Raw genomic sequence first — 72,089 nt, 5'->3', positions numbered from 1 at the left:
CTTGACTATCATAAATACAGGGAAGCTGCTGATAGCGCTCAGAGAAATGATTCTCAGCTTTGTGAGCGGTGCAACACCATGAGTGACATTCTGCTCGCTTGTTGATTTGTTTGTTTGTTTGTTTGTTTGTTTGTATTAAAGCTAAGGGATCTCATCAAATGTAATGCAGTGTCCAAATCTGATTACTGATGTTTAGAGTGGACAGAAGCATGAGCTGTCCGTGGTGCTGATCTACGTTCCAGCTTCAGCCTGTCAGTAAGGTCACAGCTACTCATGCTGGACCTACAGAGCTTTTTAATAGATTATCTCTTGGTCTTTCAAATCGTCTTTCATTGGTCCCATTCTACTGTAATAGGACAAAAAAGTCTTGATATTCTGTGAGTAGCAACTGCTGCATATTAGGAATATGTGTTGGTTTTGATCCGTAAAGTTTAATAAATTCATATAGATTATATTGCTAAAGTGGTCTTAATGACCATTATTGGTGTGTCATATATGATCTGGACTGATGTTTTAGCTGTTGTGTCCTATGAATTCATGATTAAACAGCACCCTTACGTCCCTAGTCTGGTGTGACTTTCTCCAGTGATGGCAAAATGAAGGGGTTAAAGGTTAGCCTGGGTTTATCCATTAGCACAAGCATGCAGTCTGATAGCCATGAATAAAATATCTGCGAGCATGTTAGATGCTGGCTTTTATGGGGTTTAACCAGAGGCTTGGGGGGGGGGGGGGTAGGAGCAGGAGGCACAGTATCAGACTGCACAACCCCAGGCATACTCCAAATCCATTACTCACCCACTACCCCAGTACCCCAACCCCCAGCTCCCACTACACCACTGATTGTACAAGACAGTGGCCACACACACACAGTTACAGTTACACACATACACATACACACACATTAAATAGCACGCCCCCATGCACACATAGAAGGAGAAAACCACACATACACACACACACACACACAACGAAATAGCACGCCCCCATGCACACAGAGAAGGGGAATACTGTGCACACACACACACACGCACACACACAACACACAGACAAGCACACATGGACAGCATGTGCAAATGTGCATGCAAACACATATGCACACAAACGCAAACATGTTCATAAATAGTGAACACAAAAATTGTCTGCACCCAACATCTACAACCCACCCACACACTCGCACACACACAAACACACTCACACAGACTTACAGTCATACTCCACGCTTTGCATAGATTAATTTTGCAGAGCTTACTAAAGACTGTTGCCAGGCAGATTAGCCCATACAATTTTGCCATAGCTTGGATATCCTATGTAAATATACATACAACAAACAAGACTTGATACTCACGTGCGCTTGACGTATGGCTAATAGCAATGAATTAAACACTTTCATGGCTCAGTGACGGAGGCAGACAGGGTTGTGGTCATTGACCATAGTAGAGTGGGACACTGGAGGACAATTATATCAATTGTAAAACCCAGCAAAGAAGCATTGGTGACTACCCCACCCCGACCCTAACCCTTGCCCATCTGCACGATGGCGTCCAAATGAGTGATATGTTCTCGCGAGCACATCTGGATTTGGGTCTAGAGTTGTCCGGCCAATTTTCTTGTCATATTTGTGGAGTAAGGTTGCCATTTGTAACAGCTCACAGCGTTGGTTTTGAACCCCACCTGAACCATGTCTTACGGCTTGTGGGCGCATCTATGGATTCACATACCCATATCTGACCCATAAGTGTGCGCATGTTTGAACATGAAGGCATGCAGGTGTGCGTGGTAGTGTTTGCCTTTGCACCCATGCGTAAGAATGCATGCATGCATGAGTTGTGTGTGTGTCTGTGTGTCCATGTGGATATGCAAAAATGCAAATAAAATGCACATGAACTGTGTTACACTTAAGTATAGGAATCTTTTAACATGTACCCACGAGGGTCTGTATTTTGTCCTACTCATCCTGCCAGTATTAAACATTAGTCGCACAGAGGATATATTAATGTGTAGAAAGAGCTAATAAGTGTTTACAATAAATGTTCACAAAAAATGCTGAATTCAAAATTAATTTTAATTTTGTTTGTTTAATTTAATTTTTAATTAAATTAATTTAATGTGTATTTATAGACACAAAATATTGCCAATATCTATTAGCTATGGGGCAGGTACAGCAACATTATCTCTAAATTATATATATATAATCATTTCAATTAAAAATATATAACATATTACATACAAATAATGTATTTAAAAGTGTTTAAAAATGTACAATCCTCGGTGCTTAATTATCTATAGCGTTTTGATGAAGGAGACCTTTTCCCTTGCCCTAATGCAAATACCAACACATGGCATTTTAGTGACATTTGGTGGGTCTCGTTCACAGGCGGTGCGGTGTGTTTTGGATAATGTTTAGTGCTCTGTGAAACAACCTCGCCCGGCGCCCAGCTCTGCGGATGTGCACTGAAGCGCCAGAGTTTTGATTGTGCTGGTCAATGTGCACAACTCTGTGACTTTATGCCCCCAAGACTGAGTCTAGACACGAGCCAGCCAAGCTGGCCTCCTGACCTACATCCTACAGTTACTACTACCACACACACACACACACACACACACACACACACACAGCATATTCCTCACCACCACAGGGAGAGATGCAGAGAGAGAGAGGGGGAGAAAGAGAGAGTTTAAAAAGAGAGAGAGTCAGTCATTTGAATAAATGCAAAGCAAGAGGGAGATAGAGGGAGTGTGTGTGTGTGTATGTAGGGGAGAGGAAAAGAGGAAGAGGGAGGACGACAGAAAAAGAGAATCACAGAGAGGAGAGGAAGCTTTGCCGTGTACAGTTGAGGTTAGCTGAGGTTATGTGGAGGTTACAGTCAGAGAGGGAGAAATAGAGAGAGGGAGAGGGAGTAAGAGAGGGAGAGATAGAGGGAGGGAGAGATAGAGAGAGGGAGAGTTTGGGGAAGGGGAAAGCATACACATGATGTCAGAGTTTGGCGGGGGGGGGGGGGGGGGGGGGGGGTGGAAGAGACAGCTGATTACTGAGCAGAAACAGCAATGGAAATATACAGTAATTGCATCTGTATTTCTCTGATCTATACTGTAGCACTGTCACCATCATAACATGACAATGATCAACAATGCTGTTTACTAATGCAGTGAAAAATATTGAAATATTTTTCCTGACAAATTTGTTGTAAAAAGGAATTGGCAGAGCATACAAAATTACACTTGGCAGAAATCATTCAAAGAAAAAATCTCAGAGGTGCATTTGAGCAAATTCTGTGTTCCTTTAGAAATGTTTCCCTTTTTGTCCGAACAATGGGAGATGGCATCCATCAATAACAAAGAGATTAACTTTGTACTCCTTCGTGTGGCTATTCAGCATATCAACTGGACTGGACTAACATGTATTCGTGTAATTCAATAGAATTGGATGTTTTTGTGTTTGGGCTCCAGACAACACTGAACTTAACTGAAAGCTCATCAGGCGTGTATAATAGCAGACAAATATAATTTCTTCTCCAGTCTGCAATGTAAATGTAAGTGTAAGTCTAAACATCATGGCACTGTATTTTCATTGTGTGATGTTCAGTTATCACAGTGAGCTATATCATCTACAAAGTCATAGACTGTGTAGCAGTAGTTCTGCTTTTGATATGAAAATAATATCAAACACAAACCTGATAATGCCTGTAAAAGCATAGTGGACGTACTTTCTTATCACTTAAGAACTTCTGTGTTTCTTTCCTTCTCTTTCTTGCATTAAACAAACACACACACACACACAGAGAGACACACACACACAGAGACACACACACACACACACACAAATACACACATGTGTGCATGCAGTTTCACAAAAACACAGAAGGGGGGATTGTTGTAGCTTCTTAATCCTCAAGATTAACAACTCATTTTACCTCAGCCAAAACAATGAGCGATGACAAATTATCCCTCCACCCCCACCCCCAACAGTCAAAGGTGATCGTATTAGAACCGGGTGTCGCAGGACTCCTGGAGAGAGACAAATACATCCCCAAGCCTTCTCACTCTTAGCAGAAGGAGTTTGTTTTCAGTTAAGGGAACAGAGGGGAGCTGTTTGAGCAGAAAGGGCCTCTTCCTAACGTGGCGAGCGGCTGGGGTTCTTTAAGTCTCACCTTGTGAAAAGCTGAGGACTCCTACGCATCCTCTCCTGGGCTGTCTGTACACTGCTGTGTCCGACCCGACTGGCGTACCCGGCTTTTCTTCCGCTGTATACAAACAACTGGCATAATCTGGTTGTTGATATCCAGCTGTGCTGTGAAAACGGTAAGGCAGCCCTTGGTTAGTATGGTTAGTTTGGTGAGTGCTTTTTTGTTTTTGGTGAGGACTTTATCTACATAAATATTGCTCCCAAAAGAGGGTCCTCCGAGTTTAATGAACACATTCTAATTGCACATAAAAGGTCATTATCATCACTCCGATTATCATATTCTTACAGCATCTTATGTTAAACTGCTTAAACGCCTAATCTTGTATGTGTGCAGTAAGAATTGTTGCTTCATATAAAACGTTCGTATGGTCAAATGCCCTCTAATCCCTCTTCTAGACTCAGGATTAAGCCGGGGAGGACCGAGTGGGAGGGTGAGGTTGAAAACACAACTTCCCCCACCCACCCACCCAATACACACACACACACACACACACACACAGACTGACACACACATCACTCACTCAACCCCTATTTCCCCCTTCATACAGCAGCATTCATACAATCCACATCTCCAAGATTAGAAGTGCTTAGTGGCGTGCATTTTGAACAGACAGTAAGAGGATCTGCTGAAGAGAGGAGGAGTGGAGAGGAGAATAGAGGAGAGAAGGAGAGAGGAGAGGACTCGGTCCAGCAAGTGCCACCGACAGCCTTGTCATTGCCCTGACTCCATCAAGGAAGATGAGAGTGACCCTAGAGGTTAAAGTCCAGCCTGGTCACCCCCCTCCCTGCCAATGGACTATAGCTGGGGGTTTGTCAGAGGAGGGCCTGTCATTGTGAAGTATCAGTGAAAACATTTAAAGGGCCTCTGAAAAGGGCTTCTATTGTTGCTCTCTTCAGTGGGGCTACTTAACACTCGTTATGAGAATCAACAATGACCCAAAATTGGTTTCACTTGGAGGCTTTTTGTGCTAATTAGAATAGAATAGATAGATAGATGGTAGAATAGATGGCTCAGTGTGTGTGTGTGTGTGTGTGTGTGTGTGTGTGTGTGTGTGTGTGTGTGTGTGTGTGTGTGTGTGTGTGTGTGTGTGTGTGTGTGTGTGTGTGTAGGGTGGGAGGGTTTGGTTGTGTTAGCATCTGTCAATAATAAAATGAGTCAATTATATTTTCAGCAGCTCTTGTAACGGCATTGTCCTTGTTTGGATTTAAGTTCCCACACCAAGTATCCATCTTCCCATTGTCTCAATTCACATTGTGGAAACACTTGTGTCCAAAGTAATCCAACAGAGCAGTGAGCTTCTCAACAGTTGCACTAACTGTGCTAGTTGAGTAACACTTATTAACCATAAAGTTTAACATTAGCATTTAGTCTTTAGTCTAACATTAGTCTTCCTGGTATGATTGCTTTTAAATCAGCTTAATTTATTCAGACCAGCAATTATTTTCAAACAGATTGTGTGACAATCAATGGGTTGTTTTGAGTGTCATGTGTCTCTCATACAGTCACTTCACATAACACACATAGTGGCATAGATAACACTCAAGTTCCTTCCCTCTCTCTCTCCCCTCCCTCTCTCCCTCCCCTCCCTGTCTCTCACTCTCTCTTTCTCATCCAAATCTGCCCATCAGAAGTTGCTCCAGCATTACTGTAACTATGAGGCACAATTTCCCCTTTGTCTCATGTTTGGCTTGTAAGACAATCAGTCTGTGAGCTTGTCTGTGGTCTCCCAAAACAACAATGGAGTGCTGTGGCAGAGCCACGTCCTTTGTTTCGCCTGTGTGGCTTTTGTCATCAGGCTGCCATATATTCTTTGGTGCCCCTGGCTTGTTTAGCCTTATTGTTTGAGAGACATGCATGTATTTTACTACTAGCATGTTTTAAGTTGGTTTATGCTGGTTAACTCCATATGAAGGCTTAAGGTACTAGTTAAAGGTTTATGTGGTATATTTAACTGACTAGAATAGTACTGTAGTTCCTAGAGTGTTTGAAATCATGATCTCAACAAAAATAACAGGCGCTGTATTACTTTGCATTACTATACACATATATTACTGTATGAGAAATATTTGAATGGATACTGATACAACACAATATTTCAGTTAGAAACATTTAGAAAATTGTGATGATAATGTGAGCAAGGAGAGATTCAAAAGAGGGCAACAAGAAAGAGAGGAAGAGAGAAAAAGAGACAGAAAGATGGAGAGAGAGGGAGAGAGGGAGAGAGGGAGAGAGGGAGAGAGGGAGAGAGGGAGAGAGGGAGTTTTACTCTAGACATCCACAGTTACTCTGTCCCTCTTAAGGATGCAGTGAATAATTCAGGCCTTTGCAGAGGCATGTTCCATTACCTCAGACTCCTGGCAATGTTCAGAGGTTAGCACAGGCTGCACAGGCCCTCAGAGCCCAGCCATTAGCCATATCTAGCCGTCAATGGGAATACATTAAGAATACACACTCCGTACAGTCAAAACCATCTCTGAGAGTCTGGGCATTAATGTCTTTCAAAGATGGAGCAAGGCATGAGGCTGTTTGTTCATCGCAGAGATAACCAAGGAGCTTGCAATGAGTACCTCCTAACGAGGTTCATTTAGGTTTAAGAGAGAATAGCAAATATCAGTGTTGCCTATTGAACTTCGCAGTCAGACGTTCTTCATCAGACCAGAGGACCTAGTCTCCTGCTCCTGGGCCAGGCTGCCCATGGCTAGTATGGCACTTGTGTTCTGGACACGGCCATGCACCTGCCTATAGTGTCTTCTCCCTCTCTCTCACACAGAGACACACTCTGTGCTCGAGCTGTGACCTCTCCCTGCACTCTTGTCACATGCACACTGCTGTTCCTAAAGATTCACTCTAATGAAGACTCCTTATTAACAAAAAAGCTGCTTCAAAAATCCTTAGAAGTCTCTCGCCTCTCTCTTCCTTGCTCTCTCCTTCTCACACACACACTCATTCGTTCTTTATTAATCAGAGGAAGCAGAAGAGAATATTCAATGGCACTTGAATGTTTCCTGGTTCCACAGAGGCGAAGGTAGAGCGCCCTGCCGCCCTGGTGCGAATACACCATGCTTAGCCACCGCCCAGCGTGCCTAATGGCGACGGCACAACATGAAAGCACGCCTGAGCCGAGACCACAATTTCATATGGATTCAACATCAACATTTATTAAGCCTCGCAAACTAAATCGGCGGCAAAAAATTATTCCGAGATTCTTTGCCCCGGGGCCATGCGAGCATATTTTAATATCCCACAAGAAGAAATTACACACCAAAAGTAATAGTAGATTTAATATCTTAATAGCTTCATAAAAAACATGGATAATGCAGAAATCCAATTAAAAATCAACTGATTGGCATGCTGTTGAGAATGATATAGTCCCTTTTCTCTTTTTTCTTACGGTGCACTGCCCTTATTAAGCGTTCTGATGAGGAGATAGGTTATTACTTTTAATACAGATGTTGCAGAGTGTGACTTATTTGTTAAATTGTTCCCTGCCAGGAATCTGAGTGGGGGCACACCCTGTGAGCGCGCTTGGTGGGCGACCAGTGAAGAATCTTTTGAATCCATAGCTCCATGCTCTAACGAGTTAAGGACCCATAAAACAGAACGCCTGGAATAAACGTGTTCTGTGGCACTAACTGAACTGACTAACTGCCATTTTCACAGTTTCTGATGTAAGTAAGGTCCGAATATGTGGACTGGCATAAAGGGAAAATGTAAAGGATAATGTAATAATGTATGTAATGTAATGTAAGGGATTTTTTTCATTGCTAAGATATCCAAAGTTTACCAAGAGTTGCTAGGTTGACTGGTGCAGCTGAATGTATTTTCCTTTAGACCTGTGTAAAACTGTTTACATGTGTAGATCAGTTGCGACTGCACAACTCTGTATCACTTACAAATAATTATGGGAAATTGTAGATTAGAATTTACCTTGTTTAATTACGAGCAGTTAATTAGTCTAATTGGATTGGGTAAGGAAGCTACCATCAGCAAGCCTGCAGGAATTGCCCTGACACCAGAGGATTCTCAGCCACTGGGATAGAGTTCACTGTGTGATATATAGCAAGAAATTGAAAGAGAGAGCGACAGAGAGAGAGAGAGAGAGAGAGAGAAAGCTGCCCAGTGAGAATAAGAGATTAACAGCATTATGACAGGGACCATAATAAAAACTGTCCTGAGACGTAAGGTGTGGTTTACCATTTATACTTCTGCCTTTTTGAAGATTTTAGACTTTTATCAACGGAAAGACAGATATCTGTCTTACAGCTGCACTACATGTGCTTGTTGTGCTAAACATGAGCTTTCTTGGCTCCTCACAAGCTGGCTACACAAGCTGGCTCTGTTGACCAGCAGTGAGCTCTCTATATGCTGGAGAGGGGAGAGAGGGCAGTGAGCTCTCTATATGCTGGAGAGGGGAGAGAGGGCAGTGAGCTCTCTACATGCTGGAGAGGGGAGAGAGGGCAGTGAGCTCTCTACATGCTGGAGAGGGGAGAGAGGGCAGTGAGCTCTCTACATGCTGGAGAGGGGAGAGAGGGCAGTGAGCTCTCTACATGCTGGAGAGGGGAGAGAGGGCAGTGAGCTCTCTATATGCTGGAGAGGGGAGAGAGGGCAGTGAGCTCTCTATATGCTGGAGAGGGGAGAGAGGGCAGTGAGCTCTCTACATGCTGGAGAGGGGAGAGATGGCAGTGAGGGGAGAGAGGGCAGTGAGCTCTCTATATGCTGGAGAGGGGAGAGAGGACGCTTCCGTCTGCGCCGTTCCAAGGTGACACTCCAGGGCTCCTTCAGGGCTTTTCCTTCCAATTCTTTTTGGGATTGAAATTATGATGAAGTAATTTTTTCCCAGAAAATTGCCTCTGTCACTTGTGGTATCTCTCTGTAAATTTCTCAAGTGTATTTTCCACCCTTCCTCCCTCCCTCTCTCCCTCCCTCCCTTCCTCCCTTTCTCTTCCTTTCTTCTCTCTTTTCTGAAGTGAAAACTCAGAGGGCTTCAACACCTATTCAAAGTCATTCTCCTCCTCGCTTCCTGCACATAAATACTGTATGTTGGTGGTGGGGGGGGGGGGGGGGGGTCATATACGTCATATTACAGCATGACATGATAACAACAACACGGTAAAACATACTTTATGTATGGGATTATGTAGAGCTATGCGCTATGAGAAACAGACTCACTGAAACACAAAAAAAACAAACTCTGTCAGCCAACACGGCCTCTTCAGTGAGCGCTAACAAAAACGAATTCACACAAATAAACACCTGCTTGTTACCGCCAGACAACCATCACGGCACGTGTCATTTGAGAGTAAAAGGGGGTTCCTCTGAGACAATGTGCCCTAATTTTTGATTTCAATAAAAAAAAAAACCTAGTCTAATTATATTTAAGTTAACTTCCTGATGGTCGACTCAAGGGCAGAGGAGTTGTATAAATATGTGCTAACCTTAAAAAGAAGACTATCTGTTCATTCTCTCTTTTCACTCTCCCTGTGCATCTCTCTCTTTCTCTTTCCCTCATTTCCTCCTTTTCTCTCTCTCTTTTCCTTACTATCTTTAGAGTGTAATTCTCTCACTATTTCTCATTCCTACTCAAACATGATGACCTCCATTGAGACATTTCATTCTTCCATCTCAACCTGATAATCACCCCCCCCTCCCCCCCCCCCCCCCCCCACACACACACACACACACTACACAGTGACTTCCCTTCTACTCCTAGTGAAAGACACTTTTCAAAAAAGGACTAAGAGAGACATTAACATTAGCATTAGGAAAGAGAGGGCAGGAAGAACGAGAGGGGCAGATAAACAGCAAGTCTAGTGAGTGAATGGAAAGGATGGATGGAGAGGAGAGGAGAGGAGAGGAGAGGAGAGGAAAGGAGGAGAGGAGAGGAGAGGAGAGGAGAGGAAAGGAGGAGAGGAGAGGAGAGGAGAGGAGAGGAGAGGAAAGGAGGAGAGGAGAGGAGAGGAGAGGAGAGGAGAGGAGAGGAGAGGAGAGGAGAGGAGAGGAGAGTGAGGGGGTGGGGGAGGGGTGGCGTGGCGTGGCGTGGCGTGGCGTGGCGTGGCGTGGCGTGGCGTGGCGTGGCGTGGCGTGGCGTGGCGTGGCGTGGCGTGGCGTAGAGACGAGAGGAAGAGGGATGCTGAGCGTGGTGTTCAGGGTTGGGTTCTCTTCTGTGTCTTAGGGTTCTAGCCCTGTGGGCTCTGCCCTCCGCCATACCATTCTGCATGAGTAGCTTTTAGACACCATATGGCAGGGGAGATCTTCAGACCCACTCGTTGCCCTCTTCTCTAACTCTTCTATGATTCACTCTATAGAATTGTGAGGTCATTTCAGAGTAAAAGACCACAACATCCATCCATAAATGGATAAATAAATACATAGATATGCATACATGCATCAGCTGAGAGTATGTGATCCAAAGGGTTGCAATAGCCCTCAATAATGTGGCCATGATGCATTTATGGTTGTTATATGTCTGGTGAAAATGTGAAAGTCCACAATGTCCTGTGGTTAATACGCTCACTGGGGGGACACAGGACAGAGTGTCTATCAAGGCAAAACACCATCCTTTTGTCAAAAACACACACAAAAAAACCTTTATTGTCCTCCCACAGAGTATTCTCCAGGATGGTGCTTCTCCCCAATCTCAATTTGACCAGTCTGGGCCTTTGTCATGCTTGCTTTGGTCATTACATCACAATTATGAAGCTGTTCATACAGGAAAATGGAAAATGGAAAAAAAGAGATAAAATGTAGGTCACAGGCAATGTGCTTGGGGCAATTTATCTTCCTCCAAGCCCTTCAAGCCCATGACTCTCTCCTCACATCCCCCCATCCAAAGGTGAAAAGCAAAGTAACACTTGGTTTTTATCAGCAAATACATGGCTAAACAATTGCCATTCGGTCAATATTGTATTTGAAGTTACACCAGTAAAATCTACAAAACAGTAGATGTCATTTCTGTGAAATTAGGCAGTATAGAAAAACTATCACTGTCAAATATTCACTGTAAACCTGCTTGATCTGTGCCTCCTAATAGGTGAAACCCACAGTGGTGATATGTAAATGCAGTATTAGGAGGCATGCGTTCCCTAGGGGTCAAGTCTGGGCCGTCTGGGCGGAGATGGCAGACTACTACAGGGCTCTATATTATGTCTGTTTGGCTGCCTTAAATAGCGTGCCAGCACTGCATCTGTGCAACTTGTAAAGCCAATGTCCAAGTCTGACTTCCGACAACGCATTGTATCATAGGATACTTTTTTGGAACATTCTAACAAAACAACTCGTAGAATAAACGTTCCTGAGTGCTGGACATATTGTCATGATAAGCTTTTGCAATACTGGATTTTGATATCACACTTGTCTTAACAATAGTTATATACACTACAACACCATGTTTGCCATCCAAGACAAACACAAGTGTGAGGTGGCCTAAAGTTTGGTTCATTATTTCAGCTGCACTAAAATGTGCAATGTAGACCACAAATGTGCAGTGTAGACCACAATTCTGATGGTCCATAATAAGCCCATAAAGTCAAAGTACTAATTTGAGTTTATACTGAAGCATACTGACATAGATACATTACTATAAAATAGTCTCATAGTATAGAGGCATAAAGGATTCTGTATGATCTTCTTATGCCTTTTTGAACACTTTTCTCTAATCAAATTCTATATGTACTACCTGTTCAGAATGGGCTGGAGTTTGCATCTCGGAATCATGGTCCAGGGCTGCAGGCAGGGGCAGAGGTCAATGCACCACCCCTATGACTTCACATCTGTAGGAGTTATGCTGTATGTGTCACACTTATACTGAGTGTTCCGTGCAGTTTTGCTGTTGTTATATCTAGTGAAATCTTACATTGTGTGAGTATATGCATAACCTAAGGTTGTAACTAATATGTAATAACATGCTGTAATGTAATACACTCAATAGGGACATCCAAACATCCAGACCTGAAATCTATTGTAGTCATTCAGAAGATATGTTTCATCATATCTCCAGTGAAATGGACCAATGACTTTTAACGTAATTATTTATGGTGAAAAGGTCAATATTTGTAAAAAACAAAAACAACATGCAGAACGTGCTAATTGAAGCCAGTACAGGCTGCAGACTGAAAAGACATATCCCGTTCCCCCCTCCAGCTCTGGTCCACCCAGCCTATCACAGCAACTCTCAGTTTTGACTGACATCTAAGTGGGCCAGTCCCTATTTATGAGCTTTGCATAGTTTAGCAATAGTAAAAATCCAGCCTCACTGGGGAATGGAGTATCTCTGTGATGCAAGTCCATGCTGGTATAGGTTTACAGAGGACAGAACATTGTCTACATAGATTTGATTTTTAGACAAGTAAAATTATAAAATGAATAGCCATGTCTCATAATAACACATTGTGTATTTATCTTTTAAGTAAATCTGAACAAGTTCCACACAAAACATGAATAGAAGTGTCAGTGAACCCACACATAGCTGTCACGCTTCATCATCCACCAAATAAAACTACTACATTTCACTTGGCCCTCCTCATGCATAATTGATCTAACTAATTATTTGTTAATCCTGTAAATTGTGATGTAACTTCATGAATCTTACTTACTGAATAGCAGCATGAATTAAGACATAGTTAAAACCTGCGAGCCCAGATAGGCCTAGAGGCACTGACAAATTGCACTAACAAATTGTGATTGTAAATGAATGAGTTTAATAATTGTGAGCATACAGGTGAAATGTCTTTCACAGGGAATTTTACACACTTTGTACACGTATTAAACATCATATATCTAAGTGTCGTCATGTGCCAAAACAAATAAACATGTTTATTTTGTTAAGGGTTTATATGTTTTTCATGTTATAATGACTTAACATGATTTGATATTCCGTTCTTTATAATAACCAGGTTTATTTGTAACGTGAGATCTGCAAATCTCAGTTTTAAACACAATTCAATTGTCTCGTTAAAAAGGAAATTCATATTAATGGCTAGGAGATGCACACTGCAGCGTGACAGTCTTTGCACAGTGTATGGCTACAAGTTGATGTCTGAAGACGCCAGAATCTGGGCGGAGCGGAAAGCTGTAGTCCAATCCGAGCTTCCGTAATCCTCCCTGTACACTCTCCCCTCCGCTGGCGGAAACAGTGAAAACCTCCGTTGAGTATGCAGGCGCAGATGTCATGTGAAAACCCGCATGCTCGCCCGTCTAACCGCACAACTCAACCGTCCGACCACCGTTCAGACCGGCACGCTGCTATATGTTCTGTTTGAAGCTGCCTACACGCTCTGGAATGCTTTTTCGCAGACATCAAGATCTCTAACAGCCACCCCATCTAAACTTTTTTGCCGAGGATCTTGCTTTTATAATTCTTTATGTTTGTTTCTTCATGACTGCTGCGTTAGGGAGCGCGTCGGCACCACTATCATGCGAGGTAGGAATGCAACTGTTTCTGACAGCTGATTTAAATATTGAATAACTGAGAGATGTCCATCGAGGTCCGTTCAAATATGTTCTCCCGACTGCTCCTTATTACACTGGCCCGCTTCCGTCAACTGAGGCGCATGGCTCTAACAGTTATTTCAACTCTTCAAATTAATAACAGTGAATCTATTTTGAAAACAAAAACAAACTGTTTTAGGATAAGTTGCATGTAGCGTCACATTTGCAACAACTTGTGGTGCAAATAACCTGTACAATTCCCGAATTAGTCGCGTTAGCTCAACTCACAATTATTATGTCTGTCGTTGGTGTCGACAAACCTTATGCAACTTAAAGTGAACATGTTCATTGATGTGGTCTGCTTGTATGGGCTGGAGCTATCCGTGCCATTATTGTTGGTCTGTGGTGTGTTATTCTGTATTGTATACCATATGGTAATCCCACTTGAAAATAGCAAATGCTTCACCCATATTCATGTGCAGGGTGCACGCTGGTTAGATATGGAGTGACTAGCGTGCGCTTAAAATGCGTAATAGTTGTACCAACGTTTTAGGCAACGCACTATAGCTTATTTGTAGCCATGATCCAGATTGATTTCAGGGACAGACCTTGCTCAGGGTGAAATGTTGGAGTCCAGTGTGTTCTTGTGTGTCATGCGTTCTACTGACCCATTTCTATCAGTCAGGCGCCGCTTCGTGCTGGAAACGCCGAAGTGCAACCTCATAACCCGGGTTCAAGCGCGGAGCAGCATGCTCGCCACCTCACTCCTCTCCATTTAAAATATGTGTTCTATCTGTTTTAATGTATTTATTTACTATGGTGTTATAATAATCCTTCTATTGGAAAATCAATTTTAAGAGTCGTGATGGGGGCTATTCAAAGCTACCATTCGGCCTATTTATATACTATCATACTGGAAGCAACCATTCTACCATGCCTTGCCGTCAGGCTACTTTGTCTATATTATAGGCCTACCTATTTAGCAAGAATCCACTATTGCAATACATTTTCACTCAGACATTTAAAGATAAATTCCAATAATTTCAGAAGCTTAAAATGGTCACTGTAATCAAATTTCTCGGTTGGATAAAACCAAGGGTTTAGAGTTGCCTGAAGGTTTCATTGTGAACATACCACTTTGTTGTCCCCAGTAAATATAGGATATGTTTTCCATAATTGTCATATTTGTTTATCCAGTGTACTTGTGTATGATTGTATATGACTAACATCTTTTGTCCATATTCGTCGACGTGTTTAGATTTGTTGGTTTTTCTTTTTCTATCTTGAGCAAGTATAATGTAGCTTACTGTTAAATTATCACTGATGGTGTAGACTGAATAAGCTGAAATAATGTGTTCGTTGGAGTCAGACTGCACTCATAGCGTATGATTGGGTTTAGGTTTTATTCTGTATAATTTTTGTTATAGGCCTACTCAATTATGTTCCTTTTTTATTGAAAAAAAAAACGAGGGGGACCACTGCCATATATCGCTTTCTCATTCACCCATGATTCATTTAATGTGCCCCCCATGGACCAGCACAAAATCGTAGTCTACAACAGAGTCCGGGACGTTGAGGGGCAACCATACCTACAAATGGCCCCCCAAAGCATATCTGGGTATAACCCTCGGTGCGGCCAAAAGGCTGTTGTCAGAAACCATTACATCAGTTTGCAGACCCTGACAGAACTCTAGTTTCCCTCAATTCAGTAAGTCTGGCCACATGAATTACTCACCACTTGGCCTCACAGAGGCCTAACGTCGAGTCCAATGTTTATTTTGATGTACTACTTCATTTGACGTTGTTTTGATGGTATTATAGGTAGGCTACAGAAATAGGTTTTGATTTGCCTTAACTGCAGTGCAAAGTCCATGAATGATTATTATGAAAATCATTACTTACATATTTAGGCAACATTAAGTCATGCCGTCCATTGCTTATAAACGAAAAACTATTTAGTGAAAATAGGACTACACATTTAAATTAGTATTTAGAATATCATCGAATAAGAACGGTTTACACCACACTATGTTTGATAACTACATAAACGAGCCTAATAATAATAAGCATAACTAGGCTACCCAAACATGCACAATTTGCGATTAATCATGTTTTCATCATGATTGTCGATAGTCTACCCCAAAAAGTTTTTAACAAGAGGACGATATTTTTTTCGTTCAGGTTTGTATCAGTTTATTTCCTGATACCAATAGCAAATTTGCCAGTCATTAGATTGTCTAAAAACTATCGAATATTAAAGTATAACAGTGTTGGTACATTTAAAAAGTAAGTTTTGTTGGGATCTCATATAGCCTATAAATATCGGCATAAATTCTGCTGTAGGCTAGCTATGTGTGATTTAAGGAATGTAAATCTTGCATGTGATGTGGATATGGATTAATGTGTAGATACTCCAACAAAACAACATATTCTTAAACTTAAGATAGATATTACGTATATATTATTGTTTCAGTAATGTAGGGCCGAAAAGCGCATTTGCTGCAGGTCTTGTCAAAATAATAAAATGGGTTAAAATCTAGAAAAGGACACATATGCCTATATATTTCCTTTGGGAATAAAACGTAGGCCTATCAGGAATTGCTTTTTTTCCTCTGTAAAATTGAGAAGAATAATTTTATCGAACACCCTTGGGTCTCGGTCTCAGGTTTAATAAGTTAGTTTGTAAAAACGGAGTAAAACCGAGCACAAGTTTTGAAAGTGTGTGCGCGCACTCGCGAATGTGTACAGTAATGTGGGTAGATATGCCATTTAAACTACGTTTCCCTAAAAAAACACTGATCATAGTATTGCTTTCCCTTATTCAAGTACTTTCACATACACACACTGAGACGCATTTGTCGAGCCTTTCGCCTTCATGACATGTTGCTTGTTATGATTCACTTAGCGCTAGACTTGCTCCGGGGCCATCTCTTTTTTATGCAACAATCCATTGCTTCTCAGTTGGGTTCATGCCCAAAGGTCACTAATGCGAACACTGAGAGCCACTGGGACAACGGGGGAAGGGTGTCAAAAGAGGCAGTAGGCCTACCAATCACAACCCTGCACTCTCTTCTCTGAATAGGGTTTGACTTATAGGTTATCATTAGTGACTACTTTAGGATGAGGTGGTATGATGTACGGTCTGTTGAATAACTTATGTCGGGAGTGCTCTTGTCTGTGTGTGTATTATGTGTATGCCTCCAGTTTTGTTGTTTGGTGAGTTAGAGTACATGGATATGTAAAAGCTGTCATGTTTGTGTTTGAGTGGCATTGATGTGTGTGGTGATTTTATTGGATGGGTGTTTGGAACCTAATGTGAGATGGATTGTTTCATCTGGTAACATTATATCCACATCCGTTTCTAGGCTCCTCTCTATTTCCTTGTCCAGTGCTGCTCTAGGGCTGGTATTGGCTTTCTCACTGTCACACGCAGATCACATTCAGAATCTGTTCTCTCTCTCTATTTCTTTCTCTCTCTCTCTCTCTTTCTCTCTCTCTCTCTCTCTCTCACACACACACACACAAATAGAGAGAGAGAAAGAGAGAAAAGGGAAGAGACCCATGGTCAGTCTCACAAACATAGGCATATGCATACACACACTGTACACCACACTCTCACACCTCTCAGCACACTTTCAGTTGGTCTTAAGGCCTTACTGTGCCTTACTGTGCCTCAGTGTCACCCTTGTTCTGGCAGTTATGGCACATTATGTCTTTCTTCTATACCTCATCTGTCTATATGAGCTCGGCCTCCCGTCATGGCATTGGCTTGACCTTAAGGCAGCGTCATATCAGCGTCCGGCCGGCCGCGCAAGTGCGCAACCTGGAGCACCGGGGCCTGCGAAGCACAAACAGGCTGCAGTACGCATCACTTCCCAATGCCAATAGCATTAGCATCAACCGGCGGTCCCAGGAGGGGGCATCTCCACATTGATCTGGCAGCCTCAGCGAGCCGGGGCTCTGTAAAGCATGGGATCAATTTGGATTTATTTATTTATTTATTTATTTATTTTTCTGTGGTGGCGCGGGACCATACATTTAGCCATAATGACTTACTCAACATGTACGTGATTATCTGTCATGTGTGATCAACTTCTCTGGATAGAAGAGTTATGTACACAAACAACAACACTAGCCCTGACATGCAGAATTCTAATCAGCTAGCATCAGATACAACTTCACACTAACCATGTGTGCATTTGGTATTATTATTATTGTTATTATCATTATTATTATTTTTATTATTATATTGAAACTAATGAAACCGATGGGTCAGTCTCAGAATCATCATGGTGTGTGCATGATTGGCTGTGTGCTTTTCAACACACTAAAAAACCCTTCAAGCACTGAGCTATATTTGTCACATTTATTTCAAATTGTATTTTTCTCCAGTGGCATATTTAGTTTTTTTTTTCTTTTTGTTTGTTTGTTTGTTTGTTTGAAAAATGTCTCCCTTCACATCTGACTTGCACACTGTACTAAACTGAACACCTCTCATCTTTTTTCCTTCTTTCTCTATTTCTCTCTCTCTCTCTTCTCCTGCCAGCATTGAGCTCCTTGGCATATTGGTACTTAAGTCATGCAATCATCTGTGTGTTTGCTGTTTTGTTTTTTTTACTTTTTTCCCTCTCTTTTTTTTCGCTGACTAATAGCCTAGACTTACGTAACTTGTGAAAGATTACACAAAGCCCAGCCAGGAGTCCTAATCCCTTAAAGTGAGGCAGAGAGTGTGTGTGTGTGTGTGTGTGTGTGTGTGTGTATCGGGTGTTGCACCAGCCCACAGCAGCGACAACACATTTTGGAGCCCCCAAGTAGACCTCGCCTCAGCAGACATTTCACCTTTGTGACCGAACAATTCACATGGCCTGAGTAGTAGCGAAGACTTGTGATGATCTTGGATTTAACATTCAAAACTGACTGTCTTTGGACAGCTGTCACGGAGCAACAAATATGTGAAATTTCAAATAAGATAGTCACACCATGTTACCTGCATAAACTCAAAAATAGTAACAAGACTTAGATATAGACAGACAGATAGATAGATAGAGTACTTTATTTATCCCCCAAGGGAAATTTCAGCTTGTGTGTTTATGAGTGTTTTTTCAGAGAATGTCTATCAATGTGTAAAATGTGTTTGTGCCGCCATCACTGTTGCTGTTAGACTGTTTGGGGGTTTTGGTGTGTGTGTGTGTGTGTGTGTGTGTGTGTGTGTGTGTGTGTGTGTGTGTGTGTGTGTGTGTGTGTGTGTGTGCATGGCAGCACTGGATGCCGGTGCGCGGAGTAAACGTGTTTGTTTTTGACTTGGTTCCCAGTGGCTCTGAGGCGGGATGCCATCTAGGAGAGCTCTCTCCCCACACTGGTTCCTGATTGTATTACTTCTGTGCGACTGCTCTTCCCCCTGCTGGGTACAATGAGCTCATTCATCTAAGAAAATGTATTTTTAATCTGTATTTGTAACTTTTTACCCATCATATTTGCTTTGTTTTTATGTAGGCCTATATGAGGGAATTGATATGGGCAGCCCAGGCGTTTCGGTGTCTACAGTACCAGTGTGACGCGGGATGTTGGAGGACTTGGTGGTTATTGCTGTTGTAACACTGTATTTTCAGGTTGTCATTGTGCATGCTACTGGCTATAGTTAGCATGAAGGGCTTGAATCATGAACTGGGCCGAATCGTGAACTGTAGTGGTGAATCCATTCATAGCTCCGTAATGCTGACTGGCCAAGTAGACCTCAGTAAAGAATCAGCCTGTGTGGTGGTGCACTTATCCTTGACTAAAGAGAATAAAGAGGATGAATGCTGCCCTCTTCACTAAAAGAGAGAGAGAGAGAGAGAGAGAGAGAGAGAGACTGTCACACATCGTTATGTAACAGTGAAATCGGATCTGGTGTGCTGTTCTCTCCAGTCGCTGGTTCTCCGCTGTGCGTCTGTTGTCTCTCTCAGACTCCTTTGCCTACTTTGTTTCTTTAAAAACCTGGGTTTGTTTATATTCTGTGTGTGTGTGTGTGTGTGTGTGTGTGTGTGTGTGTGTGTGTGTGTGTGTTTGTGTGTCATGTACTGTCATGTCTAAGTCTTGCTATGTATTATTTCCAACAGTGTCCGCTATTGTGTTGTGCTTGAGTTCAGTGTGCCATGTTAATGTTAACTTTAAAAATCTCCATTCATGTTCACAAAACTCAGGAAAGGAAAAAGCAGCTTAGCACAAATCTATCCCAGCCTTAGAGAGAGAAGAGTGAGAGCCAAGCTAAATTACAAGCAGTGTTGCAATAATTCGGCCTCGTCAGCTTTGCCTCCTTACGGCCATGTTAATCTTTTGCATTGTTACCTAGTTTTGTGCTGCCTAAAATTCCAATAATACTTTGCATGCATTTTGTGTATACAGTGTAGGTCTACAGCATTTAATCGATTGGTTGGCAACTATTAAATTAATCTCCAACTACTTTGGTATCATTAATCAGTTTGTGTCAAGGAAACTACCTCAAAATGTGATCTCCTTAAACTTAAATATTTTCCGTTTCATTTACTCTTCTCCAACAGTAAACTAAATACATTTGGCATGTGGACTAAACACAGCATTTGAGGACATATTCTTGGGCTTTGGGAAACACTCCTTGACCTTTTTATTCACCATTTCCTGACAGTTTATTCTTGATTAATTGACTAGTTGTTACAATTAAACAACTAGTCAATTAATCAAGAAAATAATCAACACATTAAAACAACCATGAAAATAATTGTTAGTTGCAGCCCTAATGCAATGTTTCAGCACACATGATTAATAAATCGACTGATCGACTCACAGATCTCCATGTGAGAAGAGAAAAAAGAGAGAAATTAAATAAGCTAAAACAACAATAAGGAGAAAGAGAGTGAGTGTGCGTGCATGTCCATTTTTGTGTATGGGTATGTGTGTGTTCGTGTGTGTGTATGTGTGAGAGTGAGTGAGTGAGTGAGTGAGTATATGCGACACAGGTGAACAGCGGCCACAGATTGTCTTTGCAATCAATTTGGCTCTTTCAGAGAGAGGCTCCTGGGGCCACTTTGGGGAAGGACCTCGTTAGACTGAATTAAATTGTGGCCTGAGGCGAGCTATTACCATCCTGTCCTGGGAGAGTAAGCTGTGAGCTGAGAGGTACAGTTGATATGAAACACACAGACACATGGCCAGATGCACAGGCAGGCTCACATACACACTCTCTCTCTCACACACACACATACACACACACACATACACACACACAAATGCTTGCACACACACACACATACACTTTCACTCTCTCCCTCTCTCTCTCTCTTTCTCTCACAAACACATACACACACACAGACACACACTCACACACACACACACACACACACACACACACACACACACACACACATACATACACACTCACTCACATGCTCACACACAAACACACACAGACACAGATACATGCTTGCACAAAAGCACACATGCACACACTCCCACCCAATCAAAGACAAAGACCCACACATAAAGGCACAAACCCAGAGAGTCACACACAAGAGCTTGCCATTGATTTGGCGGATCTGCCGACCAAAGACAAAAAAAGATTCCATAGTAGTACTGCGCAGCTGAATGGATGCATTCTTTGGAGGTTCCTCTCTGGGCCTTTGACTACATTTCATTTCTCCTGGTCTATTTTGAAGTTCATTATCTTCTTCTCACACGCTGTTACTAAACAGCATGTCTGCGTTGCTTATCTCTTATGCTGCCTGTTCCCATACTCTCCCCCACACCTCTATCTCTATATGTCTTTCTCTATCTCCTCACACACAACACAAACTCACACGCACATGTATACAGAGAGCACACATACACATGCACACACACACACACATGCACACACACACACACACACACACACACACACATATATACACGCACACACACACACACACATATATTCAGAGACCACACATACACATGCACCCAAATACAGACATGCACACATGCACTGCACACACACTAACAACAAATACAAACATGCACAACCAAACAAACACACACACACACACGCACATACAGAGACCACACATACACATGCACAAACACACACACACATACAGACATGCACACGTTCACACACACTAATACACATACACACGTTCACACACATATACAGACATGCACAGGTGCATACACACTAAAACACATACCTGCAAAGCGCGCACGCATGTGCGCACACACGCACACACACACACACACACACACACACACACATATTCAGAGACCACACATAAACATGCACCCAAATACAGACATGCACACATGCACTGCACACACCCTAACACATACACATGCACACACACACACACACATACAGACATGCATACGTTCACACACACTAATACACATTCACACACAAACACACACATACAAACATGCACAGGTCCATACACATTTAAACACATACCTGCAAAGCGCGCGCACACACACACACACACACACATTCAGACTTACTCTTGCTCTCCCGTGCCTGCCTCTCCTTTCCCTGTGTGTCCATCTCATTTATCTTGTGGCTGAAATAGCAACAGAGATGTCAGGTTACGTAACAGCAGCGCTGCAGACAGGAAACGTAGACGTGGATCCAGAGAGGGAGGCTGAGGGCAGCACAGCCTGGAGAGGAGAGGAGATGAGGAGAGGAGATGAGGAGAGGAGATGAGGAGATGGAAGGAGAGGAGAGGAGATGAGGAGAGGAGATGAGGAGATGGAAGAAGAGGAGAGGAGATGAGGAGAGGAGAGGAGATGGAAGGAGAGGAGAGGAGATGAGGAGAGGAGAGGAGGAGAGGCAAGGAGACATAAGGAGAAGAGACGAGAGGAAAGGAGAGGTGAAGCTGGAGTTAAAGGCCATGGTGGAGATCAGGAATCTGTATCTCTTTCACCTCTCTCTCTGTGTGTGTGTCTGTCTATGTGTGTGTGTGTGTGTGTGTGTGTGTGTGTGACGGGGGGCTGGGAGGGAAAGCAAGGAGTGGGAGGACACAAGCCCAACACCATCCATCCCTGACAACATGCTCCTTCCCTCAGGCTGAGTGGCTTACTAACCCACTTAAACAGTTTAGAGGCTCACACACACACACACACACACACACACACACACACACACACACAGAGAAACCCAAGTGCGAACCATGTGGCCTAGCTGCTTTCAGCCCAAATAACACTAACTTTATTCACATGGGGACCAACAGTGAATGTTCTCATGTACTCTGTCTTTGGACCCCTTTGGTGCTTCTTTTCTTTATCGAACATGCTTCACGTCTTTACATAGTTGGCTAATCATACAGAACCTTTATGTATATGTGTGTACATTACGTTGCCAGTGTATGGTGGAATGCCTGCCTGCGTCGATAGGTGCTGTATACTACGTTTGTGTGCCGCTCGGCAAGGTCAGAAGTTTAAGGTGCTTGGTAGCGACTGGCACAATGATCTCATTTGTTGTCTATCGCCTGGCGATCCAAGGAATTGCTACTCGTGAAGGGCTGAGCAGGGGTTGATGGGTTCATCGAGGCGATGAAAGTCACTGGGGTCAAAGGGAGGGAGGGGCTTTAAAGGCTCAATGCAGGGGGAAAGGGAGGGGTAATAATCAGGGTCTCTGACCACTGGTTTGCTTTTCTTAAGTAGTAGTTACTCCGACACACAGGCAAGCAGAAAGGCATGCATGACATGACCCTTGTCATATACTTGTCATATACTGGCTTTATGTTGTCTCTATGTATGTTTTCTAATAGACTAATAACAATCCTTTTCCACGTATGGTTTTGCGTTATGTGATTCTGAGATCAGTTATTTTTCAGTGTGATTCTGTCAGTTATCTTTCAGTGTGGTTCTGTGATCAATTATTTTTGTTATTATATATGTATTTGTCTGCATGTGTGTATGCGCATGTGAGTGTGTGTGTGTGTGTGTGATACCTTCAGATGTTGGCTTGTAGCCAGCAGGACCCCTTCTGCAGTCTCTCTGTGACGGCCTATCAGAGCGCAGAACAGCCATTCCTGTGTACGCCACAGCTGATGACAGCCCTACAGGGACACACTCTCGGCCAACACACACACACACACACACACACACACACACACACACACACACACACACACACACACACACTGTACCGAAATGCACAGAAACATGCCTGCACAGTGCGTTCACACACACACACCCAACACCAACGCAAATCTACAGACACAGTGAGGGTGGAGATACTGGGGGCTGACACATGAAGGCATGGCCACACACACAAACACGTCACACACACACACAAACACACACACACACACACACACACACACACACACACACACACACACACATGAAGTGGCAGAACAGCTGACTGAGGAGAGGTCGGGATGCTCTCCCCCCTGCACTCCTGTGAGCCTAAGCAACATGATGCAATGCAGCCATGAAACTGAAACTAAAAACACAGTACACAAGAGTTGAGATGGTACAGGCTTTTCCATTTGGTACCAAGCACTGTAGCCCACGGGGCACAATCTGAAAGGCTTTGCCAGGAGCCATGGCTCTGAAACATGGATGAGGCCCTTCCCTCATGTCCAGGCCTCGTCCTGTTCACACTTATGCAACCACCCACCCCAGGGATGCATGTGTACCGGGTACAGCGACACCAAGTGGTCAGAATTAGCCACTGTGCCTTTGGGTTATCATGCACACTCACACACATTTGTGTACGAGTTTAATCTGATGAAATGTTAGCATGTTCTTGTTAGACTGTAATGTTAAATCATCCCCATTTGCTGTTGTACTGCCACTGTTGGTTTACCTCAGGCCCTTAAAATATAGCAGGTGGATAGACTTTATTGCACACACACACACACACACACCAATCCCAAAGCTGAATGCTAAATTAACATCATTATCACTGCCATTACTATAAAGTGACACTGAGTTTTAGACTCCTCATTGGATTCTTTCCTTGCTGCGTGTGTGTGTGTGTGTCATACTCTCTACACATATGTGAATATAATGATATGCATGCATGTGTGTATGTCTGCATGTGTTATCATGTCTCTGAGTATATGCTGGCTGAATTGAATTATGGCAGCGCTCCTAGCCACTTTAACAAAGCTCATTAAGGAACTATTTAGAGAGGGGAAGCCCCAGAGACTGAATGGAGTGCCTCATATCATTAGGAATCAATTAGCCCACTCCACGTGCCTTACTTCTTACACACACACACACACACACACACACACACACACACAGACACTGAGAATAGAGACATGCACACACTCAAGCACAGTTAGACCTTCATATGCACACACACACACACTCAATCATACATTAACACATATAGAACCTACAGAAGCAATATCTTTCTTTGACATTCTGTGCCAGTCCCATCACCCACTACTGAGCGAATTATGTGAGCTGGACATGGATGTTCTATGTTGGTCAAGTAAGGACTGCGGTGATGATGATGTACTCATGGAGGTCTATCAGCGTGTCTGTTCCTCCATAACTTGAATTTATAGCTAGCATGGTTGATGGATGGAAAATGACCACACAGTTCCTCTCAGTTCATTTCTCTGCTTTCTGGATGTTGAGGGGCTGCATTCATGCTACTGCTAACGTAACTACTGCAACTTATGTTGGTGTTGACTTAATTCTAGTTTTCACATATTCAGATCTTTGCTGACTGTGCTAACAGGATGCATGAAGGCGTGTTGATGGCAAATGGTGATGACTGCTATTTATGCTAAGCTGTGTTGACGCATGTAGTTAGTAATAACTGTGAGTGTCGCAGCCGAGGAGCGTGAAATGTGCTTTTTAATTATTGGGCACTAACCTAACCAAACGTATTGCAGCAGACCTGAGCAGCAACATTGACAGCGCTAACTGTTAGCCGTGCTGACTGAGCTGTCACCAGGTCCCCGTCCTTTGAGCAGATTGAGAGGGCTGAGCTCCTCTTAACCAAGGAATCGCCAGCGCTGCATTCCCCATTCTTATGTAACCTGTGGGTGGATCACGGTACCTGCCTGCTGCCACACAGGTGTTGTAGCTCTCGCTTCTCTCCTCTTCATCTCATCCCATGAGGATGGAACCACACAGGCATTTAGGTTCTGCGTTTATTTTCCATTAGCATTCAGCATTAGCATAGTTAGCATATGGACACCATGGCAACAAGGCTCCCGCCCACACTGCTGTCATCTCTTACGGTGTTTACCCCAAACAAGCCCAGAAGTGATAGACGCCACAACCATGGATAATGACAGACTGATGAAAGAGGGGTTTGGGTTTTAGGAGAACTGGAATGCCGGGGGTGTCCCCCTGCCCGCCCGAGAGCTTACTGGCAACACTTCCTGTTGGGACGTCATGGCAACGCGAATCATCGTTTTGACAACCAGACGATAGGAGCCTCCCACCAGCAAGCTGGGAGAGGTGGTGGTCGTCCTGGCAACTGTGCTGCAGTTACGGCCATCGCCTTATTCCACATGACAGGTCGACGCAGCCAGGCCCAGCGGCCCTGCACACACACACACACACGCACACACACACACACACAAAGCAAACCCACACTAAAATACATTAATGATAGTAGTTCATAGTTCACAGGACAAAACAAATATAATCATTAATATTTAATTGCCTAACATTTCAAAACACTGCTCAATAAATGTTAGCAATGCTAACACACAAACACATGCACGCACACACATACACACACACACACATACACTTGCACAGCACACAATGAACACAGCCATGGTAATCACAAACACACACACAAATGCAGATAGACAGATTAATCCCCATGAAGCCTGTTTGAGCCTCAAAACACACACATGCTCATAGAGTTTATCAGGTGCAAACATAAACATAATCTCAACATTACACACATACACACAAACAAGCACACTTGCTCTCTCTGACACACACACACTTTATATTCAACTTTAATTTATCAAAAACTGTATGTGAGACAGAAAAAAAAGAAGAAAAAAAAAACAGGTGCAGAGAGGGACAGTCCAAAGATCCATAATTTGTCCAGTTCTAGCGATAATCTCCATCCCAGCAGACCAGATCATTCCTAATCTATAGGGATTAAGCTCTGGAAATAATGTGGCCACATCCAGCTCTCCATTCCGACATACTCTGCTTTTCATTTCCAATTTGTCCCTGCCCCTCCAGGAACAAGTGCAGGGACAGAGTAACAATAGAATGAGATTAGTAGAGAGAGAGAGAGAGAGTAAAAAACAGAGGAGGAGAAAACAAACAACACAGACACTGAAACCATTCAAACTCGATTTCCACGGAGATGCTTTCAAGCGGCGCTAGCAGGCCGTGGTTGGCCGACAGAAGCAGCAGGTCTGACAGTGTACAGATCAGGTTAAAGCAGAGCATTTAGGTAAAAGGCTATAAATACAGACTTGGTTGGCATTTTTAAAGTGTTGGCACAGTAGACAATAGACATGCCTTATTCTGAGTGGTCCATGATTTAAGTGACAGCACAGACAGGAATCAGGAGAGTGGTTTTAAAACATCAACATGAAAAAAAAATACCATTGTAGTGTTTGTCAAATAGAATGGGTCTAATACATTGTAACAATTCTAACATTCCCCTTGTGAATAATGATTTACAGCCTTACTGTTGCAGTTTCCTACACCAATATCAATGCTGATTGTTTGACATGAAACTGAAGGAATGTTGGGTTTTCACAGAATGTTCTGAGCAGTGAAATCATTACTTTACACAATTATTCACGTAGCATAATATGCTCTACACTACACATAAAGGTATTTATGGCCACAAAGCACTAACAAAGGAAGGTTATACACATTACTGCACACAATAAAACACAGCCACATGTGGCATACTTAGCCAGGGTCCAGTCAATACTGCCTCGGCCCAGCAAATAAGTGGCCTGTTTTCCGTGCGGCTAAAAATAGACAGCGGCTGTTAATGACCATTTTTTGTTGACGCACTTTTTCACAATGGTGTCGAGCTTGTCTGTGCTGTGCCCCACCCCCTTTCCCTGTTTCTCCTGTCCGCTAAGTCTGCATTGGTCCTCTGACCCAGTTTGATGCTGGCCTGGCACTGGTGGAAGTGGGTCAGCACTGGAACCGGTCCTGTGGCCTTTAACCTGAGCCAGCGGCACAGAACCCCTCGTTCCTTCCACCGAAGGCCCATTTGTCCCCCCATTGTGTTCAGCTGATGAACTGGAGAGACGGCAATTTTCGAAAGAGCATCTGTCATTTGTGCCGCATCTCCATCTCTCTGGCCATAACAGCCAGGGAATAGAGGCTTCGCTGCGGGTCTGCTTTGTGTGTGAGTCTAGGGGTCCCCACTTCCCCAGTCTCATAAATCTTTACTAGAGATCCACCGACTGCAATTTTTTGGGGCGATTCCGATTTCCGATTTTTCATAGAGTTTGACTTTCCGATACCGATTTTAGCCGGTTCTAACCACTTTACAGCACACACAAAGAAGAGTTATCTTTTCTTTAATAGAACACTTTAATATAGAAATGTAATCAACGTATCAATAATGGAATGGTTGTTAAAAAAAAATTAAACCGGTGAACAGACAGATTCTTATTGAAGTCTAACATCAGCTGCAGTATCAAACTATAATGCTTCCCAGTGTTGGACATTCATTTCACACATAAGGCTAATATATAAACGCACTATTATGGATTTGTTTCCTTCTCACATCCATAGCCGTGGGAAGTGGGGGTGCTGGGGCTAACCCCTGCAGGGAAGCACGCGTATTTATATGTCATACCACTCACGATCAGAAAAAAAAGAAGCTCTCCGTCCCCCTGTCTATTATTCTATTATGCTCTAAATGTTACATTAGACCTGGGAGATCTAAACAAAAACTAAACAAATTAACAAAACAAACCTGAGGGAGATATCCCATGACGCTAGCTTTATGGTACGACAATATGCCATATAAGTAGCTGAATATTACCGTGAGTTTCCCAAGTGTTATCGAGGAGTCTCGGTGCACCACGGTGAAAGGTGGCATTGATATTAAGTAAGCTCCATCCACAAACAAGAGCTCTCTTCAGCGAGGTAGATGAACTTATTCATGTGTCTTTGCGTGCCTGTTTCAGTGGCCTCCTCAGAGCGTTCTTTCTCTTCTTTTTGAAAGTGTAGGTTAAAGGCTACACTGTGCGTTTATGATGTCAGCATTTGTTGTAGGCTATATTTGTGATATGTGGATCAATTTAATGTAGGCTAGCCTATAAATATTGCGTTGTGTAGGCCTATGTTATGCATATGTTTTGAGTCAATGTGTTCTGTCTAATATGCTGTGCGATAGGGTCTTTAGCCTGTTTTGACACCCATGTCAGAAGCGTCAATAATTATTACGTTTTATTAATGTTGGTGTTCAACAGTTTTATATTTCACGGGTTCAACGTCGAGCGTCAGATAGCAGACGGTTACTTTGCGTTAGTAGGCTATCAATCTGTGGTTTGCGACATTTTGTCGCATTTTTTCTGTAGTGTAGCCATAATGTTCTTGACAGTGATGTATGCCTGTGCTGTGTGTCATGCAATGCCAGTATGCTGTTGTCCATTAACAGAGAAAGGCGTTTAAATAAACTACGACTACAGCACCCTCAACCAAAACTCACGGCCCTGCTCACATCCAATATCCAACTAAAATTCAAAAACTATTTTCATGATACATTTGAACATGCTACCATGGAACATATTTTCATATCCATTAATGGGAGGGCAAGAGAAAAGTGGGAGTATCACGCAAACTCAGGGAAGGAGAAGCGCCAATAGCGATTGATTAGGTGCTCAGCTGTATGAAAAGCGCGCGTCTGTTTTGCGGTGAAAAACATCAATCAAAATTGCGTCAATTATACGAACTTTCAGAGACAGCTGATTCAGTATTCAAAGCATCGGTTTTCATCATTGTAGGCTACGATGTCAAAAGCAACTTTAACTTTCGTTTTCCTTTCTAATAGGCTATCATTTGTTCACTTTCACAACATCCACTTCCCAATCTGCTAGACTAGGGTATTAAGGCATAGCCTAGCCCTAGTCCACGTGCAGTAAATAGTTTGAGTATTTTTTTAAGTGGAGTAGGCTACTACTAGGCCTACTGTATGTCGCTGCTTGTTGACATCGTATTTTCATGTAGCCTATGATTGCTAAACTTTGATTATTTTTAATGTCGCAATTGGTTAATTCCATTTAGCTGCGCTTGTGGTTCAGCTGTGGGCATGCAATTAGCGGCAGGGACTGGCGGTGATGTGTGCCGTTTATGTAGCCTAATGAAGTGACAGCTTAGTAAATTCTACACAATATGGCAAAGCACATTGTTCGCTTTCTGCGCATAGAAAAATATTAGCACTTTCTTTCTACTGTACATCCAGCTCTGAGTTTTGGCCTTTGCTAGCTTCTTCAAACTTTGCAAACTCAGCTGGGTGATGTTGTTTCAAGTCCTGCGCGTGAGTGCATTTGACCCGGCATAAAATCGGCATGTCTCAGACTGACCAGCTGGTCGCCAGTCATCCAGTCATGGCCGATCACATGAAAATCGGCCGGTTCCGGTCACCGGCCGATCAATTGGTGCATCTCTAATACCTGTGCAGGGAAGGCAGGAAGAACAGTTACATGTAAGAGTGGTCAATGATGGAGCATTTTTATCATCCTACATCCCTTAATAAGACCACAGGACCTTTCCTTAAAAAAAACAAATCAGTGTAGTTTCTTTGTTCTTAAATTGACATAGGCTATATTTTATTTTTTAAATCCCAATAAAGAGGGGAACATGTGAAGTCTGACTCTTGTGTATTATATATTTTGTACAATGAAAAGCTTCACAAAAAGGGTTATGAAAGACTGCACTGTACCTCGGACCTTACATCTCATCCTCCTCTTGTGAGTCCACTTGAGGGACTTGTCTGGAGTGGAGGTCCTGCAGCAGGCCATTACAGAGTGCTTTCATGTCGAAGAGAGCAAACGGCCCAGAGAGAGCCAGGCAGAAGACACGGGTCAAGAGAAGGCAAGGCAGAGTGATCAAGTAGTCAGGGTTACAGGACGCTCACTAGCAACACGTTTCTGCTCTCGGCCTGCGTGAGAGAGTGTGTGTGTGTGACCTGGAGGAGCTCTGTACCAGTGGGGGTCCAGCAGTCAGTCACCAGGTGTGAAGAAAAAAGTAGCCGGCTCTGGAGGAGAGAGACAAAGCCATCGCTCGCTCGCTCGGTCGCTCGCTCGCACATCCAATCACACGCATGCCCTTCAGTCTCTCTGCTGTGAGGTCACAGAGGGTGGAGAAGGATGAGGAGCGAGCGAAGGGACAGAACAAACTGACTTGCCAAGGACAGTTGCAGAATGACTAGCTTGGTTGACTGACTCTGAACCGGGCTGACTGGGTCAGACCACCCAACAGGTCTGGATCAGGTCCCTAGATCTGCTTGATTTTGTCCTGGTCTGACAGCTTCTTTGTATGCATTTAAATAGATTTATCGACAAAACAGCTTAGTATAAAACCTATGTATTATTAGGGCTGTGCATCAATGCATGCATTGAATGTTTCCAATCTAGCTGAATAATGAACTTTGCAATCTAGTTGAATTATTGAAGTATTGTTAAAAGTAGAAATCTACTTCTGTGTATTTACTATTGAAAAAAAAGAAAGAAAGAAAAAATAGCAATGTAGCATTCTGTCCTTAGTGTGTACGCACAAATAATATAGAGCCTCTAGAAATATTTCTCTGTCTTTTAAGTCATGTCTTATCTGCTAGAATAGAATCACCACTAGTCTGTGTTGCCAGAAGCAAGGGCAGTATCCATGTCCTTTTAATACCCTTGAACTGTTCACTCAGAAATAGCCCGTGTGACCAAAAGAGACTAGTGATTCTACTGCAATGTAAAAGCTAACAGTGAAAGCTGAGCCCACTTTTCTAAATCTAGGGATACCTATCTAAATCTTTTTATACATAAAAAAACTCATGTTTGTAGACAGTGATAGAAAACATGCTAGCTTTAGCATCACTGAGCTATGTTCCCCGGGTGCTATGTTCCCCGCTTTGTATGAGACCGGGGAACATAGGACCCTTTTTTAAAACCATAACCATAACCCTAACCCTAACCCCGAGCGGGGAACATACGACCTGGGGAACATAGGACCTGGGGAACATAGGGATGACCCCACTGAGATTAATACATCAGGCCCTCATAGGCCATAGACTGTGATGCTAATGCTATTGCACAGTCAAAGATAGGAGAGACTGGAAATCCATCTAAATCCCATCCCAAGAAAAACCTTACCATAAGGCCTGAGAGGTGTGGGTTGTTGAGTTCACACAGTCACACTGACAGGGCTCAGGACCACCCCCCACCCCACCTAGCAAGGGGCTTAACCCAGAGAGGGCTAAGGGGCAGTGGGAATGGACGGTCGTGAGATGTCCAGACCCTTAATCAGCAAGTCCCAACTACGATGGACATGTCTGTCTGCAGACTCTGCACTAATCCCATTATGTCGCATTGAAGACACACACATGAACACACACATACTGAAAAAACGACGCATAGATACATCAACACATGCATAGAATGTGCAATACACACAGAATATTTTTTTTAAAAATCTGAAGGACAGCCATGATGTGAGGATTATCTCACACCTTCATTTCTACTTACTCACTCAGTCACTCTCGCTCTCATACGCAAACACACACACGCACACACAATATTACTACATCGGCTTATCCAGACTAACCAGCGATCCATGCACACTTTGCCAGCACATTAAATATTAGGAACATGCGCAGGGGCTCCTACCTCAGGGAGCATGCGCAGACACACATACACACACTCAGAGCGCGGTTAGGGCACCACGGTGTTCCTGTCCCAGGTGTGTGTGTATGTGAGAAAGAGAGTGTGTATGTGTGGTGCTCCTGTCATAAAAATGAAAACGGATGTTGTAGGTAAGCGGAAGGTTTTGTCATTGTAGTTTTATACATTTGTGCATATCTTCAAGAATAGATGATGGCAACACTAAACATAGCAACTAGCTTTGTGTAAACATTTGTGTGATTTAGCGAGAGTGCAGGGCCACTGTGTGAGCTAGGTGGTTGTAAGTTTTGTACATGACATTGAATTTCAATAGCCATTTCAGCAGTCTCACCTTTGCTCCTTGCTTTCATACTAGCAGTGCATTTTAACCAAATGTCTTTATTGCTTTTTAATGCATTTAAACCATATTTAGTGAGAGTTGTGAGCACACATACTCCTCCTAATTGCAGAGGTTGAACAACCAGACCAGAAGCTGGCAATTTGCATTTGCATTCCTCTCCAGTCCAAAATGTGTGTTATTTGAACATTTGCTGCTCCCATGGTTTGTACAACACTTTAGCTTAAAGTTGGAACATGGCATTAGTGAAACAGATGAATGTGGGTTCTGTACGGAAAGATTAATTGGGAATTGCTGCATCAGATAAGCCATTACGGAGCATAGAGAGGGAGGGAGAGAGAGGGAGAGAGGGAGAGCAAGCGCGTGTAGAAATAATTTTAGGATTAGATTGGGTGGCTAATCTCTTTATGGTGAGTGTGCAGTCTCAGCAGGGCCATGGGTTTCTCTCTCTCTCCCTCCATCTCTCTCCCTCTCTTTCTCTTACCTCCAACTGGCACAGACTGGCAGTGAGTGTCTCATTTCTCGGACGTCCTTTTCTGCCTCTTTTTGCCAATAACAAAAAAAAAATGGTACACAATCCTCCCAATGTGTACAGACAGACAGTTCCCTGCTGTTCAGTTCTGTGGTACTTCTATGTAGGTATGTTCACTGTAGAAATGATTACGGTCAAATGATCTTTTTCCTGTACAATGTGAACTGGAATCAGATCCAATAGGTCTATATTTATAATCGCATCATAGCATAAAACTGTTCATCTAATGGGGGTTTCCAAATGACTTCCGCACTGAAAAGCCTTGCTAGTAATATTACAGGAGCACAATTGTAGCAGATTCACTCAATTCCTCAGCAGTGCTTTGATGTGCGCTCATCTGCTTTCCCTCTCTACAGCCATGCTGTCCGTAATTTCCCTTAATGGTCAAATAACGAATGTCAAAATGTTTTGGCAAAAAGGCTCGCCTCTTTGGTCACAACTGGGCATCTTTTGTTCACCTCTCGGCAGGAATATGGGCTGGGGTCAGTTAAAAGTGCTGCTGTGTTAAAGTGGCCTTTCAGCACAACACAGCTGGGACTTATTAGCCTCAGATAGCCATTGCATAACTCACTCACTCACACTCTCTCTCTCTCCTCCTTGTCTCCCCTAAAGCCCAAATTGAAGTTATACCATGCAAAATCTGCGGGGACAAGTCATCAGGGATCCACTATGGAGTCATCACATGTGAAGGATGTAAGGTAAGGGAAGCCTCCAGTTCTCTCTCCCTTTTCACTAGGCTCCTCCAGGAGTGCATGTTTGTATGATGAACTCTTTTCAGGCTCTGTAAAAACACCCTCTTCCTCACTTTCTCTCTCTCTGTCTTTAATACTTTTCCCGGAACTTTCTAGGGCTTCTTCAGGAGAAGTCAACAGAACAACGCTGCATACTCCTGCCCGCGGCAGCGCAACTGCCTGATCGACCGGACCAATCGGAACCGATGCCAGCACTGTCGGCTGCAGAAGTGCCTGGCGCTGGGCATGTCCAGAGACGGTGAGCGAGACCAGGGGTCACTGGGGAGATGGAGACAAGCAGCGGGGTTCAGTCTGGCAAAGAGATCGACGCCGGCAGTCAGAGTGTTCCCGGCGCAGTCATCCAGACGGGCACATGCCTCGTGATCCAGTCCAGCAGACAGACAGAGAGCCCTGACTGAAGTCTGAAGGCTTTATAGAGCATTGAGTGGGAATGTACAGCCACTCACAAATAAATGTTCTAATTCACAAGCCCCTTACTAACAAATCATTAGTTTGTGTCTGAATGAAATCTACCAATTTTGGCTCATGGGGGAGCAGTGGTACAATTGGCCTCTGCCTCGTCCATGCCAAATGTGTCCAAGTGCCCACAGGGACTCGTCTCACAGTTGTTTCCCAACCCCACCTCATCTTTCATTTTACAGCCACAGTATAATCATCAAGAGCAGAGGACAAAAAACAAGCAGTCTTACCCTTTATGTATATACTGTATTAACACATGGTTCCATAAACTGACAGTATTAAATGTTCCCCTTGTCTGTCTCCTGTTCCTCCTGTCTGTCTCTCTTCCCATCTGTCCCTCAGCGGTGAAGTTTGGCCGCATGTCCAAGAAGCAACGCGACAGTCTGTACGCAGAGGTGCAGAAGCACCAGCAGCGTCTGCAGGAGCAGCGGCAGCAGCAGACGGGTGAGGCTGAGGCGCTGGCACGCGTCTACTCCAGCGGCCTCACCAACGGCCTGGGGGCGCTAAACCACGAGCTGGCCGGTGCCTACGCCAACGGACACCTCATCGACATGCCCAAGAATGGCCAGAACGGCATTGGCGGTGGCGTCCCCAACGGGCCGGCCGGCGGGTTCTATGGCATGGACTCGACCCAGCCTTCGCCAGACCAGTCGGGTCTGGACATGGCCGGCATGAAGCAGATCAAGCAGGAGCCCGTCTATGACCTAACGCCTGTGCCCAACCTCTTCAGCTACGGGGCCTACCAGGATGGCCAGCTCACGCCGGGAGTCTCTATGAGCGAGCTCGGTAAGCTGCAATCTGTCTGTAAGGTCTGCTCTTTACTGGAGCGCAAGAGCTGCTCAAAAATGGAAATAAAAGACAGGTCAATTTTTTTTAAAATGGTCTGTGACACATAGGCCTACACGCTGCTCTCACATGATGTAGCAAGTTCCACTGTTCCACTTCAGTTGTGCATCCAGTGTAGCCCTGATGTGGCACTGTTTATTTAATTCTGCTAATTCGGCTAGTGCTAATCTAAAGTGTTTGCAAGAGAGGTTTTGCGAATCAGATTTGTTTGCAGCTTTACTGTGGTCTCAACAAAAGGCACTGTTTATGTGATTCTAGTGGTGGTTGTGAAATACTCGTCTTAAATGAATCTGCTTGAGTTGTTGTTATGTCATTATGGTTACACAGAAACAAACTAGACTAGAAACAAGATGATGAGCCGATGAAATGACACAGTCTATACATTGCGTCAACCGTAATCATAAAGGAAGCCTTGCACGAGCTGAGGCGATGAGTCATAGTCACAAGCCTTCCGTTTCGTCGCTATCAGACTGGCTTAGCATCTGACTGGTAGCTGCCTGGCTTAGCGTCAGATTTGCCCAGTCCGATTTTAACCCTTTAGAGGTTTCAGGCTGTGAAAATGATCATAGCCGCAAACCTTAGGTGTCACAAATAATGATGTAAGAAAGGGGTACAATTGTATTTTTATCCTAAGGCTGGCTTGATACTATGGTCTTATGATGGTATTACATAGTTTAAGTCTTGTATTTAGATTATTGAAGTACTGGCTTGCTAAGAATTGTTTCTGTAAGTTTTGTATGTTATCATAAACTAATTGGAACCTTCCAAGAAGGCCGGATCAAAGAAAACTGAATACTCTGAACACACAAAAAGTCAATTGTTAGTTGCCGCCCTAGTCCCCACATTGATTCCTGCAACTGGTCCTGGCAAATTGTGCTACTATGACCTTAGTGACCTATGTTTTATAGAAGAAAATGTTGGCACTTCAATACATCTTTAATTTGGGGGTATGTACATTTGGGCGCTATGTACAGTATGCCTGTCTCTGTGTGTGTGTGTGTGTGTGTGTGTGTGCCCTTTGTGTGTGTTTGAAGTCTTTTCACACTACCGTGTCTCCCTCTCACATAGATCGCATTGCTCAGAACATCATAAAGTCTCACTTGGAGACTTGCCAGTACACGGCTGAGGAGCTGCAGCAGCTAGCGTGGCAGACGCACTCCTACGAGGAGGTCAAGATGTACCAAAGCAAGGTGCGCTCTAGCTCTGTCTCCTTGTGCATCACCAGACCTTCTATCTATTTCTGTCTCCTTGTCTTTCACACCCCTCCCTCTCCTGAGTGAGATTTCTTGCCTGTGAACGTAGCACACCTCTGTGTAGCTCCAACCCGCCCAGTAAGTCCCACTCAGCAGAGAGGTCATTAAATGTTGGTCTTTGGGCCCCGCAGTCTCCTCATTAAGCCTCTGCTCTCACAGCAGATGTAAATGTAGCCATTGTGTGCAGATAAAGTGATGCTGATACCAGTCAAGGTGAAGGAGAAAGAAGAGGAGAGAGAGAGAGATCACAGGTGGAGGGTAGCGAGGGAAGCTGACTTTAGCCATCCGAGGAAGTGAGGACGGAGCGTAAGCAGCAAAGGGGAAGGGGAAGGGGAGGGGCTAGCACCGCAGCACCATCTCTTTCATTTCCCTGTGTCAAATGGATTAGGACTAATTACAGAGAAACCCTTTGAAATGCCGCCTATGGAGATTCCCCTTACAGGGAGAAATGACGGCGCACACAAAAGCAATTTGCTGATATCATATTTTTGGTGCTTTTCTGACTGCACTATATGGGTATTTTATAAATGAAAAAACTTTACAGAATTTACACTTTTTCTTTGTGGCACTTTTTGTGTGACGAACAGTGAAAAGCCTCATAAAAAAAACTATCACTGTTCTTTTATCGCTAAATTAAAGGCTTGTATCAAAGGCCCGACTTGATTCGGGTTGCGGCACAATTATCGCTCCACAATTCAACTTGTAAAATGTCCCCTCAAAGAAAGCCATCTCATATTTGATCCTAAGATCCTAGTTTCCTTTATGTTGTATGACATTATATCTTAGGACTAAGGTGCTTTAGATATTTTTCAGATTTATAAGAATCAAACATTTAAAGCAAAATTAATTACAATTTTGCCTTAGGTTCTATGAAATATATACTTTTTTTCCTGGGTTTACCTTACTATAGTGTTTCTGCTATCACCTTGTGCTGCTTAAGTTAACTTTGTATGTATGTGTGTGTGTGTGTGTGTGTGTTTAGACGCGAGAAGCCCTGTGGCAGCAGTGTGCGATTCAGATCACCCACGCCATCCAGTACGTGGTAGAGTTTGCCAAGCGCATCACAGGCTTCATGGAGCTCTGCCAGAACGACCAGATCCTGCTCCTCAAGTCAGGTGAGCAGGCACAGCTAGTGAGATCCATCATAAAAAGAGCCATTGAACTCAGTTAAGGAATGTTTTTAACCTAAAGAAATAAAAGCGAAGGATGTCTTAAACATTACAGTATTTTTTGATTAAGTACTGTAGGATAGGGGAGAACAATTGCAACCAGTACTTTTGGAGATGAATATTCTTAATTCAGGGTAGCTTTACCCTTGATTTCAGTTTACAGGTGAGTTATATCATTAACCCTTTTTGATTCTTTTCTTTCCCCTTCTGCTTTTACCCTCTCTCAGGGTGTCTTGAGGTGGTACTGGTCCGAATGTGCCGGGCATTCAACCCTCTCAACAACACTGTGCTGTTTGAGGGGAAGTATGGCGGCATGCAGATATTCAAAGCACTAGGTACAATTATCACATTTACCCATCTGATCTTTAACCCATAGCTGCTGATCTGTAATCTCTAATGCAGCTTAGTGCACCTCGGGGCGCCTCAAGGATTTATTTGATACTGTCAAATTTGTAAAAATGTTCCAGTATTTTTTTTTTTTTATCTGGTAAAGGCATAGTTCTCAATTCTGGTGAAAGGTTGTTGATATTTCAGTTCAACAGCCAATCAAATCACAGCCCTCCCCTTGTGCCACTTGGATAGAATTGTGAATGGTTTGGTCTGAGCCACTTTCTTAATTTCCCTTTTTACAAAATTATACATTTCCCATGTACACACCATGAGCATCTGGAATTATCTCAAATTTGACAAAAAAAAATGATTGGATTATAATTGTAGACAACGACTTTAAGTCATAAGTTTGTTCTGTTCTCACTAGTCACTAGTTTGTTCTGTTCTCACTAGTCACTACTAAGTTCTGTTCTCAACACTGCTCAAAAATCTGACTGGTCTTCAACCTTCTTGACTTTGCAGGCTGTGACGATTTGGTGAGTGCAGTCTTTGACTTTGCCAAGAGCCTGTGTTCTCTACAACTGACAGAGGAGGAGATAGCGCTCTTCTCGGCAGCCGTCCTCATTTCCACAGGTCAGTGCCACGTTTTACTCTTATACGGTCTCCACGATGGACATTTTCTCTTCCTCTTTTGTTTCAATTCATGTACACAAGGGTGTAAAGCGTGTAAGTGGCTGGACAGTGGTTTGTTGGCAAATAAATGTATAAATGTGTGTACAAGCTTACCGTATGCCAAATATAGGGAATGGGTCATACTATGTATAAATCATCACAAGGTAATTCGTGTGTAAGTGTATAAAAGTGAACATGTGTGTGTGTGTGTGTGTGTGTGCTGCAGATCGGCCATGGCTGATGGAGCCTAGGAAGGTCCAGAAGCTCCAGGAGAAGATCTACTTTGCTCTGCAGCACATCATGCAGAAGAACCACATGGATGAGGACGCTCTTGCCAAGGTACAGTAGGGTGCAACCCAAGGGCTTCATGCAAAAGCCATAAGCCAAACTACCGAAAAAACTACTACTGCTATGGATGAGATGGCCTGAAAGTTTATATGGATGATGTATTTATTTATCGCTCTGCTAACTTCATTCATCTAGATAAATGCTCATTTAGATTCTGATTTAGATTAATTAGATTTAGATGCCTCTAGATAAATCCGTTTGAAAAACCTGAAGAAACTTGTTTACATAGACATTCATTTTGCGGCTGTATTATTCATTCATCTATTTGAACTGATTTGGAAAAAATAAATCAACACATGCTCTCCTTCATCCTCTCCTTCCCCCGGTTGCAGCTGATTGGCCGAATCCCCACGTTGGCTGCCCTGTGCACGTTGCACACCGAGGAGCTGCAGGCCTTCCAGCAGCTCCACCCTGAAACGGTCAATGCCCTTTTCCCCCCACTCTACAAGGAGCTCTTCAATCCCGACGCCACTGCCGTCCTGCCCAAGTGATCCCCTCCCCTCCCCCCTCTCACTCACAGTAAAGGGGTGAGGAGGGAGGTGGGATGGGGTGGGGCGGTCATCGCTAGAGGTCCACGATCCTCGGCGCGAGCTGGGTCATAACTGGACCAGACTGGACTGCCCTGAGGCACTGGCGGGATAGAGGGATAGAGAGGGAAAAAAGAAGAAGGAAAAGAAGAAGGAAAAGAAGACGACGATATGAAACCCTGACCCAGCCCGTTCGCTACAGCACCAGAACAGAACAACAGCATCCCCGGCATCTCCAGCCGCTTGTATGGAAAAACAAACACTAGGAATGTCCTGCACTTAAATCCGATCCTATTCACCGATACAGTTTAAAGAATGTATATAGGCACCCACAACAGGAGGGGCTTTTCCAGAACTGACCAGAAAATGTACAGACTTTAGAGCCATTTTAAACTGTCTTTTAATTGGGTAAGTTGTATTGTTTCTTTGACATCTCTTTTTTATACATTATTGTGATATTAAAAAGAGGGAGAGGGTTGAATTCAAGAAGCTAATATAGTTCTTCTCTAGTACAGAGCGGTACTCCAGTATTACTTGTTGTTCTGTTCATATTTTAGTCCTAATTTAAAAACAACGGTAGCCTAAGAGGCTGGTGACTTGTCTCTGTGTTTCTTGCTTTTTTGTTCAGTAATTGTATGTGTACAGACTTTGTGTTGCGGCTTCGAAAGACTAAGGAGACAAGAGGGGAAAGATGTAGATTGCTGGTTGGGAACATGGAAAAGCCTTGTCTGGGCTCTGTAGATATGTATAGTTGGTACCACTTTGATGACCATAGGAAAGGATGTAAAGGATTTTTAAAGTAAATGAAGACATTTTTTCCCCTATGGAGATATATAAAGATATTATATATATTTTACAAAACATAAAGGATTATGGCAGATTACCATCATTTCAATCAATTAATGGTGGTAGTAATGACATCTAGTAAGACAACTGCTGCTTAACAATCATGACCTATTTGCATAACATTGAAGGACCTCAGTCTTGATGCTGTCTCTTCACCCTCTTTATGTCCCGTTGCCCCGTCAGAAAAATCAGTGACTTGCAGTGCCACTGGACACAAGCCTCCAAGCTTAAACTTGACATAGCGAACATATTCAATGGCAGATCACTGAAATGTTTTGCACATAGTTCAATTTTGATCTCATCTTGCGCTACTTAAAAGATAACGATTCTTACTTAAAGCAATAATATTGAGAATAACAATACTTACTGTCTATCTTCATAGTAGTCATACACACATACATGAGTCTCAATACAGCATTTTTAAGGTTGGATACAGTAAGAAACTGTAGCACAATAAGAAGTTTGCGTGTACTGTTTACAAGTACTGTAAGGCTTCTTTTTTCCATCCACAATCTCCTGTCATTCATCTAACGTGACAGACATGGAAATTATATTTTTAAAATTGAAATGTATAAATATAATATTCAAATGATTTCCACAGCATAATTAGGTTAGTCCTGCAAAACTGTCCACCAAGGGCTGCCCAATGGAATCTATTTATGTATTCATGTACGCAGTCGACCAAATAAGAGTGTGAGCTGTTTGCTTCTGAGTGGTGATGGAGTATTGGCTATCCGTAGCATTCCTGCTGCCCATTCGCAGTTTGTTTGGATGAGCTGCTCCTGAGAGCAATTTTCTATGCACGCACCTACATCAGTCGGTCAGGCAAGTGCAGGCTGGACACCCTACTGTGGAATACCCATAGTCATAAACAATTTTCAATAAAGAAAACTGATATCCTAAGGGGCACTCCAAGAGACATTCCACATTGAGACAATGTTGAGATGCAAGGGACAAAGAACACTATACTATGAGCTTCTGCAGTTTACAGTGGCAATATATTTCTAATTCTCTCCTTATAGTAAGCTGTGATAGACAATCACTTAGTAACCATACTCTGTATTATTTATTTAATGTTAGTAATACAATATTTAACTGAAGTTTCTTTGCATGTGTGTGAAAGCATTTCTGGATAATGCAATAGAACTGCTGTACACTGTGGCCACCATGAAGAACTGCTTTTAGTCCCGGGACATTCGTTTTGTCTTGGCAGAGGGGAGCGCTAGGTTGTTCACCTATGTTCTCTCGTGTTGGATTTACTTTTCTTTTTTCAGTGAAGGCAAATGGTTGGGTCAGAGCCCAGTTGACAGGCCGTTAGCGCAACAGCAGCACATGGTTTAAAAAGCACTAAATCCTACCAGTAGAGAGTGTGGCTGTGAGGATAGTTGTTATCTGTGGAAGAACACAGGGGAGGCTGATGAGAAGAGCTGTCCTTAAATTTAGATTTTTCAAGTTTTTCTCAACTTGATTATTTAGTTATTGCATGGTGTATTCGTTGAGAAGCTTAGCCCACTTAAGGCACACATACATGTTCAAATATATCAAGAAATGTTTATATTGAAATGAACAATTATGCAATTTGAGATGTACTTAATATGAAGGACAATGGGACACCATTACGAAGGAAGTACAATAACTTGTAATTTACAATTGTTTGAGCCATTGACTTGATCTTGAATGACGTTTTGTTTTACTTTATTCGTTTGGGCAACAAGCCACTCCACATGTGAAACCAAGAGCAGACAAATCTCACAGCCTGTGTCAAGAAACATCCTGGAGAAAGTCAGTGACCTGTTAAAAAAGACAATCACCTCTTGATGCACTGCAAAGCATCTGTCTCAGGGAATTCTCTTTTATTATTTTGAAAAAAAGAGAGAAATATTTTAAAATATGAACATTTTGGGAAAATAAAAAAAATACTTGGCAAAAAAAACAATGTTGAATACCCAGACAAGGCTTATGTGGTATATGTATGTTTGTGAGTGTGTCTGTGTGTGTACTGGTCTAGGTGGACATGCTGAATTCACTGTCTGGATATGGTCTTTTACCCCACTAGCTCAGTGTAAATATCAGTTTTATGGCATATAATATAAATATTAAACACTTAACACGGGAGATCCACATTTTTGCATTCTGAAGAGACCATTAAAGGCTGCTGTCAGTTTTTAAGTTAGAATATAGACTATACAGTGTGCCGATAAGGCCGTTCAGTTATCACGTGCAAACGAAAGACAGTGGATTCAGCTAAAATCTAATTTCCTTATTAAGTGGATTGTTTTTGTTTTCTATTTTTGAAAAAAATTGACTGTGAATTGAGGAAGGGGGGACAGTTGAACGCTGTTAGATACTGTAGCAATAACTGAAAGCATTTACTACTGTCATGTTTGCATTCTAAGATTATTTTTTAATTTTATTATTATTATAATTATTATTATATGACTATTAGCGTATTGTTGTTCAGTTATCTTTGCATGCTGTTTCATGACGCCAAGATGTTTGGGGGCTTTTGTGTTTCTCACGTGACGCAGCGGGTGGGAACGGGGTGGGGATATTTTAATCTGAATGTTACCGGGTAGTGTTCAGTGTGTGCTACTGAATGCCTCTTGCCCCACTCACAATACCCACAAACACTCACACACACACACACACACACAGAAAAATACAATAGACAATCATTGAGCACTGGGAAATTCTGATAAACTGCAAAAGTTTAAAAGGAGAAAATTGGTACTGATTGATCACATTCCATTGAGGGAGACAATATTGAGATGAAATTGACATACCACAGCCCTTGTATTTTACCTTCTGCGCTACTAATTGTATAGCTCTCTATTGGTAAGCCTAGAGTGAACACAAAAAGGGTTATCTCCCAGCATTCCGGCCTCCCTGTGGTGTCTTGTGGGTAATTTGAGCGGAGCATCTCATTTCTCATTTCTTTGGAGTCGGGGGAGCACTCCTCATTCAGCCTACCTGAGGCAGCAATCAGCACGTTCCTCCCACTCTGCTCTTGGTTATGCTAATGTTTTACTCTCTTAAGCGACACACATGCATCACTGTTTTCACACAGACACCTGAAGAGTGTGTGTGTGTGTGCACAGGAGGCCTAGACTCTTCGTCCTACTCCTGATATTCAGAGTAAAAATAAAATAAAACAAAAAAAAAACAGAAAAAACTCATCGCATATTATATGCATTCAAGTGAAAATGACAGTAATAATTCCTGTTTATTTATAAATTAGAATGTGTCTGCCTCCCTGGAAGAAAAGTTTAAAGTAGCATCTGTTACCAGAACCCCTAAAAAGGTACTTAGGGTACAGAGTTTTTGTTGTTGTTATGTACTAATAAAAAAAAGAACAAGAATTTTTTTCCAAGTGCCATAGCTAGACTGTTGAGAAGCTGAATGGCCAGCCGGGATAGATGCTTTACTGCATATGTTTACTTGAGAACCAATCAGAAGTGGAAATTCAGAAAGTGGGCGTTAATATAAATGAAATCAAATTGTTTGTATTTCTTGGTGAGCTGGCCGAGACTGACGGTGAACTTTGATGCATCCTTATGTCCACAAAGCTCCATTAAATGTACCAGAGAGTGAGAAATAATTGCCAAGCTTGACTGTGTGTATCTGTGTGTATCTGTGTGTGTGTGTGTGTGTGTGTGTGTGTGTGTGTGTGTGAAAGAGAGAGAAAGAGATGGTGTGTTTGCAAGTACTTAGGGGTGATAATATTTGAATTCCCAGCTTTGTGGAGAGGGTTGGGTGAAAGTTCGAAGTCAGTCAAAGTCTTAAAAGTGTCTCCTCCTTCAAGTTGTACATATTAAGTGAAGGACTGAAGTGATTTTTTGTTAAATTCTATATTTTATCGCTTTTGTAGACAATTCTTTGTGGGAAAAAAATAAACATTTTATGGATGCATTCTTTGGCTGTGTGTGATTTTTTTTGAGATGAGACACATAAAAAAACGTTCTTTTCACAAACATCACAGTGGATTTTACTCGCATGAACTAACACCGTTTCATACATAATAACATTATTGAAACATTACCAAATCCAATACTTCAGTGACATCACACATCAAGATCATTAAGTGAACACAAATATTTAAAGTTAATAGTTAACAATTATTTGCATACAGTATCATAAGTTATGCACTTGAGATCTGGTTAAGGTGGTAATAATAGACATGTCCGCATCACTCCACGTGTTATAAAGATGTTCTGACAATATTTTAGTACAAGAGGACCTCTAGTGGTTGAGTCTGTAACTTGAGTGTGGTAGACATTTGAGTATGCAGTTTCAGTGTATATATTTTTTTCCATGAGTATGTACTATAATTACAGAGCTTTATGTTTAAAGTTTGCATTAAATTTAGAATTAAAATAACTATATGTAGAGATTGTGTATTTATATCGTATCACATAATGTTGTACACTGTAATACATACACTAAAGTTGAGAAAGGCTTAGCAAATTTGTAGACAAACATTTGGAGATGTTATAAAACCAAAAAAAAGAAAAAAGAATGCGTTGAACACTTTAAAAAACTCAGTTTAAGAACACTAACCTATCTTTAAAACTATACTGATACTCAAATATAGATATTTCAAATATTTCAGCTGATATTATATCCTAGCATATACAGTGCATAGTCATATTGAATATACAATGTCATATTTACATTAGTGACTGCCGCTACAGTTTGTCCAAAGTGAGAACTGAAAAAGTGTTATGCTGTCTCCATGGGACAATTATGTGCCTCAAAATCATCCCTATAAATGATGTGTCATTTGTTGTTTACTCAAGGTAGTATTGTTTCTCCGCAACATGTTTTGAAATCCTCTGTATTTGAGAATGCATAGAGGTTGTGTTCAGTGCTATGCCATTATACAACATAGCATAGCGTGCGACAGCACACCAAAAGCTACAGATGTCAGAAGTAGTAGTGCACCATGATGTTGTTGACATCAGACACAACAAGTGCTTCTCTGTTTGTGGGATCAGTGACTTTTCTTAGATTGAAACGTGAAGCATATCAAAATGTAATAGTGCAAGCAGCAGGATCTCTTACCACATACGGGTTCAGTGCCCACGAAGACCCAGGTTCAAGTCTGGCCTGAGTTAATTTCTCAATCCCACTCCCCATCTCTCTCCCATTCATTTGCTGTCTACTTTCCACTGTCCTATCAATGAAGGCAAGAAAAACCCATAAATAAATCTATTTAGGAAAGTCTCACATGTCCGCGCGTCAGACTACCTCAAGACTCAGACTCCAGCAGGTCAGCCTTGTCCACAAGGTATCCCGGACCCCCGGGCGCTCAAAAGAGTTTTTTGTCTGCTGATGCGGAGGTCACACGCGAGTCACGATGGTGTCGTTCTCCTCCTCAGAAGCCTCCGTGGTGCTCCCCTGGCTGGATCTCCTCCTCAAGTCTGACAAACACAAACATGACGATGCCCAGAAATGCAGAGAGGCAGCATGAATAAATGATCACAAGACGGGGACATTTCATTACAGATGCTTTAATGAAGTCCATACATGTTTTTTTTTTAATCTCCTCCTCGCTAATAATTTGTTTTGATGAGATTCTTGGAGAGGTTGCAACACACACACACACACACACACACACACACACACACACACACACACACACACACACATACACAAACACACACACAGAGACATACACAAGCACAAAGCACCTTTGAAATATCAAACAAGAGTGAGTGTGTTTTTTGTTTGTTTGTTTGTGGCTGTGCCTTAGAAGCATGGCTCCCTCTTGTTACGACGGTAATTAATAACTTATCAAAGTCAGCACTCTCTGCTGCACAAAAGAACTATTAAATATGTGATCAAAGGCAGGGGCTGCATGCGCCACAAAAGGAGACATTTCCTTGCCTCTGCCTATGTTGTCATGGCGATGAAACAATTTTTTTCTTTGTCTTAATTATCTCTTCCTGGGTGTTCCCTGGTCTTTGGTTGTTTTCAGTGTGCTTAAGCATCAGACGATTCAGAGCAGCTGTTTCTTCGCACACAAGATGCCACAAAGCAGCTTAGCCTACCCAGAGGACAGACTGTGAACCTGAACAGACATGTCTTACAACCACTCACATATTCCGTCTCTTTCTGATTCAATCTTATGCTAATATATGGTTACATTGATCTTATTTCTTCCCTACCTCTCTCCTAGTCTCCCTTTTTGTCTGTCTCAAATGCACACACACACACACACACACACACACACACACACACACACACAAACACACACACACACACACACACAAACACACACAAACACACACAAACACACGCACACACACACACACACACACACATGCGCACGCTGCTCACCTGAAAGCCCAAGTTTTTCACAAGAGGAGTTGCAGTTGTGTTTGCGGATGAAGCTCTGAATGGCATCACTTCCCAAATTAGCCGGCCCAAACACCATATCACCAGATGCGCTGAACTCATTATTGGGACAAAGAGGAAAAAACACACAATTAATAATACAGCTATTTCAGATAGCTACAGCCAAGATGTATCTGATCACATAGCCAATAATTACAAAAACACAGAGGCAACTGCTTTCATAGAACATCTTACTTACTCCATTTGAACACTGTTAAAGGATAATTCCGGTATTTAGCAGCAACTAGAGTGGTGGACACAGAAATGTTGACGATGGGTCCTGTCTCGACTTTTTGACTCATTTAGAATCGCCTTTGACTGCTTCAGAGTGGCTGGCAACAGGCATGCACAAACATGTCCTTAAAACAACCCTTAACGTTCGTTTTCAAAACTGTGCAACTCACCGAGTGGTTAGTGGTGTCCGTTGATGATTAAAAACAAATATAACCGTGCAATGTATGATTTCAATCCGTGTTATTTGCTATAGAGGAACTATTTTTTCAGATACCTCACAACCGCGTATAAACTTCCGCTTGATATTTGAGTCTGCCAAAAACAATGGCAAATAAAACACGACAGAAACTGTATATCGCTACCCTTTTTGTTTTGGAACATCAACGAACATCACTAACCACTTGGTGAGTTGCACAGTTTTGAAAATGAACGTTAGGGGTTGTTTTAAGGACATGTTTGTGCATGACTGTAGCCAGCCACTCTGAAGCAGTCAAAGGCGATTCTAAACGAGTCAGAAAGTCGAGACAGGACCCATCGTCAACATTTCTGTGTCCACCACTCTAGTTCATCCAAAACAAACCAGAAAAGGGACTCAAAGTGCTAAATACCGTAATTATCCTTTAACAACAATATATGGTTAAGGTTAGGGGTTGGGATTGAAGATGATGCTCAGTCATTACTCAACAACAATAGACTGAACTTTAATTTACACAAGCCATCTGCAAAGTGTCTGTAAATTCGAATGTCAAGCCATCTGCAAAGTGTCTGTAAATTTGAATGTCAAGCCATCTGTAAAGTCATCTGAACAAGCCGCTTGTAAAGCAGACAATCCAAATGAAGTGTTTCCCACATGTTATATTTCAGTTGATTTCATGAAATGAGTTTATGCTGTTATGCTATGGGTCCTCCATCACAGTACCTTTGGTCATCATCGGCTCGAATGACTGATGGGTCAGTGAGCTCCAGCCCCACACCTGCACAGAGCATCACATGTTATCTTCTATGCCATTTTCAAATACCGTGCTTAAAACAGCGAAACATCACGTTATCAAGTGCTTTAAGTTATCAGACAGCCCGACCGATAAATCAGTGTGTCAATATTATCGGCCGATATTTGCTATTTGCCGATCTATTGGCAAATAAATCGATCGATAATTCGGTTCTACCTAGCTCGAGTCAATTATTGGTCGATAAATCGGTTCTACCTAGCTCGAGTTGCTGCAGCCAACAGCTAGAGCTGCAAGGCAGCTACAGTACTATACTCTGGGGGCATGTTCATGAGCCCCCATGTTCAAGTTGTAAAAAATCAATATTGGCTAATTTATCATTTATCGGTTTCTGAAATTTTTAAATATTGAAATCGGTATCTGTCTTTAAAATCCCATTTCGGTCTGGCTCTAAGTAACACCATCATATCTAACCATGTTCCAATCTGCAGAAGGCTGAGATAATACCTTGCAGGTCCAGGACCAGCAGCTCATGGCAGGAGTACTCATACGTCCAGTGAGAGAAGGCCAGCACTGTGTCCTCCAGACTACAGCAGGACGCGATCTCCTCCCCAGTGTTGTTGTTGTACTTCCGGAAATCTCCGGCCATGTTTCTCTCAATGGTCAGCCACTGGTCATCAGCGTGCCAGTGCACAAGGGACACATCCAGAAACCTGAGGAGTAGTCAGAAAAATAAACTTAACTGACACACAAACAAAAAACATGCAGACCCTTAAAGAAAGCACAGATACATTTTACATACTAGGGGATGCAACATGAAACAAATATACGCTTACAGCTGTGAAAAGACCCCATTACTTTACTTGAAATTGACAGGTTTCCTTTTGTAAATTTCTGCTCAGGACAAAGAGAGTATTTTGGTAGGAATTGACTGTCACAATAAGCAGTTCACAATTATAATAAATGGTGTTGATTTTCTCGGTGATGGAGTAGATTCCTGGCAATGGTGCCAAATCACCTGGGAGAGTATCGCATGCTCTGAGGCTTCAACTGGTTGAAAATATACATGAGCTTCTGGGCAGCTCTCTGCTGTTGGATTTCCTGCAACAAACAAATAAACAGACAAGCCAATAATCCAAGAAAATGAGAGGATCGGCCACTGAACAGGAAGTTTCAGCAAACACGCTTGAGAGCCTAACAACTTTCTTTTACTTGAGACCTGACACTTTGTACATCATGTTTTGGGTCCTTGCAGACTCATGGTGTTGTCCACACTACAACCTCCTCACTATCTGCTGCTACATTGGCTCTGATTCCTAACTAATTTGTTGTCACAAGAATTTAAACTTTCCAAGTCTTCTGCATCTACAGTACAAAGGGTGGAGTACTTTGACCTCACATCAGGTAGATCAATGACATTCTTTATTTCAGTTTACCAGCAGATTATGACACAATCAGCAACTGCTGGATTCTCAAAATATTACTTATAACAGACTGAAAGACAGTAATGTGTGTGCCTTCAATGTCACTGCTGGTGATTCTTACAAATTGGCTGACGTCAAAATTCCATTTCACATGAGGTAAGCTACTGTATATGCCAAATGATCACTCTTGATTAAATGATTAACTTTAAGGTACTCAGTTTGAGCAACTGACTTGCTTGTGGGAAGATTTCAGTACCCGTAAACAAAGATGGAGAGAGGTATCGCTGTGGAAGGCCCTCTGCCACATTCGGACCACCTCTGGATGGAAAGCCTTCACCACGTAAACAACGCCTGGCTTCAGGACGCCCTCCTCAGCCCAGGTGCAGATCACTCGCCAGGCTTGCCGCAGGCCCCCGTCCAGCACCCCCTCATGGGAGAGAGACTGGAGGATGGCAGAGCGCCCTCGAGGAGACCATGAGGACATGCTGAGGGCCCTGCTCCCGGTGCCTCCTCCGTCTGACTGCGTCTCCTCCAAGGTGTAGACAGACACCTCCTCACCGGCTGCCAGCATATAGGACAATGAAATGATGCCTCAAGTCATAGCTGGACACAGAAGTACTGAACACTGGGTACTGGGTGTGGTCAGTGACCAGTAATTTCACACAGGGGTGGAAAACAACAGCTTCAGAAAGTAAAAGTCCCACCAAATGTTAGTTCCAAATATTCCCTAAACCAGCTGATTTCTTACTAGCTCTACAACTCTTCAATCAGGTAGATCAGCTAATTGATTAAATCACCTGTGTTAAGTCCGCAGGTAGAACCAAAACATAGTTAGAACTTGAACTTTCAGAAGCCAACTGTTTCCATCTCTGCCTGTAGAAATGAGTGGACGAGCGTCAGCTTACCCATCAAAGATACTGGTGTGAAGGGAATGGTGTGAGCCAGCCTCATCAAGTTATTGCGCTCCATTGCTGCACAAGCACAAGGAAAACAGGCAGTGAACAACAGAAACAGAAAGGCCAAATACACAAATCAACCAGAGGTGCATTTGCTGAAAGTGTTGTTGAACAAACTAATTGAACAACTACCTTCAGTACACGATAAAGAGTCTATCATTTTGAACAGTATACAGTGACAACTGCCATTTCCACAGTGGTTGTCCAATAACGCATTCTAGACCTGCAGCTCAGTATGCCAACTAACCTGAGTAGTGAGGGTGAAGGTCTTCTGTGGACTGGAAGGTGGCGCCTCTCACTAAAGTCAGGGTCACACATGAAACACATATGTGTACACTAGAGATACATAACAGCAGTGGTTTAAACGTAATATAGATGGTCACTTACCCTCAGATATAGCCCCACTTTGAATCCTACAGAATAGACAAACAGAAAAAAACATACATCTTCATAAATCATAAATCACATTTTGCTGTAAAGGCTTGGTGAGGTCGGCCTGTTATATTGATTATGTTACTGTAGCAGTCATCCAAATCTATTTTGATAAGCCACGTACAGTTCCCATTAAAATGTGTATGTGTACCAGTGTGCATGCGTGCGTGCGTGCGTGCGTTTGAAGACAGCTACTTACGAGGACCTTCGGCTATTTGACCTCGCCCAGCTGCTCCACAAAGACTGACTCGGGCTCCTTGTGTCCTAAAAAAGCCCATAACATGATTCAAGTCCATGCACTTGGCACTTGGAAAACAAATGCAACATTACATTTAAAACCGTCTTACCTGAAAAGATTGAGCAAACCTCTGCAATGAGTCAACATGGTCAAAATCTAGCAAGAATAAAACAAATGAAAAAAGTCATATACTGAAATTCTTTAAGGAGAACTCCTCATACAATTTGCTAGTGTATTGTGAATCTGAAAACCTGCTTTGTGACCCACACCATGCAGATGCAAAGCCCTCCTAACATGCTAGACCTAAATTATGTAAAATGATTCAAGATGTGTTGTATAGTTTTGTTGGCTATGTCTGGTATATTCAGATATCAGCAAGAAGAGAATCCTACTCAGTTGTGAAAGGCTGGCAGAGGTTGAACACTTCCGTAGAGCAGGGAATCTCCCATGGCATCTGCCTCTTTTGTAGCACTCTGAAGTGTGCGAATATAACTCTCTGACCTGTAGGAGAAAATAACTAGTCAGACCCACCACCACCTCCCCGGTCTCACCTTACCATCTCAATATACTGTGGCAAAAATTTGGATCAGCTATATTCGTAAATCGAAATTTGTCTATAAATATTTAAATTACGAACATGTAGGGCTCATAGATAAAATAAACCTGTCTAGGAGAATAGTCAGGATCAGGAAGTAAGCATTTATGTCAATCTTCAGATAGAAGACATGACTTCATATTATTTTCTGTTTTCAACCCAAATCTGCTTTGATATAATGAAGTGGAGTTTTTCTGAGGTATCCTAAGAGGCTCCTACATTTTGTACATTTTCTGTGTTCTCGTCCTGGATTTTCACCGTCTTCCTTCGACAGACTCTTTTCTGACCCTCCAGGGATTCAGTAAGGTCAGCAGACTTGGACAATTCTGATCAAGCAGAAAGAAATCAAACCACAGTCGGACATTCAACAACCTTACAACGCCAATTGGTTTAAAATAAAAAAACCCTACACATATAAAAAATATCATGCATGGATACAGGTCTTATGAGCACCTCTGTTCTGAGTTAATCCAGATGGAGGTGTATCCTGTCCTGTATGGCTCACATGCTCCACACTAGGGCTGTAACCAGCCAGTGCCGTGGGTGGGAGAGAGGCTGGCGGAGCTCCCAGGAAGGCCATGTTCTCCACACTTGCTGAAAGGGAGCGGCTGTGCTGGGAGAACTGCCACCGCTGGAACTTCCCCGACTGAGTCAGTGGGAGCTTATGGTCTCCACTGAAGCCCAGGTTCACCAGGCCCATGTGCCCGCCTCTGTCCGCTGGAGAGTCTGCAAGCAGCACCGCATGGCTGGACGTTCTGGACAAGCTCATTTCAGCGGAGTTACTCAGCTCTTCCTCTTCGTCCTCTTCCTCAATCTCATCGGCAGACTCCTCCTGGCTGGGAGGGAGGTGGAAGTCATGGTGCCAGGCTCTGGGTTGCTGGTGCTGGTCGGCAGTCTCGGAGCTCCAGGGCACCAGCGGGATGCTGGTGCGGGACGGCCCGCACGACCCAAGGGGAGTCCGGTCCCTCCACCCGACTAGATGAGGCAGGGAATCATGAGAGAGCCGGCAGCACCCTGTGGAGAGGACGTCGTTGAGTGACCTCGGGTGCACAGGACGGGGCTTGGATTTCCACTGCTTTTCGCCAGAGTCCTTCTCACTGTCCTCGCTGCTCCTCTGGTCCTGCCACCCCAGTGGTAGAGACTGCTGTCCCATGCCCAGGCTACCCAGAAGGGATGGCGGATGGCTGCTGTAGGGTCTCTGGACCAAGACGTAATGGCTGGGGGGTACGCTGCCACCTCTCGGTAGGCACAAGCTGTGAAGGACTTCCAGATGGGAGCTGCTGATTGGTCTGTGCAGGCCGTATAATGCTGCCCTCTGCTGGTAGTCATCGGAAGCAGCGAGCAGGCTAAGGGTGTCCACCGCCATGGCAGATGTGTCTTGGAGATGACCGAGGTGGGTGTCCAGTGTTTGCAGGCTGTCCTGAATGAAGTGGACTTTCTCAGCCACCTCACCCAGCGATATGGTCATCTCTCCTGTCCTGATTTAGAGAAATAATGGGTCACTTCTGTGCCAGGCAACTTTCAGAAATACAAAATTTGATGAATACAAAAATGTCTAAACCAAATTGTTTTTGCCATCTGATTTGTCACAGGTTTGTGTGCATACTGACAGTTTCATGACAAGATGCTAACCATCTGGTCGCAAAATATACTGATATGAACACATAGGCATTAGGAATATGCACAGTTACTAACTTTGCTGCTGTGTAACAGATCCTGTTGTTTTGGCTAGAGTGCAGGTTTTCATTTTTCTCAAAGAAATATCCTGTCACACATCTCCCTTCAAATTCATGCAATTTCTTCAAGTCGTCACTGGCCAAAAACAGCTCTGTAGAAATGGACACAGTAGACTTGACATCTGCTATGCATGGGGGCATGTCAGTGACCTTCAAAATGACGTCATCTCATTATGATTAATACTTCTTAAAGGTACACTATGCAAGTTTAGGTATTTTTGGCGACTGTAGAGCTCCCTCTAGAGTCACGATATATTTATATTTTACTCTGCTGTTGTAAATAGCAAACTTCTCGTGACCTATCCCCCCTGTACACAATCAAAATGCTTTTGTTGTGGAGGTGAAGGATTAACAACGAGCTATATCTACAGACAAGGTAATGTTTCACGATTCTCGCAAGATTTGTCAGGCCGCCGTTCTTGAAGTTGCATGCCGGGTTTTTCTTGGTAGCGACTCGCTACGTCTATGCTGTATAGCTATGCTAGGTGAACGATTCACCTATTACAAGTTCACTTACCATCAAATTGGATTCGTAAAGATGAAGCAGACGTGGCCTACTGGTTAGCACTTCGGACCTGTAACCAGAGGGTTGCCGGTTCGAACTCCGACCAGTAGGCACGGCTGAAGTGCCCTTGAGCAAGGCACCTAACCCCTCACTTCTCCCCGAGCGCCGCTGTTGATGCAGGCAGCTCACTGTGCCGGGATTAGTGTGTGCTTCACCTCACTGTGTGTACACTGTGTGCTGTGTCTGTTTCACTAATTCACGGATTGGGATAAATGCAGAGACCAAATTTCCCTCACGGGATCAAAAGAGTATATATACTTACTTATACTTATACTTAAAGGTGAAAAACTTGCATAGTGTACCTTAAATATCTCTCTTCCTCCTTGTAATCTATACTTACTATTGGGTAAGAGGTCATCTGTAAGCTATATGTGAAAACACCACAGAGTTTGAGAATGAAAACAGTTGCTACTTTCACAACTGAGTACTAACAAGGTCCAAGTGTACTTGAGGTCATTACTTGAGCAAACCATGATTAAGATCCAGAATCAAATAAGCACTATTATATGACATCTGTATTGGCATATTATCTTATCTTACGTTATTTGGTGCATTTTTTGAACGTGTAATCAGACTTGTTCAGAGTTTATTCCCAGTTGATGATGTTTTATTACTTTCCCATTACTCACTCAGCCCAGAGTCTTGCTCTTGCTCCGAAGTTCCCAGGCTCTTTCTGCAGACTCTCCTCACGTACAGGGTCATGTGACTGAGCAGGATGAGGGGTGGCGGCAGCCACGGCTTCTCCTGATAGGTCATGATGTAACGGTAGCGGTTATACTGCCACAGCTGGTTGGAGATGGACTTCATGTCAAAGTACACATTACTGTCAAATTAGAGTAAATTAAACAAATTAGAGTAAATTACATTATACATTGAGTATATCTAATGCCAAATTGGACAATACATTTAAAGAGTTGTCAAGGTACACTATGCAAGATTGTCAACTTAAAGGTACACTATGCAAATCAAAATAGACTTAAAGGTACACTATGCATATCAAAATAGACTGGGCAGACTGAGCAAATCTGTAGATGGAAAAATGTGATAATCTCAAAAAACTGGTTTAAAGTCCGTACTTGAAGAAAGCTATGAGGATGTTGACCATGATGATGTACTGGAAGAAGAGGTACACAGCCTGGAGGAATGGAGTAATGAAGGCACCGGGAACACAAGTGGCATTTTTATCTGCACAGGCTGGGACACCACGAAAAGAGAAACACATAGTCACTCCTTGGACACCAGAGAAAGAAAGTGCAAAGTCGCAGTGACTCCTTCAGACCACATACCATCACCACACCATTACAACATTTGTTACATTTCAGAGGATATGACATGTGACTCACAATCAATTTCACCGGCGTAAACCTCTCCGAAGATCATCCAATAGGGTTGGAAGACCACGTCTTTAGCCAGAGTCCAGGATGGATCCTCGTTAGGAGAGAGGATGGCCTTCCGGGAAACGCCAAAACTCAAAAGAACGATGGCCATCATGATCACAATGAAAAACATGTTGCTGGTCTGCAGACATGCCCAAAGGTACAATGGAACAATACTGAGTCTGTGCAGTTCACTGGTGTTTGCAATAATATATCAGAGAGTATTAAATGTCACAATGTAATTCTCTCACTATTTTTTAGATCAAGGGCATAATTATTAATAGGTGTTCATAGGTGCATTTACACATTCAGGTGGAGGTGAACAAGCTCACCATCTTTGTGATCATAGTGAGGTAAGGACCAGCATGCTGATTGACAGCCAGCAGGTCCAGGACCCGGACAAACCAGAAGATTACATCCAGGCAGTAGACGATGTGCCCAGCCGCCAGCCACGATGGGTCGCACCGCAGCGCCAACCCCGCCAGGAAGAGGGAGATGGCGACAAAGTCGGAGACGTTCCAGTACTCGCTGAACCACACCTTCAGTTTCTTGCTTAATTTTCTAGGCTCTGACATCAACACCTGTCAATATAAGAACAAGTCAAAGGAAACAGCAAAGGAAACCACTTTGTGTTAGCATAGCATTGAAAACAGTCAGGTAAAAAGGTCAACTTTGTGTGAGTAATACAAATAAAGAACACAGATAAACTTGTTTTATGAACTATGTTTAAGCTGTTGCACTGATGTCTGATAAAAGGCGATAATTAAGATAAAACATTAAAGAGAGCGTCTCTGGCAGAATGTGTTACAGCTGGGAAAGCTCCAAAGTCACATGAGATACAGTGTCATTCAGCTGCTGGAATTGGGGTGAATGAGTAGCAAAAGAATCATAAAATCATATCAACATAAAGGTAAAACTCTATGGCCTTTGAGACCGGCACGCACACTATAGTGGAATTCGAGGAATACGTTTACTCTTTAATGGAAGCCTATATGGGACATTCTGTCTTCTGTCATTATTTTCCCTCTACTTTTGGTGTTGATGTCTCATTTTGAAGCTAGATCTGTTTTTCCTGCACTTCCAATGACTGCTCCTAGCGATAGACTATTTCTGAGTAGTTTTTGATAGTAGTCAAAGTGAAGAACATGACATGCTGTTGGAATGTGTATCATATTAAAGGCAACCTTCATAGTTTTTTGTTTTCAAAATCATTTTGATGGCACATTACCATCGAAAAACATAGACTGGAAAAAGCTACACTTACCCCAGTAATGTCCGAATGACTGAATAAAAAACTTTATCCTGCAGAGGAGTTGCTGCCTACATCTCGTGACAGTGTTTCTTCAGCTAAGCTTTATATGCGCCTTTCGCTATAGACCAGGGGCCGTATTCACAAAGAATTTTAAGGCTAAAAGTAGCTCCTAAGTGGCGAATTTAGGAGCAACTCCTAAAAATAATGGGCGTGTCACTCCTAACTTTAGGACTTACTTTTCACTAAAAGTAATTCACGAAGCATTTTAGACCTAAAAGTAGCACCTAAGTCTGGGACAGCCTAAAAGAAGTCGAGACTCTAAGACCTATTCATAAACAGCTTTTTGTGCATTTCACGTTGCGATGTTTTGAAATGGGTATGCGCAACAGGAGCTTCCAATCGCGAGGGAACAATTTTGCATTGTAGGCATAAAAGGGATGCTATAATGCCACCAACAACAACCAAAACTACTCATTGTCAACATGTAAATTAAATGTAATGTTTCATTGTGAATCAAATTAAAATGTTCTCCTCTTTGCAAACGTAGGCATATGGTGACAGATTAATTTAATAATGTTGCAAAGATAGCCTAGCCTACTGCATCAATCCGTAGGCCTATGTTTTATTAGGCTACTAGGCTATTTGTTTTGTCTTACTCTTTATCCATTTAGGCTAGGCCATTTTATTCAGTTATTCATCATCTTCCGTCCTTCGCACTACTTGAGTAGCGCACGCATTCTCAGACCTGTCACCTGTCACTCATCATTGTAAGGTGTTTGGAATCATTCCCGCGTTACAATCATCAGCCAATCAAGGTGGTCACTTCAGTCAAGCTCGTGCATGAGTAATGACGTCATCTATAGCAACGAAGACTCACTCTTAGTTTAGGAGTTGTAATTTTTCCTTACTAAGAGTAGATCTGAAAGGCTTTGTGAATAACTTTTAAGAGAAAACTCCTAGCTAAAATCTTTTAGTGCGATTTAGGAGTACTCCTAGTGGTAAGATAAAAGGCTTTGTGAATACGGCCCCTGGTTTTTCTTGGTAATTAGCGTAATGCTTTTTAGATGGTGTAAGATAGCAATTTTTAGATCATGCACCAAACCACACCTTATGTTGTTAATTGCCACACCCCTGGGCGCATTGTTTAATAAAAGTGAAGTGTAAGATAGGAAAAAGCTTTTCGTCGAGATAATAGGCTTTATGCTGGGTTTTGCGTCGCAAAAATCGGGCCCTTAGACCGTTTATTATTGTGCTTCTCAACCAGAGGGGGACCCTGAGAGCAAATCTAGTTAAGGGTGCCTTTAAAGGTAAACAAACACATTCTGCTAAAAAACATCTACTTTATGGCCCTTGGTGACGTCTCTTTCTCACCTCTCTGGCCTTCTCCACTGCTGTTGACATGATGTAAGCAATGACCAGCCATTCCTGAGGACTCGGATGATCCTCCATCCTCACCAGGACCGTGTAGGAGAACAGCATGAGGAAAGCCAAGTAGGACATCTGCAAAACGAACCATGACAACAGAGAAAGATATAAGAAGATAGAAGTGCTTATTCATGATCTACTATTGTGCTCTGTCATTATGATGTCTTATAATGTCTGTTTGATGCAGCAGTGTTCTAGTCTAGCAACTCTCCGTTGGCTTGTGAGCTCCAGAAATCGAAACTCAATCAGGCCAATGAAATCGTGTATAGAGTCGTTAGGTGGGCTTAACATAATGATTGATGGCAGAGTTGCAACGGTTTGCCTTGAATTCCCTACTACTTGAAAACAAATAAATTGGATGTTGCTGTTGGCGAACAGTGTGACACGAGTTAAGCTTTTATTAAGTTGGCAAACGTTTGAACTAGCCAACTAGCTCCGCTGGTGGGAAACGCATGGGACTCATAGCGCTGCCGCTGTCCTATTGCGTGCAGAGGGAATTTGAAAGACAACTGATTATCCCGCCCCTCGGACTGACCACTGCGAAAAGTGAGTGCCCAGACTCTACATTTTAATGTGGGTCTGGCTCGTCATCCAAGATCATGTCCTCCTTTGGGAGAAGAATAAAGTCACCTCAACACTATAGAAAGACATACTGTCTGCTGAAACACAGATAACATATGCAAAGGTGAGATGTGCGCTTACGGTGTGGAACCAGAATTTGACCACAGGAGCATTGTAGAAGTCATACAACTTCTGTGGCCACTGAATCCACTGTGAGAAGAGATCTGAGGAGCATTCCTGGCGTTCTGACGCTTTCTCGGCATCGTACCCCTGTGAAAGACCCAACGGCTGCATTCAAACTCATACAAGGAAGCCATTGGACAAATTGCATTTCTATATTCTAGCTATCAGGAAATATTTCTACACCAGATCTCCACTCTACTGGTACTGCAGATGATCAGTACTTACTGCCTTTGCTGTTCCTTGTGATTCGTTTGCGTCAAGGCCGCGATTGTCTAATCCAAAGTGCATTGCTTCCTGGGATTGAGGAACATGTGACATCTCCGCCTGGCTCTTAAACTCTAACAGCTGAATGGACACTGGTACCAGGATGCACAGGATGATCTGTTGCATTCATGTTCACCCACATAAACACAAAACACACATCCACATGCATATCAATAATGCAATACATACAATATATTTATAGTGTGCCCAAAACAATTACATATACATACATGTGCGTACACTGCACATACATATGCTAATGAATGATACATAAGAAACACAGCCCTGCACAAGCACATACATACTCAAGCACTAACATACTCACACACACACGCGCACGCACACACACACACATGCACGCACACACACACACAAACATCACCCTCAGCTATATGGATCTAGAGGAAGTCTGGTAATTACTGCAGGTCTGGTAATTAGTCAAAACAGCATACACAAGCTAGAACAACACAAGTGCAGACATTTGATAAATTTCCATGTTTTAAAAAGTCCTTCCCAGTGTTTTGTGTATTTTATGTCTACTGCCTAGATTTACCAATCAGCTCAGCTCCAGGAGGTAGAGCCCACTGTGACTTCCCTTGTTATAATCTCGTTTCACTGTCTTCATTAAAGCTAGCTGTGTTATATACAGTTTTATATAATCATTCTTTTATTTTTTGTTATAGGAACAGGAATATAGAAACAGCAGTCATATTCAAGTGTAGTTTACGATTGTATTAATACAATTTCATTTTTTACAATTTAATCAAACACACCACTGGTCACTTCCACAGCTGAATTACAATATTAATGATCCCAACATGTTAAGCAGACCAGCATGCCACCTCCCTGCCCCTCCTTCACCTTAAACCAGGAGTTCTTCCTCATGTTGAGTCGGCCCACCCACAGGTCAGTCAGCAGCATCTGGGTGCAAGAGTGGGCCACGAAGGACCTCAGGCCGGACGACACGGCCATCTGTAGGCAGGTAAAGTGGCTCCAGTCCTTCATCTCGGATGTTAGCAGCTTCATAGCCATGCGCTCATTCTCCCGGAAGGCCTTGTCCAGCAGGCCCACGGCCAGCTGCCCAAACTCTCTGGGGAAGTAAGGACTCAGTGAGGGGGATCAGTTAAAAGTGAGCTAGCATTCCCAGCTCACAGAATGCTCTGCACATTATGCATACAGTCTGTATAGTTGTACAAAATGTGCTGTTCACGAAGTTAATTCACCTTAGAAATTAACTTCTTTTGTTTGACATCATACAGAACATACCGGTATGTGTTTCTGTGAATTGATGTGTGTAGTGAATGTGGTGTGTGCGCACTAACAGTGAGTTATTCTTCAGCTGATCCGTGAGGCTGTCGGCCATGTTGCTCTCCTTGGCCTCAGTGGCCATGGCGCGGTAGAGTTTGCAGGCCACTACGGCCCTGGCCATGGCCTCCTCCCCGTGCTGCCACAGGAAGAGCGCCATCTGCTGGCGACGTTTCAGCACTGCCCACACAAACAGGTCATTGAAGTTGTAAACGTAGAGAGCAGGCTCACTCAGCTCGGTGCTCGGACCCACCTTCAGCTCAGACGGAGTGTCCCTTTTCTCCTAAAACAACATCGCACAAGCACAGCAGAAAATGGGTTTTGTGATGCACACTAATGTTAACAACCTAAAACAATTTACAAACAAATGACTTTCTATTAGGGCAATATCTAATCTTTTTGCAGTATACTACAGATCAGACTACCGTATTCAGCATTTACATTTACATTTATCCATTTGGCAGACACTTTTGCAAAGGCCATTCTCCCTACAGCAACTCGGGGCCTTGCTCAAGGGTGGAAGCCGGGAATTGAACACACAACTTTGCAGGCCCTGCTTCTTAGACACTATCCTACCACCACCACACAATCAGGAATTACTTTACAGTAAACACTTACATCACCTGTTACTATCTGCTGTGCTACTTTAGGTCTAGTTTTAGCGACTCGTATGTGACTGAATCTGGTTAACTGTGACGAGTTACAAACCCCATATCTGGACAAAACCTAAACAGCTCAGAGGCAAACATAAACACAGAGAAGAATGACGTTTTGACAGACTTTGTGTTTGTACGGCTGGGCAGTGCGGAAGAAGTGCGGTCGGAGAGGCATCTCGGCTGAGGGTCCCGCAGAAGAGAAGCCTCCTCCCTGTCCAAAGTGACCTGAGCTCTCTGGAGTGTTCCGCTAAAACGGCAGCAAAGAGCCTTGTGACTTTGTAGAAGTGATCTGTTTGAAAGGATGCACCTTCCCAGTCTTTGTATGTTGTACTAAACCTAGTTTTAGAAGTAAGCATGGCCTTCATCGGAGCATGATGAAGCATGATGCTCTGATGAAGGCCATGCAGCGGAAGCGGAGGCATGTTTGTTTTTGACCTTGCCAGAAATAAACAAGTAACATAGAGATTAGTTTTTCCAAGATCGTGTATGCAACCTCATTACCTTGTGGCTTTGTTTTGGCCAGGAGAATGAATACATAAGGCTCTTCTATTTTTACCAAAATGGCATCATTTATCATATTGCCCAAATTACCCAGATTTGCCCTGGAGATCAAACCTTCAAAAACAAACGTACACAGTCATGGTCCTCACCTGAGTGCACAGACGACTGTAGACGGCTCGGAAGTTCTTGCGCGTGTAAGAGCTGCGGTAGGCTCCACCAATCAGATACTCAATCAGCAGGCCCACATCTATCAAGGAGATCCTGTACCCAGCTGGGAGGTGAGCCTGTGAAGGCGCAAGCAGACATGCTGCATAACATGGGCACAACAGAAAGAGAATAACATCCACAGTATTCTGATATGTGCAGGACATTTCCTTAGTGAAAAACATACTAAAGACAAATTTAACATTTCAATTATTGGGCAATTCTACTTAAAAGCCTGTACCTTTTTGACATCCTCAATTAAGTGGTGAAGAAAAGTATCTGTTGGACCCTGGTGCTATGAGAAAGAGAGAGGTAAATGCATTAAATATGCAATGCAAATACATTTCTTTTAATGAAGTAGCATTAGTAGCATCTCTCGTCTCTATTGGCGCTGTCTTTTTGCATGGAAAACTGGGCATATGACAACACAAACACAATACAGATCAATACATTTTTAAATGTAACACTTGAAATCATAGGGTCAGTTTGCTGGGTGTGATTGAAAAATTAAGTCATCTGTCAAAGGTAATGCCAGTGCCATCACAGCTAAAATGCTACCTTTCTGTCAAGAACAGATTTTGGGGATAATATATGATGACGGATATGGCTGATTACCGTATTGTAAAGTTCCTCCAGACGGGAAACAGTCAGAAAGCGGGTCATCGTCATGCCATTCTCAATTAGCAACTTCACAAAACCCACACGGTCCATGACCAGAGCATCCAGCATGGCCTGCTCCAGAGAGCCTACCTACAGACACATGAAAGCAGACACAGACACAGGCACACCAACATCAACACACAAAACATACACAAAGAGGCATATCAGTCAATAGCAACAGACAGCTACATTTCCACCATCTAGATGTATGGGTGTATAAAACAGAAATGCTAAGCAAAAGTCTGTCTGTGTAAGTATCCCCTCTATTTTGTGTCAATCTTTTAGACTTGTTAATTAATTTACTGACTAATTAGATAATTAAGAGTAATTCCTGAACCAGGGAATGGAACTAAAAAGCAAAAAAATCAACACCTCATGATGTGGCTAAAGTAAACGCAGAGACATGTACAGTAATCACTGCACTCTCCTGCCTCTGTTAAGCGCTGGGCCTAACCGCAGTGGTACCTGCCAGTGCTGTCCGTACACCAGGATGTGTTTTTTGGCCACGTCTGCTCTGTCCCAGGCCAGAGCGATGCTCAGCTGCTCTAGGGATGTGGCATTCATGCCTGACAGAGGCAGGGTCACAACACACAACACACAACACACAACACACAACACACAACAGGGTCATGTAAAGCAGAACACAGATGAAGTATGAAAATAATTTCCAATGAATTGATCATCACTCTAAGAGACTCAGTGAGACATGTTTGTGAAGTGAGACTGTTTAGAATACATTTAAGTGGGTGGACTTCACTTATATTGTTTCTGTTGTCAACACATTTGATCTGACTAACTATTTACCTATTTGCATTAGGCTAACTCAATTTTGAAGAAGGGTCTAGTTAATGTAATGGTATTGGCTCATGATTGTGTCAGGGGATTCGTGGTGGTGATGAAAATAAAATGTCAGGTTATTTTACCTTTTAGTGAGGCTGTCAAAATGGCCACATCTGCATCAGGCTGATCCTCAGAGTCACAGTCAAAAACTGTGACCTGGTTTGAGAGACAAGAAGAGGAATGGCTAATATGAACTCTTATGCAGACAAGAAACAAACCAAAAAATGGTCAAAAAAAGTACAATGGAGATTGTTGGAAGATTTGATGGAGCTGCTCTCAAACTTGTTATGAATGTAAACACAGCCTCCAGAACTGTACACACTGTTTACTGAATAACTCTAGAGAGGTGACCTTTACTCGTCCGTCCAGAAACATTTCACAACACAACCCACTGGTCTGCGCCTTCTCATTTTCATTCCTTTGTGGTTCCCTCTTAATCTTGAGATGCTAAGCAATGGAAACAGGAAAACACCCACCCCCCTCAGAGCAGTCATTTAACTTTCCTCCACTGCAGAAACCCAGTGCAGTTCTTATGGGTTTCTCCCCTTCACCCATCTCCTACAGCACTCCTCTCTGAGTGATTCACATCCAATCAAAGCATTGGCGTGTCCAGGGAGCAAATTAATCCCCACACTTCTATTAATATGGAAATATGCTTCACGGCCCATCATTCCAATTAGTCCTCCACACTCTTAATTTAGAAACGCAAGAACTAAAAAGAAAAAGAAAGACAGAGAGAAAGAAAGAGGGAGGGAGGGAGAGACAGAGCATGTGACGGCTGGGTGTGGCCAAACTCAAGCATTCTGTTTGATGGAGATTTGAACGTGGGGGGGCTCACAGCTCCATGACTGGAGTGCTGAGACCCAGTGCACAGCAGGCGTCACTGGCACACACAACAATGCCAACACTGTGCTCTCAACACAGGGAGAGATGAAGAGGAGGAGAGGAGGAGAGGAGGAGAGGAGGGGGGAGACGGAGGGAGAACTTGGTGATTGAATGAGAATGAGAATGAGAATGAGGAAAGGATGACAAAAAGAGGAATCAAGAGGAAAGGAAAGATGCAACAACACTGATGAAATAAGTGTATAATACGTTTTTATATATTATATTAACATTATAATGTTTCAGTGAGTCCCAAGGCTCACAATATACTCACAATATACAATACACCCCCCCCCCCCCCCCCTCCAATATTCACCAATGCTCAAAATCCACAATGCCACAATAGTATCACTCACTGTGACACTCAGTGTCCAAAATAATAATTTGTAATCCCAAACTGGACAATGTAAATATATATGCTAAATGGTTAAAGAGAGAGGAAAGGGGAAAGCAGAGGTGAGATGATCTAAGTTAAGTGAAGAAACCTGATCACAGAAAAAAGGAGAAACCCCTGGCTTGCCTTGCACAGTACTCCTCCCTTAGTCTTAATTCTGTTTTAGTCTTGAGCCATTGCTTACTGTATGTGAAAGGCCTAAGAATGCCATGAAACCATGAAATACCCATTGAAAAAAGGGATACAGATTGGGGACCAGTATGCAATGCCGTCTCTCTCTCGGTCCTTTATCTCCTGTAGCATTTGATTAAGTTTAATACTACCTACTACAAACTGAACTTAACAATTAAATACATTCTTTACCCAAAATGCCTTTTCCTAAATGGGTCAGTTATAAAAACACATGGGGTTGTAGTAGCAACCTGACTGTGACGTACAGTAGCACACACTGTTCTGCTTGGTAATGTTTATGAGAAGAGAAGCCTAAAAATGCCCACAGGAAAGGGAAGTGATGAGATGAGATAAGATAAATGAGAATGTGAGTGTGGGTGTGTTTGTGTGTACAGTAGATGACGTTGTTAACATCAGTGAGACAAAAAGATCAAATAGCTCTTCACTGAATGTCCTGGATGTCTGTGACTCTGGTGAGAGGTTTGAGCTCACAGCTTGGAGCTTGCTGAAGTTGACTAAAAGTGTACCGAGTTAGAATCCATACCCTTGTGCATTCATATTATGTGTGTCATTGTGCATGTGTACTCTTGCATACAGCCTACATACGTACAGCCTCCCTGTGGTCCATGCAGTCCATGAGGAGACTGTAGAGTTCACTGGCCTCCCTCTTGTCCATGCTGAACATGTCCTGGATCCTCAGGAGGAGGTCGTCTTTAATGTCCCTATCCATCTGTCTACGCATACACAAAGACATGCACTCTTAAATATTGCATAGGATGTGAAACACATAGAATTTATACACATCCAAACATACCAGCACACATATAGACACACAAATATGCATGCACACATACACACACAGCATGCGGCTAAAATAGAGTGAGCATAGATCACCTGTCTTCAGCGGTCTGTTTGTGCACGAATGCCAGCAGGTCGGCTGCCCTCCCAGTGCCCTCAAACACAACGACGGGCACTGGGGGAGAACTTTTCACATACTCCAGCACTAGAGACAGGATGCCCGGACCACCCTCTACCACCACACACACCACAGGAACACCCTGGGACAGTCCTGACAACACACACACACACACACACTCTCAAACACTCATGACATGCACATGCAGAGCTGCAAAAAGCATGAAAACCACTGATGTATCTATAACACACTTGCAACAAACATCAACAACAATCAAGATACTGAGCAGCATTTTGAATGAATATGCAAATATAAATCATGCATATATGCATGTATGTATGTATATGTCTACATATACATACTGTACATATACATTCTCTGTGTTTGCGTGGCACAGTAGCAGTGGCCTCATTACATAAAGCAAACCCACTCACTTGGGTGAATCTTCTGCGAGCGGATGTGATGCTCGAGTCTCTTCCTCAGATCCAGTTGTCCGCCATTTTTTCCCAGAGTGCCATCGTCCACGAGCAGGAAGTGGGAGTGGAAGCCGTTTAAACAGGCCCGCTTGCTCAGTGGGTTCCCCACAGTCTGATAGGGCCTAAGCACCTGACACAGGAGAAGGCCACATGTAACAGAGACACAGCAACAACACAGTACTGCACAAAAGAGGAACTACAGTACAGGGCATGAAAGAGAGAGAGTAGGGAGTGTGCAAACTCTCCATGTCATGTTGAACTTACATCTTTCCCTATGAGGTCAGTGTGGTTCTCAATGGCTCCCCAAGGTGTGATTCCCAAAGTGTTCCTCTTGCACAGGTCATGGGTGCCATACTCTTTCATGGCTTCCCCAACGTACCTGGACACACCTGTAACACAAGGAACACTGATAATACTCACTTCAGAAACACAATGTCCCAGCACATCCGCAACAGAGTCCTACAGCAAAAGCCATAATAATACTCATCTTTCATAATTTCATAATTTCAGTCTTCAACAAGTGGAAATAAACTGGGTACCCCATATGCACTTTAAGTCAGTCAAGGGAAGATATGGATATAACCTGACAGGTTCATTTTACCTGGCTGCAATCTTTCCTTAGATGATGACACTCACCTGTGTTGATGCCATCTGTGAATATCCAAGCCCCTGTGCTCTCCGCTGCCTGGATGAGCCCCTTGCAGAAAGCCTGTGACACCTTGAGGGGCAGAGCGAAGTTCTCGGCCCCGCCATGGACAGAGATCACCAGCTTGGGCAGCTCCATCTGCCACTCACGCAGCATCAGGTGGACAAGTTGCTCCGTTCTGGTGTCACATGATAGCCTCACATACTGCAGGTGGGAATACAGGTGTATACTATGCTACTATTTACAGTACTGCCACATGCTATTTTTACTCATTCAAACAACCAATCAATCAATTAGAAACTGGACTAAAATAAGGATAGAAAAACATCTTTGACCACTGACCACCATTCATCTATCACTCACCTTGGCCCGACAAGACCTCTTTGCGCTATCCTGGAAGTCTATCGTGCCAAAGGCGTCTGTTGGACTGGTTTTGGTGTGGAGCTCCACAGACCACTCCCCAGCATCTTGGGTGAGCTCTGTCTGGGTGAGGCTCAGGGTCCTGGGTGTGAATGCCAGGTGATCCCCTATAAGCCTCCCACAACAGCACCTGGGGAGGTCAAGAACTTATCAGGGCACAGATCTGAAACTGATCTGAAATATGAATTGAATTGATGATGCTTGAGATTGAGACAATTACAAAAATGACAAATCAATATACCTGATTAGATTTTGGCACACCTGACAAACTTATCAGGGCACAGATCTGAAACTGATCTGAAATATGAATTGAATTGATGATGCTTGAGATTGAGACAATTACAAAAATGACAAATCAATATACCTGATTAGATTTTGGCACACCTGACAAACTGAAGAACATCTGTAAAAAAAAAAGAAAAATATTTTACAAGTATTTTATTACACTGTCAATATATTCTACTTTATGAGCCATGGTAAAATAAGTCTATTGGACCTGTGGGTGTCCCGGGATGCTGGAAGGAATTTCACACATTCTCTCTTGAAGAAGGTTCCCGCAATCCAAGTCTTACTAGCCTTAAATAAGAAGAAAAATCAGAGAGACAGTAACTTCTCCAAACTCCCAAAAGGAGATCATTAACTCATTCCAAATGACATATGTTTTTTTCAATGCTGAGTATGGAGAAAATATGTCACTACCTGTATTTTCACAGACTAGCTCAGTATGCAAACAAATCTCAGATAAATTTGACTCTGAATACAGTGGGATTCTTTTGTGTAGCATAATCATGCTGACAGAATTACACAGTAGAAGCATGAGTAGAAGTCATAGCCTACTGGCTCCCACGAGTTCTTATGGGCGTCCTCAAATGTTTCAGAACTTTAAACAAAGAAATTTGGTTGGAAAAAAGTCATTCACAGGAAGCATGCACACACATCCCTTTCCTGGTATTGCACGAATGAATTACACTCCATGCATTCACACCACCAACCTCCATTAGTCCACACCCACCTTGCTAGACATGAGAAGCATGAGAAACAAAGTTTCCGGTTAGAATATGTTGGTCCCAAAATATCATCGCTACATACCGGCATCACTGTTTACTCATTGGGAGGGAGGAAGTGATATGAGTGTCTGTTTCCACTGCTTGATCAGGTAGGAAAGCTCGGAGAGCTGAAAGCAAGAGCGAAAGAACAGTTCATGCTTATTCGTCTTAAGGCATAGTCTATGGACCTAAGTGCGCTATTTCCTCCCTGAATAAAGGGATTTTACAACAGATTTTGAGAATAGCCCAAGGGCTACTGATATGACATTTTAACTGACTAACACTTACAAACAGCCTATCTATTGCCATTTGTCAACTTGTTTGTGGTTAAACTGACACCCTATAAACAATTAAACGTCTAATAACTCTTTTATTACTAATATGTAATATATTTCATTCAGTCAGTGGTGCTAACCTGTAAAGCTGATCATTTACTTTTCTGCCGCATGTCAGAATTCGAGGAATTAGCCTACCTCAATTTGTCATGTCTATCTCTGCCTGTCTGCCACATACGTGAGTTTTGCCAGAATAAGTATAGGAGCCTATGCTACTGCTGTAGAAATGAGTGGGTGGGTGGGATTTCCCGCTAAAGTGGCGTCATTAAAAAAAACGTATGTGCATGGCAAAACAAATTTAAAACCCCATATCAAACAACCCAAAACGAGTTCTAGCCCCATCACATCACATCCCGTAGGCTACTTTAAGACTGTATAAAATCGCATTTGTCTAAGGTTACGTTAAACCCCTTTACGAAGTTTTTAGATATGAATGCTAGTTTCAAGATTTCTCCTCTCCGATGCATTTACTGATAGACTACTCGTTGATTAGATATATCAGCTGACACAAAGACGCTAAACTAAACACGTCAAGACCTACCATACAGCTTGTCGGACCGCGCTGTGTTAGTGCATCTGGTAGAGTGCACTGCGCGTCTATCAGCTCAGTGCTTGATCACTTATCTGGTGTCCAATTATCAACGTCCAAAGTTCATTGACGGCAGCTCATTCATGCTTCACTCGCCACAGGCATTATAAATAATTGTTGCAAAATCCCATGAACCCAGTTAACAATTTATGTTTCCCAGAACGTTCTGGGAACCTTACACTCTAAAAACTACTGGGTTGGAAACGACCCAAATTGAGTCACTATGGGACAGCAAACATGTTGGGTTAGAATGACCCAGCAAGATGGGTTGGTAATTTAACCCAACTTGTGGGTAGCTTAATAAACCCAGATATTGGGTTATTCTGACAGGGATGTTGGGTTACAGTGACCCAGAAAATGGGCATGTCCTTTTAACCCAAGAATGGTTTACATTCACCTATTTAGTTGGGTTCATTTGACCCATCAATTATGTTGAATTATGTTATGCTCATTTTTTAGATTGCGGGTTATAAGCATATAAGCCATTTAAAGAAGCAAACAAGTTTAAAGAATATAATACTGACAATTTTGAACAAATTACTCACTTAGTACTTCATCATCATTACTCATCTATCACTAGGCTACTACTTATGTTTACGTTTTTTTTTTTCAGGAGCCAAAACATTACACATTTACTCTTTACTAATATAATGAGATGTAATGAAGAAAAACTTAAATCTTAAATTAAATTGATTTAAAATGCATAAAAAGTTAAAAACCAGGAAAAAGCAGTCATCATACCAGAACAAATAGATAAAAATAGATAACAGAGCGAACATTTAAAGTGAACCATAAACCCGGGGACCCGGTTCAGTTTCAGCACAGTCCTTCCAGTCTTTCTCTCCCAGTCGCTTTCTTATTTAATCCAAACAGGCAAAAACTTTGTGGCCATTGCAAATACCATGACTTTTGTTCCCAATTCATAGATGACACATTTGGAGGAACTTTCAAATAGATGAACATGGGCAGCTGTGGCCTACTGGCATGGGCGGATTATGAACTTTCGGGCCCCTGGGCCCAGATGTATTAAGGGCCCCCCACTAATTGTTGTATATGTGGGAGGGGGGGTTTGGGGGTCCTCTCCCAGAAAATTTTTAATTTGTTTGATGTGATTTCCTGTATTCTGGTGCATTTTGGGGATGGCCAATACTAAATTCAATCAGATTCATAGCCTACATCCTGATTTGTTGATATTGAGGCAATGATTCCATGCAAAGGCTTGGGCTTCAGGGCCCCCTGACCCCTTGGGCCCCTGGGCCTGGGCCCGGTAGGCCCGTGCAGTAATCCATCCCTGCCTACTGGTTAGCACTTCGGACTTGTAACCGGAGGGTTGCCGGTTCGAACCCCGACCGGTAGAATGGCTGAATTAGGTGCCTTGAGAGCACCTGTGCCGGGATTAGTGTGTGCTTCACCTCACTGTGTGCTGAGTGTGTTTTACTAATTCACGGATTGGGAAAGAGAGTGATCAAAAGAGTATATATACTTATATATACTATACATGGGCGGGGAAAATTAACATCAAAAACAAGACATCAATAGCAACAAATGCCTGGGACACTGTGTGTTCATCTCCGAGGCAAAGGTGGCCACAGGTCTGAGGGGGCCATGACGGGGGCTCCTGTCGGTAACAGCAGGTAGTGCCATCAGGACAGGCGGACTTTGCTATGGACGGTAGAATAGCATGTATCTGTTGGAGATTGAGTTCCAAACCATCAATGGAAAATAACCCAGCATGGGCTAACATAACCCAATAAATGGTCAAACTGCCACAACCCAGTAATTGAGTGCAGAAATAACCCAGCATTTTTTAGAGTGTAGTTTTTGGTTATGGGAACGTTAGTTTTTGGTTCCCGAACGTTCCCTGAAGGTTCGTTTTTGAGTAGGTTTTGGTTCCCATGGAAAGTTTGCTGAACCTTCCGTTCTGAACGTTATTATATAAAATATTGCAACCTTTAGAGAACCTTCCCCTAACGTTCCCTAACCGTTGCAACCTTTAGAGAACCTTCCCATAACGTTCCCTAAATGTTGCAACATTTAGGGAACGTTCCCTTCCCTAAACGTTGCAACCTTTAGGGAACCTTCCCCTAACATTGCAACCTTTGCATACTAATTTTATTATTACTTTAAAGTAACTGCATGAGCAGGAATGCATTATTATATATTAGCAGGAATGAATAAACAGACACAATTCATTTATAACTATATATTTATTATATAAAAATAAAATGATCAAAATACAAAAACATATAAAAGGTCTAAAAATATATATAAAAATCAGTTAGCAAAGTATACTTACACAAGGAATTTGACTTTGGTAGGTGCTCTATACATTCAACAAATAGACATACTGTACGTAGGGACTTGCCTAAAAGGACTTTGGTATATCCAGCTACATACAGTATATCCACTAGTAGACTACACCACTGCCGCCGAGTGACTTGCCTAAAAGGACTGACTTGTACACTAAAAAAAGTAACGGTAGCCTATGTCTTATTTGTAACAACGAGCAGGTTAACACGATGACACAAAACATACAATTCTGCAAAACATAACACGTTGTGAACAGCAGCAAACAAGACAAACAAGCAATGTGCTAGCTGGTAAATTACAAACTTGGCCAAATCGGAATATAACAAAGCCCTACAAGTGAAAGGACTTAGCTTCTAAGGTTAAACCTCAAACTCTTGCATTACAACCACTAGGCCTACATCATGAAACTGTAACTAGTGATGGGACATTCGACACTGAGGCACAGATAGACAGGTCATTTGCTGGAAACATTAGGCCTAGTTTTTGGTCAAAGTTTTCTCCATGGATTCCTGGTCAGAACCCCTATTGGAACAGATTAAAACTTGGGGCATGTTGAATTCTGTCCAAAAATCCAATATGGCCGCCATATTCCAAAATGGCACATTTTTACACACTTTTTCCTATGCTATGGGGACATTTCCAGTACAAACAGTGTCATTTTAGCAAAAAAACT

General features: G+C 42.8%; 2 protein-coding genes across 4 annotated transcripts; one reads left to right on the top strand and one right to left on the bottom strand.

Annotated features, from left to right (window-relative positions):
- The first annotated feature begins 13,353 nt into the window (after nucleotides 1-13,353).
- On the top strand, nucleotides 13,354-43,633 carry rorb (RAR-related orphan receptor B). Its single transcript, XM_042102414.1, has 10 exons — nucleotides 13,354-13,602; nucleotides 33,892-33,977; nucleotides 34,128-34,269; nucleotides 34,833-35,276; nucleotides 36,405-36,526; nucleotides 37,572-37,704; nucleotides 37,986-38,093; nucleotides 38,611-38,721; nucleotides 38,987-39,099; nucleotides 39,441-43,633. Exons 1-10 carry the CDS (start codon nucleotides 13,365-13,367, stop codon nucleotides 39,597-39,599), a joined length of 1,656 nt encoding a protein of 551 aa, XP_041958348.1. The 5' UTR covers nucleotides 13,354-13,364; the 3' UTR covers nucleotides 39,600-43,633.
- Nucleotides 43,634-44,442: 809 nt separating this feature from the next.
- Nucleotides 44,443-69,139, bottom strand: trpm6 (transient receptor potential cation channel, subfamily M, member 6). 3 transcript variants are annotated; one of them, XM_042102408.1, is made up of 40 exons: nucleotides 69,059-69,139; nucleotides 68,226-68,310; nucleotides 67,633-67,712; nucleotides 67,501-67,539; nucleotides 67,080-67,266; nucleotides 66,707-66,920; nucleotides 66,335-66,459; nucleotides 66,029-66,200; nucleotides 65,573-65,747; nucleotides 65,289-65,412; nucleotides 63,315-63,387; nucleotides 62,857-62,957; nucleotides 62,347-62,481; nucleotides 61,973-62,026; nucleotides 61,677-61,811; nucleotides 61,151-61,273; nucleotides 60,388-60,653; nucleotides 59,927-60,155; nucleotides 59,027-59,182; nucleotides 58,760-58,888; nucleotides 58,004-58,132; nucleotides 55,713-55,961; nucleotides 55,348-55,522; nucleotides 55,081-55,198; nucleotides 54,634-54,827; nucleotides 53,399-53,531; nucleotides 52,157-53,181; nucleotides 51,932-52,029; nucleotides 51,501-51,609; nucleotides 51,218-51,264; nucleotides 51,070-51,134; nucleotides 50,826-50,851; nucleotides 50,686-50,736; nucleotides 50,388-50,453; nucleotides 49,739-50,043; nucleotides 49,077-49,159; nucleotides 48,566-48,771; nucleotides 48,031-48,085; nucleotides 46,821-46,930; nucleotides 44,443-45,901 (listed from the first exon to the last, which is right to left on the bottom strand). In XM_042102408.1, the coding sequence occupies exons 2-40, from the start codon at nucleotides 68,229-68,231 to the stop codon at nucleotides 45,822-45,824; spliced, it is 5,847 nt and encodes a 1,948-aa protein (XP_041958342.1). In that variant the 5' UTR covers nucleotides 68,232-68,310; nucleotides 69,059-69,139; the 3' UTR covers nucleotides 44,443-45,821. The 3 variants fall into 3 exon arrangements, with proteins under 3 accessions (XP_041958342.1, XP_041958341.1, XP_041958343.1); XM_042102407.1 differs by lacking the exon at nucleotides 69,059-69,139 and adding an exon at nucleotides 68,656-68,738 and having other exon boundaries at nucleotides 51,923-52,029; XM_042102409.1 differs by lacking the exon at nucleotides 61,151-61,273 and having other exon boundaries at nucleotides 51,923-52,029.
- Between the last annotated feature and the right edge of the window lie 2,950 nt (nucleotides 69,140-72,089).

This window comes from Alosa sapidissima, chromosome 8 (assembly GCF_018492685.1).
Source record: "Alosa sapidissima isolate fAloSap1 chromosome 8, fAloSap1.pri, whole genome shotgun sequence".
In the NCBI taxonomy this organism is placed as follows: Eukaryota; Metazoa; Chordata; class Actinopteri; order Clupeiformes; family Clupeidae; genus Alosa; species Alosa sapidissima.
This window is presented reverse-complemented; position numbering and strand designations above follow the sequence as displayed.

Bases quoted from the DNA above. Each gene is read 5' to 3' on its own strand.
- rorb (XM_042102414.1), top strand. From the start codon at position 13,365: ATGCTCGCCCGTCTAACCGCACAACTCAACCGTCCGACCACCGTTCAG. The intron at 33,978-34,127 runs GTAAGGGAAGCC...GGAACTTTCTAG, and splicing joins TCACATGTGAAGGATGTAAG to GGCTTCTTCAGGAGAAGTCA. The intron at 35,277-36,404 runs GTAAGCTGCAAT...CCTCTCACATAG, and splicing joins AGTCTCTATGAGCGAGCTCG to ATCGCATTGCTCAGAACATC.
- trpm6 (XM_042102407.1), bottom strand. The intron at 65,413-65,572 runs GTGATCTATGCT...GTGTATGCGTAG, and splicing joins AAACAGACCGCTGAAGACAG to ACAGATGGATAGGGACATTA. The intron at 59,183-59,926 runs GTGAAGGAGGGG...TGAATGCAACAG, and splicing joins GGAAGAACTCCTGGTTTAAG to ATCATCCTGTGCATCCTGGT.